The sequence below is a fragment of the Cyrtonyx montezumae genome, unplaced genomic scaffold (assembly GCF_038088225.1).
Source record: "Cyrtonyx montezumae isolate F1298 unplaced genomic scaffold, pur_monq_1.0 scaffold_25, whole genome shotgun sequence".
In the NCBI taxonomy this organism is placed as follows: domain Eukaryota; kingdom Metazoa; phylum Chordata; class Aves; order Galliformes; family Odontophoridae; genus Cyrtonyx; species Cyrtonyx montezumae.
The window spans coordinates 11605056-11673583 of record NW_027071992.1 but is presented as its reverse complement, the minus strand read 5'-3'; the positions used below and the strand labels follow the sequence as shown (position 1 = coordinate 11673583).

The following is a 68528-nucleotide window of genomic DNA, read 5'->3' as shown; positions in this document are numbered from 1 at the left end:
ATTTCTCTGTGTCACAGATTTATCCACATAAGGCAGTCTATTTAATTTATCAATTTTAACTTTTATTGTCTGTAATTAAGCAAAGAAAAAAATGTTTTCACAGCCATGTGGGTAATAAAGCTCCTTTGATTTTATTTTGATTTCCTCCTCAGCATGCCAGAAACTCATGAAGAAACACTTTTGTTCCATCATTTTCTAATGAGAAAATTGTACTTTTTTGTCTCCTCACATGTGAGATATGCTATTGGCATTATTTCTACATCTGCTAGGGTTCTGCAATATGCTGTAAAGAATGCTGCTACCTGAACTGTAAATCTTGAAAGTTTAAAACCTAGTGTGAAGATACTGGAGAAGTGTTTCCCACTTATTTAGGATCAAATGAAGAAATGCAGGTACGAGAGACAAGCTGAGAGCAGATCCTTACGTGGCTGAAAGTGATGAAACACAATGAGAGTGAATGGAGATGTGCAGTTTACCCCAGCTGCAGCCTGCTTTTCATAATAGTGTAGGAGAAAAAAAAAAGAAAAACATAAATCAAGCCACACAGATGTTAGCATACTGAGCTCAACTGAGTTATGACAATTTGGACTTGCTGAACTTTATCTCACCTAGGTATATTAGCAAAAATTCTCCTTAATTTTCAATATCATGAAAAGGGATAGATATAAAATCCTGAATGACAGTGGGCTGAAGAGGAAGAGAAGAAAAACTAGTGGATACGACAAAACAGTTTAAGAAAAATCATTGCTTCTTTTGCTATCTCTATACAGTTAGTGAGAAGTTTGTAATTACTCTCTTTGTTCTGACCTTCTCACAAAGCCTACCCTACTTTAGAAAGGATGACTCTTCAGCTCTATTTTCTACTGTCAAGAAAAACTGTTGATAAAATGGAAGGCATAGGGAAAGCACCATCCATCTAATGAGGTATCTTGAAAGCATTTTGGTGGCCAAATGGGATAGAAAAGGGTCTAAATCAGCTGTTTCCTTGGGGAGAGCATCTCTTTGTGCTGGGTCCTGCCAGAGGATTTAAGGAAATGTGAATGTGGGAAAGTTCTGCTGAAAACCTGGCTGAATTCCAATACAGGAAAGGGCAGGAGTCCTCAGGACTCTGCAGCTGTCCTGAGCCAAAGGTTTCTGCTTCAGCCAATGTGGCTGCTGAGAACGTTGTCATACAGTGCCCAGAATGCCTCTGGCTCTGATTAAGAGTACAGGATGGTCACAGCCACCATGCTTGAGCTCCAGGCTGTGGTCAGCGTGCAGCTGAGCAGAGAGCATGCAAAGGCACCATGAAGTGTGTGTGGACGCTGAGTATTATGAGGTGAGTGTTAAGCCCCACAGCCTGCCAGCTTGTCATTTGGATGGATAATGGGCACACATTCACCAAGCTGCCTGGAGAAAAAGCAAGGGGCAATTTGCTGCTTGCTCCTCTCAACGGTTTTCCCTCTGGGTTTACTTTTTGAGATGTGATTGCTTTCTTGGTGAATGTGCTGTATACCTAATACATTTCTATGGCAGTCTTCTCAAAAGCAATCCAAATGGTATCTTTTCATGTGTATTTTTTATGGAAAAGGTGTTGCATGTTTCAAGTTACACAATACACTACAAAACAATAAAAAAAAATCTGAATTGATTGCAGCTGGGTAAAATGTTAATATTTCTTCATTATCCAGTAATGGAAGGAATTATAAAGCAAACATGGAGCACATAGCAGTAAATTATGCAAGAGCAGCAATAAGAAGCATAGTAAAGCAACAATAACCAGCTGCAGAATAACAGAATGTCAAGTGATGCAACAAGTCTTCCTGATTAACTGGGCAGGTTGCTAACTGGGTGGTTAATTAGTGCAACCTCTCATTTAAGCACCCATTCATGTCAGATTTTTCACAGCATTCTGTGCTGCATAATCCTGTTGAAGCTTTGAAAAGCAACAGGTGTTTAGTCTGTGTATGGTTAGCATATAAATTAGATCTTAGGAAAAAAAAAAAAACATAGCTGTTAAGGGTTTCAGTCCAAATAAATCCCAGTTACAGGGCTGAAGCTATGCATTTGCATAATTTATCACCACTTGATTCAAAATCTCTATGGAATCGGAGTGGAGTGGTTTTTTTTTGTTTTTTTTTTTGTCTTGTTTTTTTTTTTGTTTGTTTGTTTGCTTTGCTTTGTTTTGTTTTTTAAGATTTCGTTATCTTTTTTTTTTTTTAATTGAGCATTGACCAAAAAGGTCTGTATCATTACATGACTTTAAAAATCATCAATCTCCAACTCCACTGCTGGAAACATTTTATTTTACTTAGAATAGGTCAATTTATTCATTTTTATTCAAACTCTAAGTAGTTTGATTTACTTACATTACATACAGTATCTCAATTACTGAAAAAACCTCCTCAAATACTGTTTTGCCTAATTTGAAGCATTCTGGCAATAACAGCATAGATCACAAAACACGAGAATCATTGCACTCTTCTTGGTTGCTGGCAAAGCAGAGAACCTCTGTTGATGTCAAGCATAGAGTTGAGCATCTAGTTCCAGAAATGGGCACTTACACCAAGCGATGTTTAAATATGTGACAAAAATGCAAGTGCCAGGGGGAGAAATGCAGAAGTAAGAGAAGAGCTCAGTGAGATGAAAAGGGAAAGGAACAGGGAAACAGGAAAGGAAAGGACACAATGCCATGGCCAGAGAATCAAGGAAAAGAGGAATAACTATAAGAAAGAGGAAGTAATCATGAAAGCAAGTGGAAGCATGCTGATCATGTCTCATGCAGAGAAGAGAGCAGTGATACCCAGACCCTGTGTGTCTTTGGGTTTTTGGCTTACCTGAGGGAGCTGGACAGCAGGGCAGAGAGCTGGGCTGAGGGTATGGCATGCCCTCAGGCAGAGCAAGGAGTGGTCTGGCACTCTGTGTCCCATGCTTGCACTCCGTGTGCATTTCCCATCCGAAGCCCACGCATGCCAACAAGGGAGCAGGTGGCTTTTCCTGCTAACAACTTGGGAATCAGGCCAAAAGGAGAATTAAAAGGAAGGGAAAAAAGCTGGTGCTGATTTTTCTTTTCTTTGTCTGTCTCATGATGCTTGAGCTGTAGGATTTGGCGATACTGCTAAAGTAACGCAAATCGTAGTGTTTCCTGAGATGTTTGGTATCCACTTAATTCACATTTCATTAATGTACGTGTTGACATTTTGCATACTTTCTTGGTGCCTAACAGTGAACATATTAAGATTAAGCAATGCTTCTAAGTGCATTAGGAATGAAAATAGTTTCCTGTGTTCTTTTCAGCAAGGGCCATGATATAAAAACTGTTGAGCATGAAACTTTATACATGTAATAACAGCTTAATCGGTTCTCTCCAAATGGTTTGGAGAGAGGCAAATAGAGATAATTCAACAACTTCTACACATATTCAGGAGCTGGTGATCTAAGCACAGAGATAAAAGCCATGCAAGATCCTTGCGGTTCTGCTCCAGCCAGCAAAGAAGTGGACCTGGGACCATCATGGTTCACAGGAGGCACTCAGTGGTGCTGCAACTACATTGAGCATTGGGGAGAGCTCTCCTGCCCAGTGTGGATGCTAGGAGATACTGGGGATGGACCATTTGGCTGAACTGTCACCTGGTTCCTTCCTGCTTCCCAGCTGGATAGGTGACTTTTGAGAAATAAGTTAATTCTCCCAGAATAACTCTGAGTGTCTCACCCCAGTTTCTCCCCAGAGAAACTACACCTAAGGGTGTAGTTCTGGCTGTAGATGTAGGGATGGCTCCAACCATGACAACAAATTTGGTGTCAGCACAAGGATTGGGGGAAAGCAGCTGTAAGTGAGGGAATGAAGTAGACATGCCACTATATCATCTAAGCCATTATTTAAAACAAACTACAATGGCAGCCCCAATCTGCCTTTTTTACTATTGAGTACTTGTATTTAAAAGTTTTATTTTGGATGTTCACACTTTTCAAACATGAAGTGATTTCTATCTCCTCTTTACTTTTAACCACTGGGAGAAGCAAAGAACAGAAAGTATTGAGAGGAATATAAGGAAAAAAAAGTACTAAAAATATCATTAACTTTGCTTTAGTAATTTGCTTTTATACCCAGAACTAATGGATATGTGCCACAAATTGTCCTTTGTGCCTTCCTTTCATACACTGAAATGAGAACAAAATATTTTTCTGTCTCACAAGATAAGTCCATTCCTTTTCATGGAAATCTGAGATCTCTTTGTGATGGATGCCATGGGACACAATACTCCTGGTGCAGCAGAGGCCAGGAAAGATTTGCAGAGCTGAACAACTGCCTTTTCTGTTAGGTCTCGTCCAGCCCCTGCATGATGAGGCAGGGATCCTGTGGAAAAATCTCCCTAGCCATCCAGTAAGTATTGAATGCACACAGAGGTGGGCAGAACTTGGGCTATGCAAATGCAAACTCATATTTCCTCGAGTTCGGGTGCTTCACTCTGCAGTAGGGCTGACTGCAGAAGCTTTTCACTGTAAAAATACCTGTGGCTGGTGGTCAGAAGTCTCCTTTCTATGGGTCCATCATTTTCCTCAGAAGTTGACTTATCTGCTACAAAATGCATACACAGATGCACACATGCATGCATGCACCTATTTCAGCTGTAAAGCAGTGTGGTGCTTCATCCTTAACTTGCTGAATTTGAGCTCCTACACTGCATTTCCTTTCCCTTACCAGTGCACCGAACTTTGCTGTTGAGGTGGATTATGTAAGGGGGTCACACATAGAAGAAGGTTTTGTTACCACTGAAGGAGGAGTAGATAGGGGATCTGCAATTCTGAGGATCGAAAATATAAACCTCTTAGGCAGGAATGCACAGGAGATCAGTGACATTCCTGCAACCCAGAGAAAAGCCTCCGGTAAAAGCAGAGAAAATGCTCTAAAGCTGCTGAATCAGAGGAAAAACCCTCCTGCTTTTTGTTTTGCTTAGCCTGTTTACCAGGACACTACAGAGGTACAATTGGGATGGAAAGCTATGCTGCTTAACTCAGCTGGGATGTTCATGCTGAAGCCTGCTTTTCTGTCAATATTTTGGTGTTTTCTCTGTAGAATATTTTAGCAGGCACAGCCAAATACTCCAAGATTATAGAGAGTTTGGAGAGGGAAAATTGTCAAGAGATAGAATAGTTATCCGTGTTTTGTTGTTGTTGTTTAAATGAATTTTAGAAGATAATATAACAAATCACTGGTGAGAAAGCCTTTAAAACCTTTATTGAACTGCCTCAGTAATAGACTTTCCTGTCTGGAAGTCTTTCTGCTTATGTATCACTTTCTGAATAGCAATTACTGACAAACAAATGCCACATTGTAGCTGTGCTTCCATTGCAGCAATAATAAAGTTGATTTTTACTCTGTCTACTGCTCAGAGATAATTTTTCAGCTATTGCTGTTCTGTTTTGGCAGAAGATGATGTGCCCACATGTATTGGGAGAAAGCACACATTTATTCAGAAAAACAAAAAACAAAAAACAAAAAAACCAACCAACCATACAAACCAACAAAAAAACCCTAACTGTATCCAGCAAATGGCACTGGTAAAGTAATAATAAGAAAAAATTATTGTGCTTCTGTGTATAATACTTTATAAGTACATTTCTACACCCTGTGCCAATCACATTGCATACCAAAGGTTGCATAATTTTTTGGCTTAAAGTATCTTATTATTTCTTACGATGATGTAGTGCACCGTAAGATCAGTACAGAGTCAACAGAGGAACACCATACCTACATAACATCAAAGTTATGAAAATGGTAAAGCTATTCAAATGCATAACCAAAAAATCTTAGCAAGAATTAAATTCACATCTGTGCAGGAGAACAAAAGAGGTTTGTGTACTATTGAAGCACTTTAATGCAAGATAAAGTACACACAGAAGGAAAGTTCCTTTGTTGATCTTACTGCAATACACTGAGTTCTATGATGAGTTGAAACCAAAATAAAAATTTAACACAAACTCTTTTTATTTTAATTAACTGAAGCATGAACGTATTTATTGTATTTGTAACTGACAAGTAGTCACATGTTTCTGAATGCCTGAAGTTTGAAAATGAAAAATGCTTCCGTTTGTTGTCACATTACAAACCCAATACACATACCCTCTAGAAATCCCCAGGAAAAAAAAAAAAAAGAAAAGAAAAAAAAAATCAACCCCAGCATCTAAGACACATTCATTGTATTCAACTTAAAAGGTCATGTTTTAAATTTGGGTACAGGTGCTGGCATTTACACATAAAATTGGTTCTCACATGCCTGGATGCTGATTTTAACAGTGGAAACTCAACATTGCTTCTATCTTTTCTGCTTATTATCAGTGATTTTAAATTCAGCTATTATTTCTACAATTAATGTCGTGTTTGCTTTCATAGCATTCCTCTTAATTAGAGATACACTGTACTTAGAATTATCAGTAAAAGGCACTTGTGTAAGATGAAATCTCAGCGGCACTGAGAGTCCAACATTCTGACTTCACTAGAGCCAAAATTTCTTTCTTTATATTTAGAAGCTAAACTTACTATCTTGCTGCATTGCACAGTTTTGCATATTGTATTTCACATTTCTGTCCCTGAGGATTAGTGGAGACTTGATTGTCAAGAGAACTTACTGATCCAGCCACATTTGTTCTGACAAATTTTTTGTTATCTTGCAAAACAGCAAATGCATCACACAGTACAAATAGATTAAATTTTCTGTACATGCTCACCCTCTTTACTAGGAGTTCACTGTAAAGTTCTTTAGATTTCCAGTGAGTTCTGATACATTAGCAAGTCCGAAGTGATTATTATTATGGTTCATGCATCCATTTTAAATTGTTTTGTTATCTGCTCATTCAGATAAAAGCATCAGTAATTATCATGGCTGCTTTAAGAATAAATATTGTTTCTACAATGGATGAGCATGGAAATGTCTAATTTATATATCCTTATTCCACCAAGCCCAATGCGAAAAAAAAAGAAAAAAGAGAGAAATAATAATAATAGCTAGAAGAAAGATAGCATCAATAAATACAGTTTTTAAATCTAGAAATAATTTCCAAACAATTTATAAATGTGTAGATCCATTTTAATGCCTAAAATATTATAATGACAGCAATATATATTTAAATGGCAAAGAAATTAAATCTTAACCTAAACATTCTGAAGATATTCGAAGCAACACTACATTATAAAGTGGACTGTTCTTTGGCTTATATCTCAGCATACAGTATGTAACATAACTTATTATTAATGTTTTACTACTAATGTTATGATAGTAGAAAGTACTTAACAATATAAAGACGATTTTAGAAATCTGTAATCTATCACTAGCACAACTCAGAGAAAGCAATTTTAGCTATGAAAGTACATGACTGTACATGTCAGTGTAGCTAACACGTTTACAGTAGCAGAAGCAGGTGAGCAATACATACTTTAATGCCCACTTTTGATTTCCTGTTTTTACAACAGGATGTTATCCCCAAAGGAAGCATCTTTTCAGGATGCTGTCACACACAGAGTGGCAGTCTCTGGAGTTTACTGAAATGGAGCTAGAGTAAAACCTGTTCTCAGGGTTTGTTGCCCTTTGTATCCTTTGTAGACCTGAGTTGGCCTCTTTGGACACAGCTAATTGAAGAATTATTTTTATGTAGATTGTCAACACTGTAGAATGGAAGATTGTAACTTTAGTTTCAGTTCATATTCCCCAAAGTTGAATTGCTCTCATAAATGGCAATATAAATATCTTACAAAGTAATTGAGAACAAAACCCTGAAATTATAAAAAAATGCAAACCAAATATTGCACATTTAGAAGAGCATAAGCAATTAACTTATAATGATCTTTAATGACTTCTCTTGTTTGACAAGTAGGAAGTCCAAAACAGATTTAGGTCTTCAATGAAGCTCTTACTCTCAGAATTCTGCATTAATCATTATCATAGATGCAATCTGAAATGAAAATAAAATGCAGAAAGATTAGCATTTAGTACTTTGACTCAAGGATAAAATTAATTGTAATTTAATGTATAATTGTAACAATTGAAATGTTCAACGTACCTTCACCAATGTCATCATAAATCTCTCCATCACTGTAAATTAGAAAAAAAGTAAAATAATGTGTTTCAAATTGAAACATCAGATATTAATATCTGCCTAAACATATGAAATGGTGTAGCAGTGGTGCAGACACTGCCATATAATTCTTTTGCTGATTAGCAAAGTGTTACCCTTATGGTAACAAATCAGCATTGAGCAATAAGGTAAAGCCAGAACAGTTTCGGCTAAGGGTGAAGCTTCATTTCTTTCTAAAGTTTTGCTTTATTAAAGTATTTTTAAACTAAGTTTTAGAATAGCTATTCCATCAAGTTCATAGTAACATTTCCATTAAGAACAAAAGACTGAATGACTTCTTTTAAATCAAAATTGGGAAAGAACATTGGAAAAAACTGAAATGCTTATTTGTTTCTGTATTTAGATATGTCATAATGATCTTGGAAAAGCAGATTTTTGAATAATGAATTTACATAAGTTCTATGTATGACAATTGTTCTCTGAGAAGGAATTTTTAAAACTATGTCACTCAGACACTTGAACAGTCGCCTGGAAGCCAATAAGGCTATTTATATATGTAAGTTAAGCCCATGTGTAAGTGTTTGCAGGCCTGAATTCTAAAATTGACATCTGATTTAATATTTAGAGATCTAACACTAAGCACATGGAAGGAAATGGAGAGGCTCTGTCTGATGAAGATTTTGGATGAGAACCACAAAATTATTCTCAGCAACACCAAGCCAAATCTGCTCAATCCCAGTAAGACTGAAGTAAAAATAAACCTAATGAAAAATTGGTCCACTGTAGTTAAACATTTGGAATTGGCATCAGTGCACTTAATCACATTAATGTTGGCTTGAATAATAGATTGTAGTCCTGCTAATTCTAAATTTATGCTGTTTTTCATGTTTAAACCAGAATCTATCATTAAGCAATGAAAAACAAGGTATTGGATAATTTCCAGCTTAGATGTATGTGACTAATTCTTGAGAAATCAAAACTCCATAAAAATATCTTGATTTATAGCACAGGAATGACATATTGAAATAATCAGATTTCATATTAATTTAACAAACAGTTCAGAACAAAGCATAGCATTAAAATAAATGTTTCAAAAAGATAATTTTGTACTTACTTCTCAACTAAATTGCTTCTCAGAACATAGCCATCTAGAAAATTGAAATATACATGTGTTTAAGTTAAATTTAAACAGTCATGATATTTGATCTCTTTGTAGCACTAGTGAAATGCCATTTTCTCTTAATCTTTTTGGGTAGGAAGACATGTAGCTGTATAACGGTGTACACTGGATATGTACTCATCTTAGTTTTAATTGTTTAATTACACTTATCTGCTAGTTTAGTATAACATGGATCTCCTACAGGGACAAAAATATCTCTTAAGATATATATATACCAGATAATAATTATTAGCTGTGATTGTTTAAAATGTTTTATCTGTACCAACTGATAAAAAGTCTTTGTGGAATAATCTGAAAATACGTTAGAAAAGCTGTTCAGTAGTGATTTCACCAATTATTGTGTTATATTGCTACTGAAATCTGATAAAACTGTACAAATTCTTCTTTGACAAATTTAACCTCTTGGAAAAATATAATTTGCCATCTTTGGTAAAAGACATCAGCTGAAATACTTGTCAATTGCTATAACATATATAACCACAGAGAAAGCCATAACAGTTATTACATTTTTGTAGGTAAACATTAGTATGTTTGTAATAATTAGAATAAAGAAAAAATGTCAAATTTTGTTTGACTTGAAGAGCAAAAACTTTACCCATTTTATTCCGTAGGAGGCTTAAATAGGCACACTAGAACAGTGTTTTAATAATCCATACAGTGGTGTATTCACTGGTTTTAGAATAAATGTATTAGCTTCAGTTGTAAAGTTCCTTTGCATTCTGGAGATGCTGCTGCTCTGTGCACTGAGAGGAATCACTGCATTCAAAAGTATCAGTTTTCTGCTAGTGTATCTGGTGGTATGAATCTTCAGAACTTAGTTTTACTTAAAGAAATGTTTCCTCCTCCACGTGAAATTTTCTGATACATAAGACATATAAATATCTTCCTTTTTTATTCCAAGAATGTACATGACTGTCCTAATAAAGAATCTTCATCTACTTTTTTTTTTTCCTAAGTTAAATTTCCCTCTATAAAATCCCTGTTACAAGATCCACTACTGTATTGGCAAGACTAATATCCCAAGTAGTACTGCAAATAATAATTAATTCTTATACAAAGCTTTTTCCATAAAGACGCACATATATAACTCATTTTAACTTCATGTATTTCAACGTGAAAATAGTTAGATATTGCTATAAATCTCAAATATGTAATTTTTTTTCCTCCCAGAATATGCTGTTTAATTACCAATCTTATACAGTGTAGTACAAATAAGCAATTTCTTCTTGCCTTAGTACCTTAAAAATACTGAGCTGTTCAGGAAAACTTCTGTCTTGTGCTAGAGCTGAAGTTTGCCTGAAAAGCATTACTTTCACATAGTAATATTTCATTTGACACTAATCTGCTTTAGCTACCATTTACTACTTATCAGTTGTGAGAATACATACAGAGTGAAAAATAACCTTAATAGCACTCTATATGTCGTGTTAGTTAAAGCCTCCATAATGCATTCTCCCTACAATTAAGAAATATATGAGTTTCTTTATGTTGAATGGTGTCTAAAACTTATATATTCTTAGAGAAAATGATACAAATTCTTGTTGCTAAGAAAACCAAAAAACAGTTATATGAATTTCAGACTAGATTGCAGCTATGAAAGAATAGTTGCTTAACTTGCCTGTATTTATATCTTCACAGTCATGAAAATGGGATATTTACATAAATTCTGCTAAAACTTTTGCCTGTTGGAAATGTTTAACTGCGTGTAATCTGCTGTATTGCAAAGAACACGGAGCCAAGTATTTTCAGTCACTTGTGAACAGGCACAAAGCTGCACAGGGGCTCTGTGTGTTAAAGACCAAATGGAAGAAGTAACAAACCATCTATAAATGTTAATTTTCAGGTTATCTGGGCTTTAAAGAGTAAAAAAATATTCTTAAGATATGAGGATACTCCAACTAGAGCAAATAACCACAACTCCATAAAGTAGGACTTGAATTTTACTAATTAGGGTGAAAATTGACAGAAATCTTTACAGAAGTTTTCACAGAGGATATTTTTATTTGTTTTGCTCTTCTATGCATAGCAAAGCAGTATCTTCTGTCACTATCTGAAAAGCTTTGAAGATTACGTGAGGAAAACAGACATTGTGAACTAATTTCTACTTTGCTATTATTTTGCTTCAAAAAATGTGGCATTGACAGACCCACTTTGAGAACTGCACTAAAGCAATTCATATTTTGAAAAACATACGTGTTTTTATGCAAGAAATTCTTCCTGTAGGCCTGTCAGGAAGAAGGCTATATTCCGGATTGTAACAGATGAGTACAGAGAGAAAAGAAATAGAAAGTGACCGAATCTTCTTCAGAAGCAAAAGGCATTGTACTGTCATCTACACAGGTTAATAGTAAAAGGTAAAGGTGAGAGGAAGGATGCTGCCACTTTGAACATACTCTATTCTGTGAAATTATATTGAGGAGATTTGAAAAGCACTGTAACACAAGCGCATGAAAAAATTTAAACCAAAAGTAGATGGTCCAGATTTCTCCAAAAAAAAAAAAAAAAAAAAAAAAAGCAAACACTTTTGCCAATGCATAATCTTTCCAAGGGTTTCAAAGAAACACTGAACGGCCTTGTGCAGTTCCCAAAACAGGCAGAGATGCCAACAAGGACATATGCCTTGGATCAGCTGGGGCCCGGCAGGGGAAGACTCCTCAGCAGTTTTCCCTCCCTGCCTGCTAGAGAGATTAAATTCCAGCTCTGAGAATCCAAAGCAAGAATACCATAATCAATCTTCCCTTGGCTGAAATCAATGGGCAAGAGTTCCAAGAAGTGCAGAAAGGATTTTACTATTTTACCTGGTTTAGTGTGGTACCACTGCTTTCTAAAAATCTTTTTAGAAAATGGAGGAAGATGGAAATAGTAAAAATGTCTGCTTGTCTGATGATGCAAAGTGTTCTCTCTCACATTCTCTATCTCTTGACTATTAAAGTTCTAGGTTTTCTAAGGTTTGATATTCTCAACATATGTGAGGACCCACTGTAAGTAGTAAAAATAAAAAGATAACCACAATATACTTCTTGTCAACCACGAGACAAAGACAAACATGCTCAACTCAAGTATGACAGGAAATAGGTATTTTTTTCATGTCCTGACTCAAGTTATATATTCTCAGGCAATTCTATATATAGTATATGCATTCTGTACTACAGCTAGTTTTTAAAACTTACATTTGCCTTCTTCATTCCTGCACAGCACCTTGGTATCATCTGTACTTTGTATAATTTCAAGAGACTCTCCTGGTTTAATCTGCAAGTCTTTAGATCCCCACTTTCTTTGTGGCAAATCCTGGACAGTGGTTGCAGAGTAAAGAACTTTGATTTCACCTTCAAACTGTAAAAACAAAACAAAACAAAACAAAATGAAGCCAGATAAAAAACATTAGTGTAAAACTAATGCACATGCTTTTTTTTATAGCAATATATTCTCATTTATTCCTAGATTTTTGAAAACTAGGCAAATAAATGTTTATGCACTTGCAAATGTTTACATCTCTGTTTTTACAGGTTACCTGTTAAAGTCAAGTTAATAGATTGTTTACAAAGTAGAAGATACACATTAGAGAATACCATATTAATATTTTAGTTTTTATACTTTATGTGAAGAAAACTTACCTTGAACTTCTTTCTGAATTCTTTCTCTTCTCTTTCTGTCATTTTAAGCTTTTGTGGATACTTTTCATCTGATTTGCCTTTTCCAAGACTCACAGATTTTGGTAAACTAAAACAAGAGGTTACACATGAAATAAAATTAGTAACACTTCTGAGATACTGACAACCTTCATAGTAATTCTAAAGAAAATGCACTTCCTTTCATGTGTCTTCGGTATGTTTCTCTTACTCTAGAAAAATAATATGGATAGTACAATTCAGATTTGATTACTGAAGGAAAAAAAAAAGTTGAGATTGTCTTTTCAGCTTTTTTTTTTCATGAGTTCTGATGTGAATTTATCTATTACAGTAGTGAATATGGAGAATATTTCAAAGTATCTTGCTACCACAACTGTGAGAACTTTTCATCTACCAAAATAGTTCACAAAAACAGTAATCATCACTTTAGAATGTTTAAGCAAGGGACAAGTTTTGTGACAATTTTATTTATCTTTGGGCAATAGGATAAATAACACATGCCCCACTGTGGTGGTAGCTGGAGCATCTTAGTTCTTCATGAATGAATTAATCCCTTGCATCCATCATGAGAATTTGCTGCTCAAGAGAATCTGCATTACATTTCAAGTTCTTTTTTTTTTTTTTTTTTCCCCACGTTCCTGACATGTTGATCTGTGCCACTGTTCATGGAAAGGTTTCACTTCCTAACTTCCTTTCCTGCTGCTATACCTGTGAATTTAAAATCAGAGCTCTGAATTACAGATTGTTTTACTGATAGTGAATGTACTATGTTTAAAGTAATTAAGATTTAAGGTGGACTATGTCCTGTTTTTATACTGCAGACTAGATTACTGTAATACAATCTGTGTAATGCAATTCCACCTGAGAGAAATCAGTGACAGCAGAATGTGACAAGTTGCAGTCAGCTCTACAAATGCTTATAACACATCTGTACTCCAGAGATGGCTGTGAATTCTCAGTACAGGGATAAAAGTTTTCCAAGTTGAACTTTACACTTCCAGATGTGTTTCATACTGATAATGTCGAAGACTATCTCCTTTTCTCATAAAATACTGTAGCACTTATCTTAGCAGTCTCCAGATTTTAATTGGAAGAGGTCTGCATGCAGAGAATCTACAATTAAGGATTTTTAGGACACACATTCACTTTTACCTTTTGTTCATCAGTGGCTGCATTTGTTGACATTCATTATTTATTCTGCATTCTTAACACAATTATCATTTCAATCTGTAATGGAGGCTGTTGCCAACAGCAGGGTTTTATGACAACTACAAAACCTGACACCATCAAATAAAGCATACAGTCAACCTATAGTAAATACTTCAAAAATATGTCAGTGTTCTAAAGATTTCTAGTCAGAACAGTAATTCTTATTTTCACTTGCTTGAATTCAGGTGGTGGAGGAGGGAAATCTGAGGAATCTACATCGTCATAAACATCGCTGTCTCCACAATCTGTAACAATGATATTTAAAGAGATGCAAAATTATTATGCGATCCGTGAGTAGTTGTGCTACAGTCTTTAATAGTATAGGTGAGTTGACAAGAAAGTGCAACAAGTCTTGTATTTAATCCTTTTCTGTGGGCCCTCTGTTTTGCACAATCTGCTGAGCAAAACATAGTTAAGCAGCCCTTTTCAGAATAAGACTCTATTAATAATAATAGGTATTCACTGATATTTTAATCTTCTTAAGCTGGAACAAGTTTTAGCACATGTTGGCTAATGCAATAGCCTTTAATCTTCATTTTAATTAGTCTATTTCCCACTGTGTTGCATTAAAGTATATTTTTAGAATTTTATTTTCATATACATTCAAGCTCTTCTATCATACTTTGGTCAGTGTAGCATTGCTTCAAAGTGGATATGATTCACACACACTATAATTTCTAGGCCACCTTCAAGTGTCAAAGTTGTGGAAAGGATTTTTACCATGAAAATATACTTTGAATCACATCCAGAGTATTTGCAGAAAGGAGGCAATTATTCAACTTATCAAATCCATGGCTTAAAAAAGTCACAGTGGGAGATAAAAGGTTTAGAATTCAGTTCAGGCAGCAACCTCTTGTGAGAGTTTGCTATTTCATGGCTGAGCTGATATTTATGAGTTTATGTTATCTTACAACAACGCTGCAAGCGATAAAAATAACAGCAAGCATCTCTATGTGCTTTTGAAGTCTCTCATTAACAATTACTTTCCAAGTGTATCTATACACATTTAATGTTAAAAGAAAAGAATAATTGGAAGTTTCCATAGAAGCATCCTGCCTTCTTTAAAAATGCATTAATTGTTTTCTAGGAAGCTTGTACTGTATCAGTACTTCCTCATCTGTAGCCAAATCAGACACAATATTTGAAATCTGTTTGCTAGAGCAGGATAAGTAATGGGAAATCCTGTTTCCTTCCTTGGATGTCTTTTTTGTGACTAGCATGATAGAGAGTAATATATGCAGGAAAAAAAAAAGTCAGTAATCAATTTGGGAACAAAACAATAGACTATTAATTACCTTTTCCAAACTGCTTTGCTGAAGGAGACCTGCTGGGGAAAAGAAAGAAAAAAAGGGTGCCGATTAAATATTTATATCACATTAATAGGCCTTTCACATCATTTACAACACTTACAACAGAAGGGCTCCAAGTAACATCAAGGCATTTTTAAGACCTGCTGGCACTATCAATTGTCGAGGACCAAATGTTTTTTACCACTGAAAACTAGTTTAGAAGTAAGTGAGAAAAGATGGTAGTAAAAACACTAGTTGCTGACCTAACTACTATGAAAGCTGAGACGAGGATGATCTTCACATTTTTCTCGATGATATAATATTTCTAAAATCTGGATTGGTGGAACTAGATTTACCAGTTTATGTCAGCTACATTGTACTGGTGAACAACATCCATTTCAATAGAGAAGAATCTTGCATCACCGGAGTGGAAGAGATGATCCATTATTTGGGCATATTGTAAAAAAGTATATACATTTTGTTATATTTTCGTTATTAGGGTCATGCGACAAATACAGCGTGTAAGCATACTAATCATATTCTGAAGGCAAGAAGAAAGGAGATCAATGTTTTTTGCAGAAAAATATTGTCCTGATTTGCAATGTGATGTATGATTCATTAGGCTGTTGTAAGAACATGTTAGTAGCATGTGATCAATGCCTTATTAGGATTAGTTAATATGCACTCTGATTTCCTAGCAGACTCTTACAACAAATCTCCATTATCTTCTGCCCCATTGACTTTGGTTGTTTTTTCTCGTACACTTTTCTTTTTGTCATCTTTGACCTTTAGCTTCTTCAAGATTCCCCAGGACCAGATATCATTCTTATCTTCATCCTGTGATACAGACCTTTGGAGTATGCATGCAATTATCACAATGTAAAATGTAACATTCCTTTTAAATGCTCCAGTTTCAGTTCTTCATTGATGCACATAGTTATCATTAATGTCAACACTATATATACTAAAAAATGAGGAGACTTAACTGCCTAAAACACTGTATGTATTTTAGGTCTTCCACACAGATATATTTATAGTTATAGACATTCATCTACCTGATTTCTTATTTTGTTCTGTTATGTAGCAAGCTAGCTCTTTATTATGTTGTTTTCATTACAGAGCTATTTGGTCTCTTTGGTGATTTTCAAGATTGCAGCTTCTTTTGCTGACATAGCAAAGTTAATCACAAAATGAAACTTCTACTAAAGACCAAATAAACCTTTTTTTAGATTCATGTATTACCTGATCTATACTCGCTGTAAAGCCCATCTGTTGCTAATTTGTATGTCAGATTTTAATAAAATAAATCCCAAAATTTAAACACAAATATTTAAATGTTATAAACACATACCTTGGAGCAGCATCTGTGTCATCAACTCCATCATAAATTTCTTGATCAGAAGGAGGAGGTGGGAACATCTCTTTAAGAGATCAAAGAGTGAATTAATGTATTTATATTTAATGCTGCTGAAAATTGTACTAATTGCTGGCCTCAGTGTGTCACATGTCTGTGCAAAGTCTATGCAATATCCTTATAAATCAAGTTTTTCTGTAAATCCACAGAGCATAATTATTAAAATAGTAGTTGAGATAAATCCCAGGTGGGCATGCCACCCACAGCAATTCAGTTACAAATGAATTTACACTATATTTGATAAAATTCTCAGCAGGTTTTTTTTTTTTCCCCCCATTTGTTATGATGACTTTTTTTGTGTGTTTATGTGCGTGATGATTGAAGATGTCAAACCAGCACTTCAAGCAGATGACACCTTGTGTTCATCCACGGGAGTTACAGGCGAGTGCATTGCAAGCTCCCCATTTTAGTCGCCCCTCTGACCTCCGAGCCCCACCTCCCTCAGTATAGGACTATCTCAGTTTCCATACCCAGTTCCAGACCCTGGTCAGAGATCTTAGTGAAATCTGCACTTATCTGGCAGCAGCTTCATTCAGGACTGCCAGGGGATGCTTCTCCCATGACTAGTATCTAAACTCTTAAGCTGAGAAGATGAGCTGTGCTCTTGTGATAAACAGAGAATGCTACATAAATATATGTGTTACCAAAGAGGGAACTGATCTGAATGTGTGTTTTTGACAGTGTGGAACTACTGCAGATATATCAGTTAGGACTGCAGAGTATTGGTGGAACTGACATTCCCCTTAGATTTGCCATCAAAATGCAAGTTTAATGCAGATAATACCAATAGCTGTTTCATACCTGGATTTATCCTGCACAGAATCTTTAGGTCACGTTAATTGTTTTCTGGTTATATCTGTCTTTCCTGTCTTGCAAGGTCATTTACCTTTTCATGAAAATATCTTAATGGTCTGTAATCTAGCATGCTCCCAATTCACTGTACGTGAAGACAAATTCATTTTCATCCAAGTTTGCACAGGAGTGTAAGAAAGTGAATTTGGCCACTGTAGTTCCTTTTTGTTGCTTGTTACCTAATACATAGCATCATTATGTGTAATTACTGCATTATTTGGAAGCTGCAGAGGCCTGGAGGCAAGCAGTGTACAGAAACAACTTCCCCAAAAAGCATATGTAGAAACTTACTTCCAGCTCCATTTCGACCACCACTCTGACTGGAAAAACAAAAACAGAAGTTTTAGAGAAAGACACTAATTCTTTGGGAAGACAAAACAAAACACCAGCGAAAACAAAACAACACATCATCATTACCTCTTGTTTTAATGACTCTTAGTTCTAAACCTTTTGATTTTGATATTCATTTATATTACAGGCTAAGTGCTACAAATTCTGTGCTGAAGGCTCAGGCACAGGCTTGCATGCATTGAATGTGTCACTTATGCTTTTCTTTCTGCCTTCACTTCGCTGGCTGACTTCTTGCAGTCAAAAAGTAGGTGCACTCTCAGTAATGCTAAAGAAAGTATGTCATCTAATTCACAAGTGAATTAGCTCTTAGATGAGGAGAGATTAACTTTTAGCAGAGTTAGGTAAAGGAATGTAGTGTTTTTGTTGTGTTTTTATCTGTGGAAATAGTGCATTACAAAATAGATGGAAAAATATTTCAGAACTTCATTCACAATAATTCAGAGTGGAATAAGAGAGTTATCAACAACCTATACAGTTAATATAAAAGAGAAAGGGACATGGAAGTTTGTAAGTGAAGGGAAATTTGCATAAATCTAAGCAGATATTTGAAGTTACATATTGGTGAACATTTTCACATCTGTAGCACAGTTAAATCTAATTATTATTAATTGATACTATTGGAAATTTATTGCATTTTCACTTAATTGCAAAGTGATGCAAACCACTGTCTAGAACCACTAACTGATTATGTATTAGGAAAATATTTTCTATTGCTTTTGATGTAATTAAACTAAAGAACAAAATATAATCTATGATTATAGGGTAATTTGAGTTGTAAGAGATCTCTAGATGTCATGCAGTTGAACTGGATGGAAATTATATAATAATTTAACTGAACACATGGGAGTGCATCTACACCCTCTAGATTCACCCTTTATGAGGCAATTTTCATGAGATTAGATGATAAGTCAACAAACTTATTGCTCAACTATCTTTTAATAGGTGATGCTTTAAACCTCTGACTGCATGATGCTAGAATTTCAAGGATTCTGTACTAATGTGATGTTCTAACAGTAATTGAAAAGAACCTGATAAGTTCCTAGTAACTGAGATTAATTCCAGGTCAAAGCCCTATTTAAACTTATACATCAAAGTGAGATTTTTTTTTTTAAACTCTTGTGCCAGGACCTACTGAAATACAGCAGCCCTAGTCATTAATTAAATTTTAAATGTTAATAATACTCCTGATAATGAGATATTACTATTTGGTAAAGAGGCTTTTTTTAGTGTGTCATTCTTACAGTGATTTAAAAACATGTTGATGCACTTCAGACCTTCCACCTACTCATGCTCATGAACTCAACAGAATGCTATTTATCACTAGGGAAGATAAAAATGTCAAAATATAACTTAAAGGATTTAATGAATATGAGCTATTCATTCAACCATGCAGGTTCATTTAACTATTATTTCAATATGCAACAGTATAAGTATTCCTGTTTGCTTTTTAGTTTGAGGAATCTGAGGAATTTCCTACATCACTTGCATTGAGATGGTTAATTGCAGTGCTTGACACAGCAAAATGGATTGGCCAAAGAAACTTCTGTGATGGAAGCACCTAACACTTTGAGTATCTATGCTCCAGAATAACTCAAATAACTCTCCTGACTACCATTACTATGATATGAAACCAATGCACATTGAGGGAAATTGATACTGAGCAACCTGCAAAAATATCAGGTGCAAAATGGTATTAGTTACCTAAAGAATGCCAACCCAAAGACAGATCTTCAAAGTGCTGCTTTTGGAGCTCATGAGGCAGTTCTAGCAGCTGAGGATCATCTGTGACCCAGCCAGACAGCTGCAGTCATTTTATTCCAGCCAAGTCACTAAGCTAAAATGCTAGGAAGCACTAAAACCAGATGTAATAACTGAATGTTGCATGATGGTAGTCATACACTCTGAAATCCTCTATGTTTGCACACAGACCTCTTATCTGAATTCCAGAGTATGTGATTCTGCACATCAGGATATGTGATGAAGAATGATCACTGGTTTGCTATTTTGTGTGACAGGAACAGACTCACATTAAAGCCAGGTAACAGAGTTACTACCTTCATGTTGGGTTATGTGATAGCTCCAGCTCCTATCACAAGATCATAAATACCTTGTCAGTAAATTTTATATCAGCTGGAGATGGCCATTACCTAGCTGCAGTTCTCTTTGACTTTAAAAGCACAGAATGCTCAAGGAGAGAGTTTGCAATATAGCGCTGCATTTCACATGCATTGGGGACTGTTTAGTTGTGGAACTTGATCTACAGGAATTTTCTCTGAGCATGAAAAAAATGGAAAAAAGGAAGAGAGGTAATAAGGCTTATCATTTGAGAGCAGTGAGGGTGATAAAAAGTTCTACAGCACAGTGAGTGCTTCTGGAGATTTTTATTCTTACATGTCAGAAAAGGTAGCCTATGACTTCAAGAAACAGAGTAAGGAATGAGAGTGAGGGGAGAAAATTGCAAATCCTGCAAGCTTTATGTTTTGTTTCTTTATAGTTGTGATGATACAGTATGGACAGCAAGGATTCCTCTTGAGGATGAGTGCTTGTGGATACTGAACCACAGAGTCCACTCTTGCCCTTCTGACTAATTCAGAATGAATAGCTTGGTGACATGTTTTTGATACAAATAATTGTTTTTGCTTTATGAAAAAAGTCTACTTGGTAGTTGTAAAACTTCTCCTGTTCAGGCTGGCTGAGATGATTCCCTTTAATGTGTTCCTTATACATACCTGCTCATACTGTCCTGCTCTCCAACATCATCATATACTTCTTGGTCAATCTCTGGTTGTTTCACAACAGTTTGTTGCTTTGTTTTTAAAGAATCATAATCAATTTCCACTACAGTTGTTTTAATGTATCCATCTAAATAAATGAAACCATGTTAAATACAGAGTTTTAAAGCCTGCAGTAAAAAGATTTTAACAGAAGATTCAGAATCACTGATCAAGTTATATTGAATAACCTTTGAAAATGTTCATGTAAATATGTCACTCTATCTGCCTACGTATGTACAGACCTCAGATCCATCTCAGCCCTACTCAGCTTCTGTCAAGTTAACTTCATCTTTGGTTCTCATCTAGAGCTGAAGAATTTCTTGAGCAGGCTCTAAGAGTCAGAGCTGGTGCAAGCTCCCTGTCAGCTGACCTTAGGACCGCTGTGAACTTTGGTATGTTTTAGGACTGTCCACGACTAAGATTCTGACAGGATGTAAGGAGAGACTTCATTTTTTTTGCATGGATTGTGCTTTGGGGTGGTAGACACACTGGAGATGTATTGCAATCCTCCTCACTGTGGAATTTAACTAAAGAGAAGTGATTCTATTCCCTACTGCGCTGTCCCAAAGCTCTTTTCCTCTCTCGTGTAGGAAATATTTCTTTAATGTCTTCTAATGCCCAATACTACAAAGCTCCCAATTGGTAGTGTCCAGTTGTATATGTATGCATCCATACTGAACTTGTCATTTTAATTTCCTCAAAATTTAAAGCAGTGCTTTTAATAACTTTCACCGATTTTAATGATGCCGTTGATTTTATGGATCATCTTTTAATGCATTTGCTACACCCCAGGAGCCAAATCCTTCATCATAGTCATGGATCCACTGAATTTGTTAATACAAGTAGAGAAACTTAGATTTCAGAGAAATAACAATTTAGAAATCAGTGAGAAAAAACAACAAACACTTAAAGTAAGATCTTCTATTCTCTGCTTCTCATTTAAGTACAGCCATTTTACTTCTGATAGACCATTTTGAAAAAGCCAACATCGTTACTTGCACATAGCCAAATTCTAATGTTAATTTGAAGGATGATATTGAATTACCTCTCAACAGGTCCTTGAAGATCCCAGTGTATTCCTAGAACAGCTCCTAACTTATTGTAGTACCTGTTGATGATGCTACATTATCCTGTACAATAACTTGCTACTATGAACTGAGCTCTGAATGCCAGGTAAGGCCTGCAGGGTTTGTGGTAGTGATTATTGCTGCTTTGGTGATTTGTCTTGTTAAAGTGTTTCTTTTGGTGAAATGCTGCATGTGCATGTGTTCCCTGTCTTATGGTGAAAACACTGAGGAGCATGGTCAAGAAGGAGAACTTACAACATCCTTTTATCCTGCCCAGCCACTTTCCTTCTGGGTTGTCTGTGAGACGAATGATTTCAATTTGATCCCCCTGTTTGACAGTAAGTTCATTCTTCCCTCCTTTGCTGTCAACACAGGCTCGTGCCTGATGAAGGACTTGGATGGGTCCTGTTAACTGTGGCAAAAAAACAACAAAAGAAGATGTGGAAAAGTAGAGTGAATCCTTCCCAAAGATTCATACAAATGATAAAATAACTATCGTGATGATAACTTGTTTCACTGACATTTAAAATACTCTACACAAATACAAAGACATCAACTCTACTTCCAACTTACAAACTAGTTACAACTGGGTATTAAAAGAGAAGGCAACTGCATAGCAGTAAAGCAGCCGAATGAGTGTCAGAAGCACAAAAATAGAAGACTAAAACCAACAGGCTAACCTGTGGAGCTGTTTCTCACAATACAGATTTGTATTTGATTCTACCAGGCAGTTCTGCGTAGTTCCAGTAGAACTGCTGATATGAATAAATCTCCAATAAGATTATAAAAAGTCTTCCACATAAGTTACATGAAGAAAATTATGCTTTATAAGTGATCCTACAAACATCTCAAAGAGGTGATCACCCAGTTTGGTAGAATCCAAATGTGTTGAGAGGAAACTTGTTAGGATTTTAACATCTGTGGCTTTACCATATCAGTAGTCCTGCAGAAAGATTTGGCTGTTAACAACTATAGGCTATCTTAAGAATATCTATTCCCATACAAAGTAGACTTGTGGCAAACATCAGCTAACCCACTGTTAACTATTATTATTGTCTTTTAATATTTTCCCTTAATATTTGCTCTTCAGCTCACGTCTGTCTTTCCTCACCAGTCCAAGGCCATGACATGGTAGAATCATCATGGCGTTACTGTGTACAGAGCATAATAGAAAGGGAAAAAAATAAATCCATCCACTAAGCACTATGAAACCAAAAGGAACACGGCAAGAACATCACAAATAGGCATCAATTAAAATAAAATGATTGGCAGTTTTGTTAACTGTGGGAGCATGCTGAACACCAGCTACTTAAAAATAATAGTAGAAAGAACTACTTCATAACTCAGTTCCTAGGCTCTGACAGTGACTATAGCTCCCATTCAAATGCATCATACTCCCCCCAAGCCCATTTAGGCTTGAAGTCCCTTAGGGGTGGAGATCAAGGCAAGGGCAGATAGCAAGTGATGCTATCTGATGCTGAAATCTCTTAGGGCTTCAATATAGCTGTATCCAGCTTCAGTTAAGCAAACAGTATGAAGTATGTGGTCCCCAGTTTCCACTTTCATAAAGGGATTATGGTGCTATTCAGTGAAGGAAACTTATTTTAAACTAAGAAGTGAATGGAAGTGCTTTTAAGGCTTTTTTTTTTCTTTTCATAAGTAGAACAGAAGGGAATTTAATGAAAACAGCATAAACACTGAAAAAACATCTTTGTCCTCAGTACAGTCTGAAATCAGGCATATGCCAAACATAAAAGGGTAGATGAAAATTTTACTCAGGATTTATCCAGGTGCTTGACCTACCTAGCATAGCAAATACACTTCTTAGCTGTCTGCAAAACTATTTTTAACTCAGCAATGCTAATTAATGAATTTTAAACATCTTCGCTCTGTTTACAAAACAACTTTGCCTACTTTGAACTTCTTCCTGATTTCCTGCTCTTTCTTCTCTTTTTCCTTTTGTTCTTTCTTTTCTTGGTCCATTCTTTTCTTCTCTTCCTTTTCCGACTTCTTCTCTTTCTCCCTCGATGTTCTAGAATTAGGAAAGATGGAAATGTCAGTAAGGGTTTCTTACCCAACATCAACAAACAACTACACATGATGGAAGACTGCTTCTCCCAGTGAAACCAAAGATGCAAATTCTAAACCCAAATGCGCTTGCAAAAGGTAGAAGAAACAGCCCTCCCTCTTATTCCACATATGTAAACAGCAGCTGTTTGCAGGAGGACAGTATTGCAGAAAGGAAGGCCGGCTCTGCATGTGCACATCCAAATGTCTCTGAGCTAATTTTGGTAAGCAAGCTTGGAGAAGTAGCAATATAGATACCAAATACATACCCAGGCTATCAGTGGTTCACGAAGCCTGAACTATCAGTGTAATGCTTTTTAAAACTTAATTGAAAGATATTCCAATGGTCTTCATAAAATGCATTGCACTGTAAGCATGCCTAATACACCGGGGTACATTGCTTGCTATATCTTGCATGCTGGGTGGTATTAAGATGTGGGGATATAAGTAGGTCTACAGTTACAGCTTTGCAGGTTGCTGCCAGAAGATTGGCTGGAAAAGCTATGCTCTGCAGACCCATAGAACCAACTGAGTGAGGCTCCCTCTTCTTCCTTTATCAATACTTTTGCTGAATTGATGTTCTCAAATTAATAAAACAAAACAAAACAAAACAAATTACAAATAAAAGTACAGACTGAATGAGGAGTACTTGTTCTGGCTATATTGCTTTAAAATTATCTAACTTCAAAGGGAATTCAACAAGAAATTATTGCTGAAAGTCATTCTACTTCTGAAACAATATTTTGGTGTAGGAACTCTAGAGCCTTATTTATTCTAAAGGAATTAGAGTGTTTCTTTACATCTTGGCATATCATTAATCCCATATATTTAGCCATTAGTGCAGTGAGACACTCCCCAAAATGAAGGGCTAAAGGGTGAGCAGAGCTCTGATTTCAGCTCCACAGAAATGCCAGGAGTTTTGGGCCATGAGAATTGTAAATCCAGCCACTCATACAAATTCATTTATGTACATTTATATACAAAGTAAGAACAACCCCATCAGAAGAATCTCTCTGGGACCATCATACCAAGGGGGCTGAACTTTTGCTTCTAAGCTGTAATTCCAAATAGTGATTCATACATGTTCATGAGATCAGAAATCAGACCTTCCTGTTATTTAGCTCACATTAATCACATGTTTTTATGTAAGTGAAATGGATGAATCCAATAATGCTTGGCAGCTACTGCAATGAAATCATACCATCATGCCAGATGAAGCACCTTTTCTAGGAAGATTGTGGTAATAAAGATAAAATAGGCCACAGGGTTTTAAATTGATACCTGATGTCATTTATGTCCTCATACATCTCACCATCACTTCCTTGGTCCTATAACACAAAAATCATTTGCAATGGCTTAGATGCATTTGAAAAGAAGAAAATGCACCTATTTTATGAACTTCACACAGACTACATCAAAACATTTACAGCAAGATGTAAATTCAGATCTTCTCAAATCTAGTTACCACATTTTCAGACCCAGTCTTTTTTTCCCCCCGACTTTGTATTTATGATATCACTGCTATAAAGCCCTGGATTGTTACTATCACACTAGCACAGTGCTTCATCAAAACTGGATGTTTTAATCACAGTGCTAGCCCTGGAAAGCCTATATCTGCAGTGATTATTACAATACCATAATGAAAGTGCCACTGTTTGTAGCAGTAACTAACATTCCAGTTTGGAATGCTAGAGATCTAAATGGAAGTCAGATTAGGGTCCAAGAACCTGTTTTAGTCCTAGTGCAGCCAGGTGCTTGCAAACATCAACACAAACCTGTGCTTAATTGATGCATGTCACTTATTACTAGAATAGAACAGGGTAATTGTTTCTGGGAAAGTTCAGTGAAGTTTGATGTCAGAAGAAATAGAAGGTTTTATTTTTCCTTTTTTTTTTTTTAACCTATTTTTGTTAAAAAATTAAGAACAAGTACAGGTGTCAAGCCAGCTTTGACAATTGACAAATTACACAGTTTTATTTATGCCCTTCATAATAAGTATTTCTACAGTCTGGATTCATTTCACAATTAATTTTCTAATTATTTGGAAGTAACTTGTACTAAAAAGGGTAAATTTATTAGGGAGGATAACACTTACCCCATCTTTATTTCCAGGACCTGTTTAACAAAAATAAAAAACAGGATATTATCTTTTAGATGTACAAAAGCAATTCACTCTGGTGTTAGCTCTTTACAGACTGATAAAACACCAGTGGTATTAACTGGAAATAAATATAGGCTCTTGCTTCAGTGAGGATTTGACAGTGGGAAAAGAGCTTTTCAAGGCTTTTTTTTTCTGCACTGTGAAGTAGATACACCTGTCATAAACGTTTTACTTCCTCTTCTGTTTTCTAACAAATAGCATATTTCACCACATATTTTTAAAAGTGAAAAAATTGTTTTCAAGATTCTTTGGTGACACTGACAAACTTAGCTATGCTGTTTTTATACAAAAAAATGTCTACTTATACAAGAAAATAAACATTATAGATTTACAGAGTAGTCTTTCAGAGCAGACCACAAACAACTTGTTTGCACCAGTCCTGCACCTGAATGGGGGGGAGGGGGGTTGGGGGGTGGTTAAAGTTTTTTCTAATAAGCCAGTGTCTGCCCTGGGCTGCAGGAGAAGGAAATCTGAATCCACTACTTCCTCCACCCTGTACTGGTACATTAGGTAAGCAAAGAGCTTGGGCTTAGTTGCAGCTCCAGAGCACACACTGCTGTACAGTGCGGATAGCCATCATGCTAAAGAACGCATACTATGCCTGGCACAGAATGATGCCTCCAGAGGAGAGATCAGAAGGCAGACTGAAACTCTTTGTATTGCAATCTGCTTGCTCCTCTAGCTGCTCCTGGTACAACACAGCCACTCATTGCCTCTTACAGAAGGCAGATCAGAAAGAACCACTAAAAGCACAATCAAGATATTATTATTTTCTTAATCAAGTATAAAACCATGCCTCTTTCACCAGAGCACACAGCTTCGGCTCTGAAAGAACAGCATTCATTTGGGTGCGGGGTTTAAAATCTGGTAGTTTGCAGTCCCAGTATACTTAACACAACAACAAAAGAAAAACGGGATGTAGAGGAAGAGAGCGGAAGAGAGATATTTAAAGCAGTTCCTGAAAGTATGTCATATTAATTATAAAACAGCTACTATGAGAAAAACTTTACCCATAAAACTGCAGTACCAGCATAATCAGTTACACAAATAACTTACAAATGCATTGTTACAATATACATTTGCTTCCCTTATAAATACAATATGCTTACAGCTTCGTATAGATGTCATTAATTAAAACTTACCCATCCTACCCTGTAAAAGAAATTCAACGTCATCGTAATTTTCTTCAGCATCTGGGTTTCTGTAAATAGCACAAATGGGAACATGTGAAAGCTATAAAGATGGTTTTATGGTTGCATTTTCCGTATTTCTATTTTTCTGGTGCTTTCTTCAATTATTTTATAGAATGGCAGGGCGCTCTGTTGAACGTCATGTGTTCCTTAGGTACACATGCAATTCCCAAAGTTGCTTGTCTTGTGATTAACTTTCTCACACGGGGATGCCTTGATCCTGAGTATGAATGGAGAAAATGAGCTGAAGGTGCTCAGATACCGTGTGGTATGGGAAATACAATAGGCAGATGGCATAACTTTGGAACTCTTTATAATCGTCGAACGAGGACTATCGACCCTATTATTCACTCATCAGAGAGGTGTCACGGGAGCAAGGAGGTGAGAATCGGACCACCCCTAAGAAACACCGATCGACCGCGGCCGCTGCCGCCACCAGGAGGGGACGGAGAGCATCTGCAGAGCCCGCGGAGCTGCTGGCTCCGAGATAACTTCCCGTCTGCTCCTTGAAGCCAGCTGCTGGCAGGAGGAGAGCTCGATATTACCCTCAGCTTGTTTCCGGTCAGTTTGCACGCCAGAAAGAAGTTCTCTCGCCTCTTTGCCGCTGTAGGTTTCCCTATTACCCGTCGGCTTTTCGAAGAAGGGCGAAAAAAAGACCGAGGTATCAAAAACAGAGGTTTCTAATATTATCACGGCCGGCCAGGCTGCGCTCCGTGGTGTGGTTTCACAGCCACCGCTGAGCTCAGGTCCTTGCGCTTGCACGGTAGGGTGTCAGCTATGACACACTGACTCTCCTGACTCCTTCCCTCCGGAAAAATGCCCCGGACTGACTCAGCTGAATTTCTGCAACCGCACGAGACTCTTTGGAGTACAAAACCCATTAAGGTGTCTGTCTGCTCCCTCCCCTGCCCCCTTACCAGGGACAGAGAAAGTGTTCTTACAGATAACGCTACCTAGGGAAAGAACTAAAGGAATAGAGAATCCCAACTAACAGAAAATCCAAACGGGGCAGGGAAAGGGAAGACAAACAAAATGCCCAGCAACCTGGGAAACGGCCTTCAGTTGCTACTAGGTGAACAAATAGGCAGAAATAGGAGGGAAGATGAAAGACCTCTGACGTTAAGTTCACTTACATTATTTCAGAACTGGGCTTGACATTTCTGGGTGGCAGGCTGGGTGCTGCAGGGGTGTGCAGGGATGGGTGAGAGGCAGGTGGAGGAGGGGCAGGTGGGGATGCTGCTGCTGGCGAAGGGGCCATCTGTTTAAACCCTTCATTCTTAGGGCCTGAAAAACAAACAGTCAAACAAACAAAAACCCAGAACGGGTTAAATTAACCAAGCAAACAGCTCAAGGATAGAAAATGAAAACCTCAAGTTCTGCTAGAAGAATGTAATGCCTACAGTGGTCCTTGAAAAGGTTTTTGCAGACACATGAATTAGGTAATAAAACATCAGTTTGTCCACTGTATAAGTAATTGTGCTCTCAAATTATCATTTAATTCTACAGTTTGCCTTCAAAGATCAGTGTCACAGAAGCAGTGATGCAGCCATGCTGGAGTTTTCCTTGCTCAAAGACAAAGCTTAAAGGGAAGAGATTACAAATGAAAAGACTTATTGGTATTGATTAAAAGCTGTAGAGACCTCTGTACACCTTCAGGTCGATTTGTAATGTGAGCTATAGAAGACTGGACTTATTTTTTTACACTGGCAAGCCCATACTAGAAAAGAAGCAGTCTGGGAAGCTAAACCCTCAACAAACAGGTGTAGTCTTAAAAACAAGATGATGCAGTGCAGCAGAAACACAGAAGCCATAATTGTGAGAGTAGACTGGTGTGCGCATGTACTGTGCTGAATGCATGCTCCACGCACAGGCAGCGACCAAAACCATCTAAACTATTGCTTTGAGAGTTCACATTCAGAGAAGTTACTCACACACATTCAAACAAAATCACTGCCTGAATGCCATGATGTTTAGCACAGGATTATATTTTAACTAGTGTTAGCGGATTAAAAGCTACCCAGAAGGAATTCTTCCCAGCTGTATGGAGCAGAGCCCAACCAAATCTAAAAGAGAGGAGTAGGAAAGAATAAGTATTCACATTTCAGTTAAACCAACAACAATCAAAAAGAACCCTTTCATCTTCTGGAGATTCTCTTCAAGTTTACACCTATGTAGCAGAGATCAAAATCTTGTCAAGAGCAGAATAATCTTCAGAGTGTTGGGAAAAAAAAGAATGTGGCTTAAACACAAAACAAACATTTAGTAATCCAGACTGAAATTTAGGACTATTGAAAGAGCTTTTCATAGCTGTTTGAGAGTCTGAAATTCAATGGTACAAGCTCTTGTACAGATTCTGGTTTTGTAAATTTATAAAACAGAATGTTTAGTTTATCCATAGTGCATGTACAAAATAATGTTAAGAATCCCATTACCTGTCTCTTTTGAGATGATGTCATTTTCAACAGTAACATAAGACAGAATGAGGAGCCAGAATTGTATTACAATATTTTATTACACAGTAAAACACTGGATAGTATGAATATACTGTGCCTCATTTCTCCACTTCAGATCATTGTTTGGAGCAGAAAACAGGAGCAAGAATTATTCTCATGTCCTTACATTAGCAGACATGAATGTGGCAGGGAAGCTGCTATACTAGGCTTACTTTACCTATGTTTGGTAACAAATATCAGAACAAACAATTTTTCATGTACCCTATCTACAGTGCTGGCCAGCCATTTGCTGCTCAGAGCTAGACACGTGTGTATGAGTGGTACTTCTTCCTGATAACCTCCAATTTATAACTGCTGTGAGTTTAGATAAGCTAAACATGGTTTCTGCATGTCAGCAGTTCTCAAAAAATTTATCTTCCACAGACTTGCACAGTCTCTCCTTCTTCCCATGCAAGTGCACTGCACTGACAATACGCTGGCAAAAATCACAAACCTGACAACAACCCAGCTTGGGAAGGGGCTGTTAGGGCCACCTGACCCAGGCTCCCTCTCCAAGCAGAGTCAATAGCTCATGGCTCCTTGAAGCAACATCTGAACATAAATATCAACAAAAGTAAATTTGATGAGATTAAAATATGTGAGATCATAAAACTTTAAAGCCAGAAGTGCAATTTTCATCAAAAGCCTAACTACAAAATAATGTGAGATAATACCTTCTCTTAGTACTTAGGAGACTGCAGCAGTCATAATGTATGCCAGCTGGAGAGAGCCCAAGGAACAGTGGGAATGATTAGAGATCTTGAAAATGTGAATTCCTGGAGATACTGAATGAGTTGTGGTTATTTTGGCAAAGATGACAAGATCAAAGGAAAGGAAAAAAAGAATACATAAAAGTCTCAGGAAAAGAAAAACTGTTCTTTAAAACAAACAAACAAAGAAACAAATAAAACAGCTACAACAAAAAGCATCCCCTCTCTCCATTTCTGTGGTAAATAAGACATGAAGCAATGAGCTTAAAGCCCAGCACCAGCTATTGGGAAGCATTTTCTAGCTTTCCTGCTTTGGAACTGCAGGCAACCAAATATCAGTTTGAGGAGCATTAGTAAAAAGCTTTTTTTCCAAAACTCCCCCCAGAAATGGTGTTCTAGTCTCAAAATTGTTATGCATTAGACCTTTTTGTCACATCATTGTCCTTATTCATCTGTCAAGTTGTTTATCCTCTCTGTTGTCTAGATTTTTTTTCAAGGCACTAAACTAACTAATTTTCATTTAACTTTCATTTCATTCTCATTTAACTCTTCAAAGTCTCTATTTGTAGAGGCTACCAGCTATAATCTCTTATTTCTCAAAGTCCCTGACAAAGATTAATAGCACCAACTGTGTAAGCATTTCTCTGCAGCTGGCTCCTTTCGAGTGGATTCTAATCAAAGAATGAAGGCAGAAAGACTGTCCATAATAGCCATGTTATTTGGTATAGATTTTACTCTGAAATTTTTGTATTTTACAGTCAATCTCATGTAAACTTTTCCATGGTTATGCATCGTCTTACAGTATTGATTCACTGTGATTAGTTTAGGACTAAGGTAATGATCCTGCTCACGTTCCTGTGCATGATACTCCTTTCAATGTTTTGAGAGCCAAATCCAAGAAAATGAAAAAACAAAAACAAAAACAAAAACAAAACAAAAAAAAAACCCACACAGGAAAGAACTCCAGATGCATTTTATATTAAGTACTTTGTCATACTATTATTTTTTTTTCAGTATAAGCGTTAAACGACCTATCTGTTTTTATCTATGTATATTGCTTGTATCTTAGAAGAACTGAATGATCACCATGATAAGGGAAATATTGCTTTTTTGTTCTCTAACTGTAGAACTGACTTTTCTCTGTATTTAGAGGTTTAATTACCTACACCTACACATACTGAGACTGCTGTGAGTATAAAATGCTTTAATTCTAATACTGAAAATAATTGGATGAGTGAGATAGGAAATCAACACTCAGTGTGAAAAGGCTGTTAACAGGCTCACAATGACACAGCTACCACAATGTTTCAATAGATTTTTTTATGATTATTATAGGAACAATTTAATTTGATCCCCTTCTCTCTTTTTGAGTCTCATAGGCTTGGTACTCTGAGGAATTCAGAAAAGTTCTGTGCTGGTACTGGAATTAAAGTCAGCTCTGAACAGCCAGTATGAGACATTAAATCAAAACTACCTCCTGGCTGAGTAGGCACTGAAAGCACTCTCACCACAGGAAACAATGTGATGGACCAACACTGCGTGAGAGTTTTGATTACTAAGACAGTTTCCAAATGACCTTTTCTCTGTTCTTGACTTTTTCACGTGCCTTTAGGCACTGAGAAAACAAATAAAGGAACTGAAGTTCTTGACAAAGAAATGAAAGAATGGATGAAGTTGAATTAATTCCTCAAATCATGTGCAGCTGTAGAGCAGCTAAGTTTGACATCGAAACTCTATAAAAATAATTAAATACTGCTGCTATTTGTGATTGATACTCAATTTCTTTAATCATCCTTAAAGCTTTAGCACTCACAGCAGAACTGGACACAGAACACTATAAGCTGTTCTATGGGCTTATAGGGCCTTTTCTAGCAGTTTCTCAATGTGGTGGTAGAAGTCACCTGTGTTCCAACAGAACATTTGTACATCAGGACATTCAGGACACTGGAATTGCCTTGATGTAGAACACAAGATTTTGACCCTTTCCATTCCAGGCTTGTGAAAGAAAAATACTGATTCATCTTTAGCAGCAAACAACATCTAGAGCCAGAACTCATCTTCCCTTTGCATTCAGGTATTCTGCATTAAGTAATTTCAGTAAAAATCAGCCTCTGTAGTTCTCAGTAACATCAATGCTTTACTGTGTGAATTCAAAGATAAACTAATGAAAACAAACGAGCAACAACAAAAGCAAGCAAGTAAAAAATAAACAGATAAACCAAATTATTTGGCACCCCTGTGCGTGGCCACATGCAAGTTTAATAATGGCAAGATACCCCATCTCACCTTACTGAAAGTCTTCCATGACTGCCTCAGAATACTGCATTTCTCAGCCCTGAGATACTGACACCTTAACACCTAGCAGACCTGGGAGGAAATCCCAGCGGCACCTGGATTCCTTACTGGAAGAACATGTGCAACAACATGCTGAGATGAGGCAGGAATCTGATGAGAAACAGTGCTTTAACAAGGACCCATTCTTCCCAGTCTTTTTCATGGGGTAAATTTTATGATGCAGACTTCAGTGCTAACAAAGCTGAACTGCCACGTATCTGTATATCCTCTCCCTAAATATCAGGGTGTTTCGTTGCATACAGACGAGGAACAGTATCAAATTGTCAACCAAAGCAGAACATGTGGAGTCAAAGAAAAAAAGAAAAAGCATTATAAGACATTTCAACTCCTGTGAGTTGAAGGTACAAATTGCTGATCAGTGCAACTCGTGATTCCCTGGGGCTAAGCTATCAAGCAGCAACGACGAAATATAATAGTTTTGATAACTACCCATGAGGTAGGAAGCAATCCCATTCTGTCAGGTGATGGTGCAGCTTCAGCTATTCATATTTTTCTTGAACCTTGGCTGGATTGTATCAACTACGTCTGCTTGCTTTCAAAATCATTTGTGTGTAAGAGATTCCAGTTAGCTCAGAAGAGTTGCTGTGTATCTCCCTAGCAGTACATGCTCTTGTGAATGCTGGTCTGGCCCCCATTCTCCACACAGCCAACTTCACAGAATTGCAGAATAGCTGAGGTTGAAAAGGACCTGTAGAGAGCATTTGGCCCAAACTCTGATTGAGAAGGACCATTCGGAATAGGATGCCCAGGACCACATCCAGACGCTTTTTGTAACCTTAACTGCAGGAGCTATGAATTACATTTAAGGCATAGGGCCACAGAGTCTAGACCTCAATCCAGAAATTTCTAGCTGAAGAATACGTACTAATAAAAAAGAAACTGGACATACAAATCACAATAACTTCAATTCCGTGTTCACACTCATCATACCTACTTCACCATAAATGTATCAACATGCATTTTAAAGAAAACATGTTCCATAAGAAATAATTTTCTTGCATATATAGGAGAAAAACTGTTTCTTCATTTCATATCCTGGAAAACAGACCATCTCTCCTTCTTTAGTCTACAGAAAGAACTCTTTCTCTGATGCCTGATACAGTGTGCTAATGATGAGAAGTCACCTCTTTCTGGTTTTGTTAATGTAGAGAAAAACTGACAATGATCTGCTACTGTAAGGAGACCTCACTTGTTATGTGCAGGATAAACGCTTGGAATGTCATACTTCTTAATGAATTTAATGTGTTGGTTGTTGTTTTTTTTTAACAAAATAAAAAGGGATTCCGATTTTTTAAAAAGTTACACTGCTGGTCAAAAGTTCTGCATTCTGAAATAATCATTTATTTTACAAAATAAAATTCTTTTGAGCTGCTTTTCAAATGTGGTATCGTTTTTCAGTTTTACTGCAAAACATGTCACCATTTCTAGATGCAAGATGTGGGAAGGTTTCTGGGTTTTACAGAAAATTTGCTGAGAACCTGCAACAACATTTGCAGCAGCAGATCACCCACTTCCTACTTTATTCATAATTTGCAGAGAGCTGTTCTCTGCTCTGCTTCCATAACCTCCATATTGATTTAGATACAAGCCATTGTTTCATGTTCCATTACTATGCTGCTTCAGAGCTGCTGAAAGTAAACAGGCTACACTTGCAAGATTTCTGAAGCTCAGTGCTTTTGATATGCTGTTGTCAGACATGCTGTAACCATAGAGGCATTAAGATCACCGGAGACATTGCTCATACCCGTAAAACAAAGACCACAAAATGGTTTTGATTTTGCCCTCCTTGAGTCTAGATTCTACCTTAAAAAATTCTTGAATACAGTGTTCATTTTTTTTCTTTTCTTCTCAGCACTCCTGACTCTTCTTTATCTTAGATGGTGAAGTTGCTTTTTCAGTTTTATTCAAAGGATGTCAGCTCCCACAGAAGGGAAATTTTGGAGGAGGGAAATGGGGAAAATGAAGACTTAGCATAGAGCTCCATCAGTTTTAAGAAAACATTGCTAATATTTGCTCATACATCATAGATCTGAGCAGATAGATAGAAAATTTGCCTCTCTTTTTAAAGTAGAACATCTCATTGATCTAGGTTGGGAAATATTTTCTCTGGTTAAGTGTCTTACGTTTTCAAGTTGACACAGAGACCACAGATCACATACCTTGCTGACTGTATATCCCATTCTACATGAGTCTGTAGAAATAAACAGATGAGGGATAAAAGAACACCAGAAAAATCTACATATGAAGATCTCTGGAAAACACTAAACATACGATCAGTATTGACCCCAAAGGAAAACCTGTGGGCTTCATCAGAAGTACTATCATATAAAAGCTTTCAGTATTGAGCTGTTTGGTGACTAAATATGAAATTGGATATTCAGAATACTTTGGGCAGAACTGACTGGCATGAGGGAAGTAATTTCAAACAACTGGTGTGTAATCATATGCAGAAGCATATTATCTAAAGGGGAACCAATACTAATTCCCCTTTGAACTAAAGGGAAAATTTTCAGTTGTTTGATGAAAAAACCTTAATGATTATTATGATTATATTTTTAATGATAAATACTTATAAACCTGAGCCAATTATTTTTATAGTGTACAGGGAAATATATGCAGGAGAAAAATGGTTTGAAGTATTCAGAGGTGGAGTACATGCAAGACAGTAGTAGTTTAAAATTAATTAAATAACTAATGAAGAGCTTGACAATTTCTTCAACATGCTGTTCAATGTGGAAAACAATGACATCATACAAAGCATAGAGTTCTATTTAAAGAGTAATCACAGAAGTGCAAATGCTGATAGTCTATATGAAACCTCAGTTGCATAAAAAGTTCCTGCACTACGAAATCTTACATTCAAATCAGGGGATATTTGCTCATTTGTCTTCCGGACCTGTAAACAAGAAACATCATTGTTCCAAATGCTTAAATTTCAGGACGACTCGGTTACAGGAAGAAACTGATAATATCAAATATATTCATTGATAAAACAAATTCTTTAGGATAAAATTGTATACTGCTTGAAAAATCTTCCTAACGTCTTTATATTTGAATTACATTTTTCTTTCTATCAGTACTGAATAGTTACTTCAGTATTTCATAATTAATATCAAAGCATTCAAGGATAACTAGCTTTTTCCTGTAAGAAGTATTCAGATAACTAAAGGAACTGTAATATGCTTTTCAGAAAACAGATATAAAGAACTTGGGGAAAATAATAGTTCAGAAATGTCTCAAATCATAAATGAAAGACTTGAAGCATGAGAAGATACTGTCTTTCAGAATAGAAGCTATGTACAGAAAAATTTTCATGACAATTTTAGTGGGAGGCTGTATATTATTATTTTTAGTTTTTCTACCTCTAATTCAAACCTACAAGATTTTTTTTCCTGGAAACTGAGAAAAAAACTTCATCTTGGCTTTTCAAGTCAACACACATTTGCCAAAATTTGCCATAAAAATATAAAATCTAAGCATTCAGTTTAGTCTAGATTTTTCTATTATAATTTCACAACTTTGTGTGTGTGTGTGTGTGTGTTTGTGTGCCCTTGAGAGAATATTTAATGAAAAGAAAATGCTTATCATTGCTTTCTAGTAAAAACTGACATTCTTGCTTAAAAATGTTTGTGTTTATGTTTAGAAGGATAAACATGAAATAATATGAATAAAGCTTTGTATTGTGTTTACGAAGCATGGTTTAGGTGGTGGTGGGTGAGGGGAGTGCAGCGATGACTTCTGTGAGAAGAGGCTGGGATCTATTCCAGCTGACTCAAAAAGGGACTCACCAATGGCCAAAGCTGAGCACATCAGCAATGCTTGTGTCACTCCTGTGATAATGTTTAGGAAAAGGTAAAAACAAACAAACATTGTGAAGCAGCTGTGAAAGTGAGGACTGAGAATAACATGAGAAGCCAGCCTGCAGGCACCAAGGTTGGGGAACAAGGATAGGAGTTGCTCCAAGCACTGAGCAAAAGTGATCGTGAGGGAGTAGCAGTGATAAAGCATTGCAAACTGACCATATTCTCCACCCCCAACACTGCTTGGCATAGGAAGATATAATGGAGTCAGGAGTGAAGTTGAGCCTGGGAAGAAAGGAGGTTGAGAAAGGCGTTTGTTGTCTTCATTTATTCTCTCACTATCATACTCTGCTTTACATTAACAATACATAAATTAATCTTCCTCAAATTCTAGGATCCTAGAATCCTAGAATCCTAAAATCAAAGAGTCAAAGAATCATAGAGATTGGAAAGATCATTTCAATAATCTAGTCCAACCATCAATCCATGTCTGTGGTCGCTTTGAACTATCTCACTCAGGGCCACATCTGCACTTTTCTTGTAAACCTTGGGGGACAGTGACTCCACCACTTCCATGGGCAGCCTGTTCCAATACCTCATCACTATTTTGGAGAAGAAATTTTTCTTAATATCCATCCTGAACTTCCCCTGGTGCAATGTACAGCCATTACCTCTTGTCACTAGTTACATGGGAGAAGGGGCCAAGCCCCACCTTGTCACAATTTTCTTTCAGTAGACTGAACAATCCCCAGTTCCCTCAGCTGCTTCCCATAAGATCTGTGCTCCAAACCCTTCACCAGCTTTGTTACCCTTTCTTGGACACACTGTCTTTTTTGCAGTGAGGGGCTCAAAACTGAACGCAGTTCCTGGAGTAGAGCTTCTGTTAGTCTGGCTCACTTTATGTGTGGTTTTTATTTTTATTTTTAAAGAAACAGGATTGTGGAAAGGCATATGAAACCTCAGCTCTCCCTGTGAGGAATCCAAAAATAGAGAAATGATGCTAATAGACCTGTGTCATCTACAGGAGAAGAAGCATTTTACTTCTTCAATGGAAAGCTGGGAAAGTTGTTTTAGAAAACTTAGTTCAAAACTCAGGAGTGCTCAGCAGTGCAGAAAATCAAATTGCTTTTATAATATCATTATTCATCTAAAGGTTTCTTCATGTGAACCAAAATAGGTGTAGGAATAAGAAGATAGAACAGAATATGCAACATTGGACACAGTTCTACGTATGTAAACCACTAGGGACATATTACTAAAACAATAAGTAGAAATTAAGACACTCCAGATCAAAGAGAAACTGTGTCAAACTTCAAAGGTATGAGAAGTGTATGCACTTTTGCAAGCAGAACACAGAGGTGTTGCTTAGATCTAGCTAAAAATGAGAACTTCAGGCTTCAAGATGCACCTTCAGCGATTGCACCAGCAACATGTTGATTGACGCTCAGCTGAGTATGAGCCAGCAGTGTGCCCAGGTGACCAAGAAGGCCAATGGCATCCTGGCCTGCATCAGAAATAGTGTTGCCACCAGGAGTAGAGAAGTGATCATCCCTTTGTACTCAGCACTGGTGAGGCCGCACCTCAAGTGCTGTGTTCAGTTTGGGGCCCCTCAACTGCAGAAAGACACTGAGGCCCTGGAGCGTGTTCAGAGAAGGGCAACAAAACTGGTGAGGGGTCTGGAGCACAAGTCTTATAAGGAGCGGCTGAGGGAACTGGGATTGCTCAGTCTGGAGAAAAGGATGCTCAGAGGAGACCTTAGTATGCTCTACAACTACCTGAAGGGAGGTTGTGGCAAGGTGGAGGTTGGACTCTTCTCCAGTGTTGCTAACAATAGAATTAGAAGGAATGGCCTCAAGCTGTGCTAGAACAGATTCAGGTCAGCCACAAGGAGAAATTTCTTCTCCAAAAGAGTGGTCAGGTGCTGGAACAAGCTGTCCAGGGAGGTAGTGAAGTCCCTGGAGGGACAGGGGTCTTTTCCAACCTTGGTGACTCTATGATTCTGTGTCTAGAACTTCATCACCAAACACAGATTTTTGCTTATCTGTAAAAAAAGTATGATTATTTCCAACTTTACCATTAAATTACCTGTAAATTAATGTGATACTCTGGATGTCACTCATTGCTACAACTGGAAAGCAAAACACATAGAACTTAAAAGCTGGGGAATTTTCAGCTAGTTCATATCATTCTTCTTGAGCTCTCAGTTCAAACTGTTATTGTAGTTTGCATTCTCGTTGTTGTCTGGTTTATGTCCAGATTTCAGAATACATGTGTCTTTCTTACAGCACAATTACTTGTGTATTGTTACATACTGAATACAACCAAATGATAAAGGTTCATCAAAAGCATTTCAGCATATGAATTATACAGACCTAGGAAAGGACAAGATATCAAAAACGGAAAACAGAACTAACTTAGAGCAAATTGAGGGAAAAATAATCCAACTGGTTAGTTGGAACTCTCTGATTGAGCTAATGAAAGACAGTCAAAGGAACTGAAATTACAAAGGAAGTAAAATGTTTTTTGAGAGACCTTACAACAATGATGCCAGTGATAAAAACACCCCTGGGGTCAGATGCACTCAAGTGATTACATTGCACTTGTACAAAAGTATATATATTGTGTGGGTTTTCATACACTGTAGTCTAGTTTGTATCACAAAGTCACAGCTTTGAATATTTTTGTGAATATATTTGAATGTTTCAGCTGAGCATCTTTCTTCAGTGCTAGGAACTTCAAAAATTGATTCTCCTGTTTCTCAGCCATGTTCAATGTTTCAGTTTAATTTAGCTAAAAGAGGAATCTATGGGTTTTCCTATGTACACAGACAAAAGGAATGTTCTTTAGGGAAAGCTGAAGAGTTTTTACCTGAGTTTCCACTGTAAGTTACATGCTAGTACAGATTTTGTAGCACGTTCAAGCAGATCCAGCAAAATTGCATTATTTGATATCTTCAACTTGTTTCAGTTCCATCTAAACATCTAAATTACTTGCTTCAAGTTACCATTCTTTTTATCCTCTTACATCTTATGACCGAGCTGTTTTGTAACTGTCTAACTGAACACTGAAGTAAAGAAAGAAAACCTCCAGTGACATTTTAAATCTTGATTCTGCTGTAAACGGTAGTGACTTCCTGTGATTAAAAAAAAACAGCTCTTTTCTTTGTAACTTTGGAAGCTGTTGTTTCATTTTGCCGTCATTTAATGGCAACAATTGGTTGGCTGTAAGGGGCTCTGCAGAGATGGCTAAAATATTATTTTTGTGGGTGTAATGCTTGTTTCTTTGCAGAGTGTTGTGCTATCTTTGACAACACACACTGGACCTCCACTTTTAATTCTGCCATTATCTCTGGTTGCTTTATCCAGTACCAACAGCTGTGTCACCGACTGTTTATGCAATATGTAGAACACAAGCCTAATGTGGACAGTGACAGTACCTTAATTTATACCCAAATTATAAATTGTGAGTTTTCTTGCATGCATTATCTTCTTCTTGATTCAGTACAGTTTCTTTTCGTTTCTCCCACCACAGCTCATAATCTTCTCCCTAGCAGAATCCAGAGCATTGGGTACTTCTATGGACTTCATGTGGGCGGCCTTCTGAAACAGAAACCCACTGAAGTCATGCCAGGTGGAGTTCTTTGAAAGCAACAGTATGGTGTGGCCTCACATGGAGAGATGTCAGATAAGTGGCTTTGCAAGATCACTATAATGAACTCTTGGCTGCTCACAGGACTACCCAAACATCAAACTCTGTGACTGAGAGTGTTGTCCAAACACCACTCAGACTCCAGCAGCTCGGGGCCATGCTCGCTGCTCTGGGCAGCCTGTTCCATGCCCACTGCCCTGTGAGGTAGAACCTTTTCCTAACCCTCCTCTCACCCTCCCCAATTTGGCTCCATACTGCTCCCTTGGGCCCTATCACTGTCACCAGAAAGAAGCTGACATTTACCACAGTGCCATGTACTCACAGGCACAGACAGGAAATTTTTGAAACCTGTCTTCAGTGGAAAGTAGTAGCAAATTTACCTCAGCAGTGCTCTCGTATCTGCAGGGGTGTCGTCAGAAGTTATTTTTCAGAATGAAATGAAAATCTGTAATCAATAGCCAGGCAACATTCATGCAGGAATGGTGGGCAGTCTAAATCCATCCCTTACAAGTGAATAAGATCTACTGCATCTGAAGTGAGTATTTCAGCCTAGCATATAGTTATTTTCTGCCCAATTAATATTTTATTATGAAAAAACAGTACAGTAGCTTTCATGGGAAAGGATAGCAGACAAACATTAAAAAACATATATATATATAGAAAATAATAGAAAAAGGATGAACTTCTGCTTTTGAGAAAGCCAAGTTCAAAATCTTGGCTTCAGTTGAGCAATACAAGGTTTTCTGCACCCCAGGGAGATGTTCCTAGCACATCTAAACAGTTACCATGTATGCAGCTTTTCTCTTCGTGAAAGACACTATAAAGCTCAACTTTTTCTGTAGTACAGATCAAAAAAAGAAAAAAAACACTCCAACAGGTTAGATCTCAGAAGTCCATTCTCATGAATGGGAAAGCCTTCTCCGTTTCCAAGTAAAAATTTGTCTGATTTTTACTCAGCCTGTGTATCACATCAGAGAATAAAACAAATATGGAAATATGGTTTATCAGGAAAAAGTAATGAGCAGAAAGAATTAGTGCTTTTCAGTCCTGAAATGACAGTTAAAAGAAAAAAAAGAAAAAGAATTAAAGCAGTTTGGTTTAACTGTCTTTCCATAGCAGGTAGGTTTTGTCATTTCAGTTTTAAGTTTCCAAGAAACGCATCAGTAATAGATAACTGTGAAACTGAAAACTAGTTTGTTCAGGATTTATTCTAGAACACCCGGTCTCTCTACCAAAAGTATTCTGCATGGTCTGTGGTTACAAATAACTGGCCTGCTTTAATTAAAGCCAAACATAACTTCAAAGTCCATGTCAGCTCTTCAGGGGAGAACTGAAATCCAAGGTCCTTATGAACAGATTTGTATTTATATCATTTCTAAATCTTCCACTCTTGATCTGGCCCAGAGTGTGAAATAGAGAAGGCCATGGCTCATCCCTCAGTTCTGCTTAGTTGGGTACATAATTTGTAATGAATCTGGAGTGCAACCTGTACCACCACATTGTGCAGCTCCATCTTTTGCCCCTCTAACCCATGCAGTTTAACTCAGCCAATGGTAGTGCTCATACTGGTCAGTGACAACTGGAGATTATCCTTCTAGCAGAATTCTGGTGTTATCTTCAGAACCTTGTTCATTTAACCAATTCATTTGAAATACATAGAATAATATTTCTAGATTTCAGTTTAAGAAAGAGAATGAAAAAAAACCTCACATTGTGACTATAACTTCACGGGGAATAGAAAAATAAAGAAGTAAACAAACAAGATATTTTCTTCATTAATTGGTTAGAAGTAAAATTGAAAAATATATATTTTAAAATTATTTACAGTTTTGCATGTTTCAGCGTTGGTCAGGATTTCTCAAAGTTTTACCTTTCAAAGCTCATGTTGCTTTTGTTTAATCAAAACATTTGCTGGTATTCTTTGTTGAAAATGCTGCTTTTCAATTTGAAACTTTTCTGAATGATGGAATAAGGCCAGTCATGCTGAACAATGCTCTCCATCGAAATGATGGCTATTCAGACTGGTGGGAATTGAGATATTTCTTTTAAAATAACACAGATTTATACAATTTCGGAATCTAGCCATGGTCATGGGTTTGAGAGAACACTTTCTTAGATGTAGGATAACAGAGGAAAACCAGAATATAACAGCTGACAAGACAGTACATTTTATGTTACTGATAAGCTCCTCATTTTTGAGTAGCAGAAAAAAGTGATAAAATATATAGCGCCATGCACACTCTATTATGGCCTTTTGTCTTCAAACAGTGTTTTCTCTGCTACTCTGCTAGTTTCCATCTGATTGTGACACCTTTAATTTAGTCTGTCTCAGAAAATTCAGTCTTGAGTGCATTCAAAACTGACAAAACATGAACAGTGCTGTGTTCTGAACACAGAAAGCACAAGGAGAACTTTTATATCAAGTAAATGACATAAATTAACCTGATGGTTGTGAATTTTTTCAGAGTGTCTGTTTTCAGCTTCATCAGATGCTGAATCATATAGTTGGGAATATCTCTTTCCCTATTACTGTCTTAGAAATATAAGTTTGATCTGCATAATTAATCTAAGAGAGTTGCTTGAGATATACTAATGTAGTTAATGTGAAATGACCCTCACTGTCAGAAACTACTTCTAGGTGTGTTTTACCTGACACACTTTGTTGCAGGACGTAACTGGATAAATGACTTGAGCTAAAAAATATTTGTGAGGACTGAGTATATTTGCTTCCTGAGCTCAGTGTAGGTAATACTGCATTAAGAAAAACAAGCAAGCAAGCAAGCAAACAAACAAACAAAAAGCCCTCAAAATGTAACAGAAGAATAAGTTTTTGTTTCAGTCCATATCCCACACACACTGCAATACCTTGGATGCATAAAGCTTAAAACTTAGATTTTAAAAATATGATCAGGGTTTTCTGTGTGATCATAATTTCCAGTACCTGTCGGTATAAGAAAAAAGAGTGAGAGCCTCCTCAGCTCACCTATAACCTGGGATAGAAGCATGGCAATTGGCATCCACTGTTCCTGCTGGAGGTAAAGATAGCTGATTTAGTCCTTGTCAAGGACCACCTGGAATGCACTGGGGGGAAAATCTTGACCCAAAACTTTTAAGAAGAGGTGTTTTAAAAGAAGATTAAGGACACGCAGAACATCCAAGGAACTGATCAAACTTTGAAGGAGCTGACAGCATATTTCTGGGTCTAAATTGAAGAAATACCATCTTAGATAAATTGGATTTTCAGATGTATTTCGGGTGTCTCAGAAACAGCTTATTTTTGGTGCAACTTGTTCTATTTGGTGAAAGGAACTTACTGAATTAGAACTTCTTGCAAGAATAGAGCCACAGCAATTTCATTTCTTCACAAAAATGCATATACTCCTGTGTGTTTTAAATGTATTCACAGACTCTATTAATAATCACACACACAGCAAGTTTTACAGAAATCCATTAGTATTTGTGACTGGATTACAACCGTAAGAAATTTCAGAGGCTTGATTCTTCATAAAAATAGTGAAGCAGAGACTCAGGTGCTACCAACTTCTACACTATTGAAATCACACAAATCTAAGAGACAATAAAAAGTGAAGAAGAGGCTTATAGGGTCTGGATTCAGATCTGGGTATGAGATCCTTGCAGCTCCACCTGGGAATGCTAGATTCTGTAACCTTGCATAGTGTTCTAACTTACAGAATTCTAACTTTCTAAACACTATAAAACTCAGTGGCTGGTAGGGTCATGTGGTTAGTCACTGTGAAAGTCAAAGAAGAAAAAAATGTATGGTTACAACAGGTTTACTATCACTTAGATAGATATCAAGTTGTGCTCAGGAAGTTCATTTGAGAACAGAACAGAGAACGTCAACATCTCAGTTTAGGAAGTCAGTATTTTAATGTTCATTGCGAAAAGTACTTAGACTCACTGCTACAAGTTATAGCTACATCTAAGCAGTTTGGAAAAACAAATACACCCAAATACAGAAAATATTCCTCCTCCATTATATGTTGCTGAGAGAGAAAGAATATAATTCTAATTTCTGCCTTGTGCAGAAGAGGTAAAAGCATATATTATGGCTCTAAGAGGCTGTCCGATGCACAGATGTTATTTATGAAGAGAAGGGAGGATTCCACCTGAAATGAATGGAGTGCTGAATGGGTAGAAAAGAAATACAAGCAAGAATAGAGAGGACTCACTGTCTCTTGCGAAGCTCTTCTGGAACTTTTCCAGATCCACACTGGGTGGTCGGCTGGGCTTCTGCGGGGGCTGGCCCAGCTTGTATAGTGGGGGCAGAGACTTCCGTTTCGGGGTTCCTGAGCTCCTGTCCCAGTCATCCTTCTCTTCTGACCCCCCCAGCGGCCTTCCTGCAGCAAATGCTGTGCTCGTTTTATGGAATTTGGGAGGAGATAAACCAGATTCTTCCTGGCTGATTTTGTTCAGAAAAATATTTCTGGCGGCATTCACTCCCTTTTCTTCAGTCTTTTCCTCTGCATTTTTTGGAGTGCCTTGAGATGTGCTGGACCAGTGGCCAGTAGGTTTCAGAGCCATGTTAGAAAAATGACTGCTTGCAGTTTCTGCAGCGCAGTTACTATTTTCATCCGTTTCCTTTGTTGCTTTAAATGAATGCATATTTGGTCTGGGGCCTGCTAGACCTTTATGTGGGAAAACATTTTTACTTGAGGTGTCTTCATTGTGGGAACCTGCATGGTTTAGAGGAGGCTTTTGTGCAAGGGCTGGTTTGGAGAAAGAAGGCTTGGAATCATTTTCTTGTGTAGCAGACATGAACTTTTCCTTAACTCCAGCTACTTTTGAAAATGGTGATCTTTCTTCACTCTCTTGTGCTTCAGAATGAAAATTTGGCTTTGTTCCCAGAGGCCTTTTTTCCTTCTCTTGAGGAGCTGAATTAAGAAGCTTGTTCCCTGCAGGTTTTGGATACAGTGACTTTGGCTCTTCTTTTGCCAAGTCACTGCTTTTGGTAGGGGTTTTAGTGTATCCAGCCTTTCCATCACTTTCCCTGTTAGTTGCCTGAAGCTGAACCCCAAACCTTTGTGCCACTGGTTTCAAATTTGGGGGCTTTGGATCCTTCTCTGTCTTATCCTCAGCTGAAGGCTTGGCTGCCAGAGGAGGCTTAGGATGAACAGGTTTTTGAGAAACGCTGGGTCCTGAAGGAGAAGCTGCATTTCCTTGACTTGCAAATTTCTCAAATACTGCTTTCCTTGTTTGTAATCCTGAATGAGTTGGTTGTCCTGTGACTTTAGAGAGTCGAATGTTACCAGAAACATCCTCTGAAGGGCTGTTACCCACGTTAAACTTCGCCATGAGTGACTTCACATCTGCCTTGCCATCCTATGGGCACAGAGAAATAAAAAAGAAACAATGAGAAAGTGTCAGTTGAAATGTTCACACATACTGTACTTTAAAGAATTTCCTGGTCTGAGGCTTGTAGTACTGCTGATTGGTTGTGGAGATACTGTAGCACATCTTCCTGTAGGGTTAGAAAAGCTAAGTACTTTGTTGTGTCCTTGCTGTGGTTATATTATCTTTAAATTTTTTCACTACAGGTTTTATTTTTAAAGATTGGTCATTCAGCTCCTTTTGTTCATAGAAAAATTTCTGTGTGTTTCTGGAACTAGGAAGTGAACATCTGATAAATCTTTATAAGAAGATACTCACAACTTCTAAATTAAAGTATCCACAAAAATACAAGTATCCTATGCTTAGAAGCACAGAACATACTGAAACCTGGACAATACTTCAGAATGGTGTCATTTTTATCAGACCTCTGGAGAACTAAAAGTTGAATACACAGAAAGTCTTTAGATTTGGAGGGTTTGTTTGTCAGTTTTTCTTTCCATTCTCAGCAATTTGCTTCCTTACTGCTCTCTGCCTTCCCCTGCTTTGTCCTTGTTTCTGTTCTCCATTTTGTATCTGATAAACACTGTACATGGGTGGATTGAAAGTGAAAATATATGGAGCAAAATGGGAAGAAGTGATGACCAGTAAACAAAAATACTGTAGGAAAGAGAGAGAAAAGGGAAAGGATAAACAGTTCAAAGGGGGTAAAACTCATTTTCATTAGAAAATGTTTTAATTGGACAGCACTATTTAAGACCTTTCAGGATCAGCCTTTGATATGAGCAAAGAACATTCAGCGCAGTTGTTCTATAGTGCAATGACAAAGCTGAGCAAAGGGAAGTGAGGTGGTCACACCACAACAGTCTGGGTCCACTCTTGTGTTCTAGTTGTCATCATCAGCAGGGGCTTCTTCTTTACCAGCAGACAGTGGTGTTGGGTGTAGGATATGCAGGCATAAATGATTCATAGCTTGTACTAATTGAGATCCATTTTACATGGGAAGGTCAAAATGTAAAACTAACATTCTGAAGCAAGAATGTTATGACTAGGAAGGGGTCTAAAGTCTTCGCTTGGAAACAAAGATTATCACTATCAAGTACAGGAGATAATGGTCTGAAAAAATATTTTAGAGTGAGATCAACAAATGAGCTGTCAGTATAGTTTCAGTGAGCATTCAGTAATCTTTTAACTTCATTAACAAGACCTTCTGAACTGTGGTTGTCTACTACCTTTTGCCTCCTGTTTGTCTCTATCATGTTACAAATTTCCTGATATGTTGGAGTAGTTTCACTTACAACTTCTGCAACATTAACTTTCCCAGTCTTTTAATATCACCAAGAAATTCAGTCCCTCCAAACTGCCTTGTACTACAGAGTTTCTTAAAACAAAAGCAGCCAAAACAGTATGAAAACTATCCTCAAAGTACTGAATTATTTCTTCTTCTCTTGTGGGAAAGGGAGGAAGCATGCATTTACTATGGAGATTATCAGGCTTAAGCTATTGACTGCTGGTTGCTATACATAAGCTCAGACACACATACAGTTACATTGCAGAGATAAATAAATGTATCACTAATCACTAATCTTTACCTCGCACAGCACTGATTTTACCCACATAAAGAGCAAATTAAGCTAATTTTAATTCCGGAAAAAATAACAAAAACTGGCTCTTTTTAATTTTTTTTCTAAATTTTTTATTTTTTTAATTTCTTCATCTTTTAATTTCTATAACAAAATCTAACCATCAGAAGTACAATGTTTTAAGTATTCAGAACTTGTAAATCACAATCTGGCTATTTCAGAACAGAAGCTTATTTCTTTTGAAAGTTATAGTAATAAATTGATTCTTCTGCTATTTCTTCCATTTGCAATTAAGAAAAGCATACTGTAGTAAGCCACAGTAATGTGAATGGGATAAGAGACATTCAGCATGTAAACCTTTTGGAAATTGGAAATAAGGCTTTCAATAAACTTTTCTTGTTGTAACTTGCAGTTTCTGAGAAGTTTTCTACATCTTGTCAGTAACAAGATGAACTGCATTCATACAGACTTTCAAAAGCATTAAACAATCCACTACTGCCCTGTATTATTTTCTGTTTATTTTCTCTAAGTCCTAGTGAAATTGATAGATGTATTTAAAAAAATGTCTTCCTAGTACTGTGAATAGATTTCAAACCTTTTCCTTGTCAAACGGATGTACAAGCTCATCAAAAATGGTAAGTATCACACTCCTGGAGATACAGAGGCTTTCAACCAGCAGTATAACCTCTCTCAGTCACAGCAAGCTGGGAAGGAAGAACTCTAAGAATCGAAGGAGAGTGAGAAACTGATAAATCTTTCTGCTTCTCTGTAATGTATATAATCAATTCCTGCTTTAATGAACTTATAACAGGAGCCATGTTGAGGATTCTAAGCTGCAGTCTAACTGTTCAGGTAGATGGAGAACTAGGATAAAGAGATTGGTGATCCCCACTGTTTCTGCATTTCCCTTCCCAGAAGTGACCGCAGTTACCTTTTCTATTAGCACATACAATATCTTGTACTTAATGAAACAGGAACTTGAAAAGATTGTGAAACTGGATTAAGTTTACCCCATCTTTCCTACCCAGAGTGCAATGTGTATGTTATACAAGGAGCCAGATGCTTTATTACTTAGGTAATATTCTGAACTTTCTGTTTGCAATCTCTTAGGAGACTCAGTGCAATTTGTCTTTCAGTTTTCATCTACTGAACTGAGCTGGAAACAGCACAAGGTGTGCCTTGTGACAGTAACAATTTCTTTGCAAGGAGATGGATGCATTTAAATGTTTTCGACTCAAATCTAGAAAAATACTCTGTTTTTGTTTCCCATGTGTAGATCAAAGAGATTTACTTGTGAGTGCTTTGCCATTTTCCAGTGCCTTTAGATAGGACCCACACAGATATCAAGATACACTTGTACAGAATTCTTCAGAGAGTACATTACATTTACACTTTAATGTAAACAACTGTAATTCATCATTATTTACAATATAACCACACTTTTTTTTTTTTTGTTCAAAAGAACAGTATAATGAGAACTCAATAAAAGTAAAAATTCCAAATCTATTTTTCCTGAAAATTTCAGTATGAACTAGCAACCCAATTAAAAACAAAACAAAACAAAACAAAACAAAGCAAAACAAAACAAACATATTTGTTTGTTTTGGCATAAATTTATATTAAATAGTTCCATCTTGATGAAGCCAGAAGAATATTTCACTTCAACTTCCCCTTGTGGTTGCTTTTTCTTCGAGTAAATAGCAACATTGGATCAATGAAGGCAACAACAGATGTGTGCATACTATCTTTAGTTTAGCAAATAAAATGTGTATTATTGCAGACTGTACAAGTTCTTCAAAAGGCATATAGATCTGGTTTATAAAGGAAGAAAACTCCTTTCTCACTTCTAATTTTTTATTTCTTATTAAGAAAGTGCTATTCTAAATTAATGATAAATTTTAGCTTGATTATTTCCTTCCAGACAGAGACTTCAAAATTATCACTGTACAACAATCTTTTATTTCCAGAAGAGATAAATAATTTCCAAGTAACTTTTCTTGATTCTAGTTGTAATAACTAGTTAAATAAGGCTTCCTTTGATTATGAGCTCAACATCTGGAAAGTGGAGTTAAGATAATGCTGTATTCTGTACCTATAGATGTACATAGCAGAAATTTGAAAAACAGGCAGAAATACAGCATCTGCTAAAACAGAAAGAAATGCAGATACAGTTATTGCAGAGCAATGAATCCTTATCAGATAAGAAATATTGAAAGGGCAGGCAGTTATTCTCTTTGCTTTTCTTGAAAGGCAGACCTTTAGGATGGAGAGGATAGACAGAAATCTATGGGATTCCTTGGAGAAAGGCCAACAGCCTCTGTATCTTCCTGAGAAAATCTTTAAAAATATCTCTCTGATGCCAGCAGGTGAAAGTAGCACATTCACACAGACACGTGGTTGTCAAACTTGACAACTCGACCACACTGTATTATGTATCTTTTCTACTGTGTATTCCACTAAACATCTTTTGTCCTTCTCTTGTGAAGTTTTCTCATCTTTCATGCAATCCTAAGACCAAATACATAATGTTGCAGAAAAATGAGAAGAACAATTTAATTCTCCCACTCCACTCTATATGCAGCAACTACCTTATTAGAACCTGTATTTTGACTCTGATTATTCTACTAAAGCTAAAGTACTTTGCCAGAATCTCAAGAAAAAAAAGCCAAGTTCTTGCCACTGAAAAGTTCCTACCACTACTTCTAGAATTTCAAGATCCCATATGATTTTAAATGAATTTTTGTGCAGTGTTAAACCATTAAATACTGTTCTGAAGCTCTGCTGGAAAGAAAAATATCTTCCATGACCCACTATAAAAAAATACTTACACTGACAATTCAATCTGGAGCATGATATATGTAAAAACAAAAAAACAGAAAATAAAAAGAACACAACCAAATGAACAGACACAAATAATACAAAAAGATTAAGCTAGTTGATTTATAATTCTATCTGAAAATAATTGCCTCTAATTGCCCCTCATTTCTGTTAGTCTTCAAAATGCAAATGTCTCTTAAACTAGGGCAACTTTTAGTAAAAACTCAGGTGAACACAAACATTCGAGAGAGAAACAGTTTTGTCAACTTGGCAACGTTTCAGCTGGATAAGTAATTGCAAAAAAATTTTACTATTAGATTACCACTTATGCGAGGCCATACATAATATCTTGCACTGATTATATTATTTTCTTTTATTTATAAGACAAACAAGTACAACAGTTTACCTGGACCTCCCAGAGCTCTCCAATATTTTGATACACGCAGAAAAGCGGGCTCTCTCAATGAGACAATCCACAGAGTCTGTCAGGTTTGCAGTCTATTGTGTTTGCTGACAGGAGTTCTTCTCAGAGAGTTTGCATAAGAGAGGGTTTGCTTGTGGTTTTCATTATCGTGACCAGTAGAAAAAAGCTGCTGTCTTCAGGATATTAGGCAAGAAGAGGCAGAGGAAAAGGGAACTAAAATGTGTTCAGACTGCTAGGCAGCTGCCACCAGCTATATTCATTATATGTAATCTAAGAGCAGTGTGAGCTCCAGCTTTGCACTTATACCATACTGCAGTCTCATGAAAGCTATATTGATGTGTACAAGCTTGAATTTTACAGAAAAATATTTAAGGAAATATTTGTGGAAATTAAAATCTTAAAGAAAGCACCTTTTTGTTCGTGAAGTCTAGTCACCTGCTGCCATAAAGAATCACTGCTTCCATTTTTACTCATCAACAGAAGATGTCAGCTAACATGTTTCTTTGCTCCCACCCTTGCCAGTAGTTTCACAAGAAATTCTGCACTCCATTTTTTTAAAGCTTTTGCTTAAATGGAGTTTTTGTTGTTGCATTTGAACTATGATTGTATTTTTTTTAATCTTTTGCCTCTGAGTTTACTGCACAAATTTAAGACTTCAAAGTATGATATAGGATAGGAAAATTCATATTGAGAAAATAAACTTTATGAGAAACTCCAAACCTGTGTTTGTGCTGAATATAAATCCAAACCATAAGGCAGAACCCTCTGCTAAATACAGCTCAGTGAAGTTTCTGGAGCTCTGGAAGGTAATGAGTCTGCAGATGAAAAAATTTGTCTTCAAGCTTCACTAGATGTTGTTTGGCTCTTCCTCATTGTTCATCTTCTGTGCAATTTTAATTTTTCTTTAATGTCTAATTAAAGCATTGGAGGTTGTTTAAGTTTCTGGATTTGTTTTACAAAGATTTCCATTTTAGCTAAATTAGAAGCCTATTAGAGTGAATGAAGTGAGATGAAGCTTATTTTGAGATAAAGAGAACTACTATTTTCTCTGTCACCTGCTGAGGAAACAATTCTTTTTTAAATTACATTGGGTTTTTTTTCTAAGTGAGAGAAATGCAGTTCTGAGCAATATTCTTATGCTGTTCGTTTTGCTATACCCTGTATTTGATTTATAAATTCATATTTATTTGTGAAAATATTCATATCCAGTGAGGAAGCTTTTATCATTAATCTTAAAGCAGATTGGACTTCGTAATTTGCTATTCCAGTTGGCAGTCTGCACGACTGTTTTACAGTGCTGTATGTAACAATATCGTCATTTTGTACTGGTAAACAATACTGCAAGGTACGGCCCACACTATCAACACCATGCAAATCATACAGTGATCAAAGAATGTGCTCTTTGCTCCTCTGAGTGCTAGACAGTTCCTGTATTTTCTTTCATCTACTGCACAGTTGTAAAGACATTCATAATTGATGCATAAAGAATGCTGCTGAGAAAATAAATTGCAACAAAACACTGAAAATAACAGTTTATGCTGCAAAACTGCTTTGAGCATTGCTTATCTTCAATGCGTGTGATTCATTTTATACTTGCAGGTGCAACAGCTTCCTGGATCCCCTCTGAATTTTCTCCACACAGAGTGGAGTATGTTTCTCAGTCGTTTCAGGGAATTAGCTAATTTTATCTGAAGAAAGAGTCAAAAGGAATTAATATTTTAAGGAACATGATCTGCAACCCTGAAAGCACACTGGAGCTGTTTTCTACTTTTCGTTTTCTACTTTCCACAAAAACAGAAGTAGAAGCAGGAATAACAACGTCACAGATTTAAGCATGACAAACATTATCAAATACAGATAGTAACCTCTTGTATAGAAGCATGTCATTCCAGATCTTGTGTAGACCAAAACTGGCATCTAAATCCCAGCATAACAATGGTTTTCTAAAACTCTCAGGTGCAAAATTCATCACTGCAATTTCATGTGCTTTTTTTATTAATAGAGCATTTACTCAAATTTGGTTTCCACATATCTTTGGGAAAAGTGGCTGCTTAATCATTTAACTTGTCATAAATAGACAAAAGATAAAAAGGGGAAAAGGTACCTCACTGACTTGGTCTGCTTTAAGATGCTAGTTTGCTTTCTAAGGTAACTTTCACACATTATTGTCCTTCACTCTGGAATGGTAGTAACTCACAACTGTCTGAACAGCTTTGGGCTTCCAGATCAGTGCTCACACAGAATGTCATAGCCATGATCTTGTTACATCCAAGGCTTTCTTGATATTTTCACTTGATATGCTGTGTAGTGGAGTAATGAAATTGTATTAAGAAAAAAACAATACCAACAATTTTTTTTGTTTGTTTTCCATGTCGTTTTAGCATGCTTAATTTCATTGATCTCAGCGATCAACGTGATTCAGCATAACAGAATTGATTGTGAAGGAGAGTGGGCGATGAAATGTACAGAAATGATGATTCTGGCCAGGTAATCCTTAAACCATATCTAAAAATGTTCATGGAAAGCCCCTTCAGATAGGTGCACTAATATCAATAAAGCAAGCTTGATGGCCCTCTACCTAGGTCATTCAGTAGTTGTTCCATCTGTAATGTAAAATGCATGCAGATATGTGAGGTGCCTGAAAAATACATGATTGTTCCCAGAAGCCAGGCTTCTGGTCTCCTCGTAACTCCCATAGGTCTTTTGCCACCTAGTGGCACACGGAGATCAGTGGAAGAAATTATACATTTTTACTGCTGAATATCTGCTTATACATTCCCGTTCTCAGGTGGTTAGTCTATCTAGTTTCACGCCACTTCTGGGAGACTGCATTTCAACAGTTTTAACACAGTCCAAAAGACAAGGCAATGAGTCAATATGTCTGCTTAGCACTGCTGTGCCAATCCTGGGAGTCAGTACTGAGCACAGGGGCCATCCAGCTGCTGCTCATGACAGGTAGCCACGGCTACAATCCTGTTACAGAGTCATTTCGGAAAGTACCAGACTTTCAGCAGAAACTTGATATTTCTGAACACCAACAGGAGCTTCTGTTTTTATGGCTACATTTCTTGACAGAGCAGTCTGTGTTATCTTTGTGTCTGCAAGACAGTGCCAGACTTCCTGAAATGTGTGCTGTCCCAGTTCCATGAGGTTGATATTTGAAAGTGTATTTAGTGCTTGTGACAGGAGTTTGATGTGCTCATGAGAAAATTGACGGCATTGTCTCATGTCTAAATGCACTGTCACACATACAGCAACAGCTGCGCTTCCCAGATACTATTTGTGGACAGCTGACAGACATGATTCCCTGAAAGTACATGAAGCTGATGTGTGTCTCTTTTAAACTGCCATTATTAAATCCTTATAACCTTGTTAAGTGTTGAACATTATTACCATGTCAAGATCTCTTTATACTAAAGGAAAGTAGATTCTGAAAACTGGAGTAAGAAGGCAAAAGATGATGACAGAAATTCCCCATGCCAGTTGAACTTTGTGAAGAATATGTTTCTGTCATGGAGGCAAGCCCAGTGTACTCCAGAGTGTCATAGTCATGTGCAAGCCTCGTGGACAGACTGGGTGTAAGCACTGCACTAAACTACCCCTTGCAGAGCACAGGTCTTCTAGTGAATATCAAAAGCTAATGTAAAGCCCCTGCAGTACCAAAAAATAATAATAATAAAAAAAAGTCACATTTGAAAGACAGATGTACTTATTTTCTGTAGCTTGAGCTGACCTCTGTTGGCTCAGGCCCAAAGCAACTTCTTCCTTGAAAGCAAAGTCTGTGTTTGTATATAAAACCTGTCTCTCTGACTAGATGAGAATACTGGGCCTTCGCTTAACTGTCCAGAGGCAGCTAAAACTCTCTAGATAATGCAGGGCCTTCTGTCATGGACAGCAGTTCTGACATGCTCAGATGCACCACATTGCACCTAACTACCCACATGTCATAGTTCATGCCTTGCTGAGGGCCATGGCTAGCCACTGATGGCAGCTTGATTAGAAGGTTTAATGAGCTAAATAGCAGGTGATGTGCATTTAGGTGACTGTTGAGTTTTCAGTGATGAACTCTGGGCTCACGGGAAGGAGATGTTCAAATGCCCCTGCTTGTGGGATGTTCTTTTAAGGTACGCAAGGTAGGAGACTACTAGAAGCAATGTGTGAGGGGATGGCTATAGAAAATGGAATAAGGAGGGTGGAAGAACACAACAGGGTTACAGTGTGTTGGGCAGGGGCATTTTGTGTGGGGAGAGGAGCTCTGACAGCTGTAAAGAGTGGGCAGCCATTTATCTCCTCACATGAAGTTGCGCTCCTTCAGTTCACCCCATGCATTTCAGCAGAGCCCTGCCCTGCCCAGCCCTACCCCACCGTCAGCTCTGCCTCTCCGCATTATTGCTGCCCAGACTCAGTTTGGCAGGCCCTATGGCATAATATCCTGGGACCTTGGGGTGGCCATCTTAGAACTTATTGTTTCCTGGTGGCCAGGGAAAGGAGAAGAGAGGAATCCTGAAGTGGGAGAAAGGAGGATCTGGTGGAAAGTGAGGAGTGTGCATGGTCAGATGGGGGATTATCCGCTGGTCTGGCTTCCTCATCAGCAGATACAGTGGGACATGAGGGAGGAAGTAGATTTCACAAGGAAGAAGTTATTTCAATTACCTCCCACGTATACCCTGGTATAAATGGTCCAGTGAGGAGAACTATTTGCCTTGGCTTCCCCTTCAACATGCCCTCAGCTGCTGTTACCAGCAGGAAGAAGAAGTGGAAAAGCAAGAGGAACAGACATCCTTAGCAAAATGCCCCTAACTTCCCTTTTTCCTCAACATGTCCTTCCCCACCACTGCCTGGGAAGAAAAAAAATGTCCAAGAACTTGCAAATCACTCACCAGCAGTTGTGCAAACTCTGTGGGGATGTCTCTGGGCTCCTTATGCCTGCACATGCAAACTTCTCACCCTTTTCACATGTTAAACACCTGCCAGTTCTTCAAGCCTCATCTGTTTTTAGTTTGGAGAAGCAAAACAGAAACCTGTGTTTCCTTAAAAACATCAGAGCCCCAAGCAAGGTCCGGCTCTCACTGTTTGCCCTTCTGAGTAGAAGACTTGCAGCTGATATTTGTGACTCTTTAGGTATTACCTAGCTCAGTTAACAGGAGCTTTCCCAGGGTAAATGGTAGCAAAGGGCCTTTACTCTTGAAAATCTTTTTAAACCTTTGAAGAAAATAGTTGGGAACTGTACAGTTTAGGCTTTGTTAATGTCATGTGATTTTTTTTATCATTGATGTTTTTTTCTTTTTCTTAACATTGAATTAAAAACTGCAATATCAGATGTACATTTGGTAGCAAGAGCCCAAGTCATATTAGTGGTAAGCAGCCTAATTTTGCTTTAAAAAGATATTTATTTAACAACAACAAGGAAAAAACCCAATTGTTCACAATTGATTTGGGAAAGTCAAGAAATCCCTGACAAAGTCAAGACAAAAAAATATTTTAATGCAAAGCAACTGACATCAGTTCATTCTTTAAGTGCTCTCAAGTAAGTACCTGTAACATGTATGGCTGAATTTGAAAACATGTAGAAAAGAGAAAATGAAAGCTCAAGTTAAATTCTCAGTTGCCACAATTCTTTCAGCATTCTCCCTCTGCACCCTTTCAAGGGTATATGTGATAATTAGTCTTATTTAGTAGGATCATAGAATTGTAGGGGTTGGAAGGTACTTCTAGAGATCGAGTCTAACCTCCCTGCCAAAGCAGCTCCCTAAAGCAGCTTGCACAGGTACGTGTCCAGGCGGGTCTTGAATATATCCAAAGAAGACTAGACAACCTCTGGGCAGCCTGTTCCAGTGCTCTGTCACCCTCACTGTAAAGAAATTCCTTTACATACTGGTGCAGAAATTTCTATGCTCCTGTTTATGGTCGTTTCCCTTTGTCCTGTCCCCACAGGCCACTGAAAGGAAGTTGGCCATGTCCTTTTGACTCCCACACTGAAGATACTTACAAACATTAATAAGATCCCTTCTAAGTCTTCTTTTCTCAAGGCTGAACAGACCCAGTTTCGCACAACCTTTCCTCATAGGGGATAGCTCTGGGCCCTTTATCATCTTTGTGACCCTCTGCTGGATTCTCTCCAGGAGATCCCTGTCTTTTTTGTACCGGGGAGCCCAGAACTGGACACAGTACTCCAGATGAGGCCTCACCTGGGCAGAGTAGAGGGGAAGGATCGCTTTCCTGGACCTGCTGGCTGTGCTGTTTTTAATGTACCCCAGGATGCCATTGGCCCTCTTGGCCACCAGGGCACACTGCTGGCTCACGGCCAACCTTCCACCAGGACCTCCAGGTTGCTGGCCTCAGAGCTGCACTCCAGCAGGTCATTTCCCAACCTGTACTGATACTTGTGGTTATTCCTTCTCAGGTGCAAGACTCTACACTAACCTACACTAACTGCAACTACTAACAATTTCAGAGTCTCTTCTCGTGGTCTAGGATCTTAACCTTTTAATATATGCTAAATTAAAACTGATGTTGTATTCTAAAACATGATGTAAGGACAAGTTAAAAAACTCAATGCATTGAATTTTAACCTAAATTATATAATAGGAATGTTATTTATGTTGCAGTGGAATGACCTATTTTGTCAAATCACATTTCCACTGCAGTCACATGGCTAAAATCTTCTTTTTTTTTTTGATGTATCATCAGCAGGTTTCAAGAAATAGATTAAAATCCTATTGATTCACTGTTGACCTGGATACAGAAGGAAAACACTATTAACTTCCACTCTTAAGCTCCTTCTGTTTATATGTCAGGAATAACACAATGAAACTAGAACTCCAACAAAAGCTACAAAGTAGAGTTCACAAAACACCACGTTCACTTGAGCTAGATACCATGTAACACCAGTCTCTGATATCTATATCTCTTCTTTTTTTCCCTAATATTGTACTTTGATGCTGGGAGTATTTATGAAAATTTCAGTGACATCCTTAATCTTTTAATAACAGTCTTCTCAGTGGTTGAGAAATGCACTCAGCAGGAACTAATTTTAGCTGGAACTAATTTTACAACTTCAAACACCATAGATTAAGCATCATATTTTTGTCTGTCTCTTAGGAAACCTTTTCAGTTTCTTGTCCTTTACATTGTGAAGCTTCTTGAAAAACAATGCTGAAGTTAGTATCTTAAGCTGACTTGTGAAGGTTGGAAATGAAAAAGTGCTAAGCACTTTCATTAGGAAAATATTGGTGGGAGGCAGATGGTTAGACTAGATTATCTTGGAGGTCTTTTCCAACCTTTGTCATTCTACAAGTTCTATGGATTTTGTCCTTCAGTAGCATTTAATGACTTTATAGATTGAACTTGAGATCTGCTCTCAAGTTCATAAACTATGTGAACACATCCAAAGCAACTGGTAAAAACAAATGTATACTATTAGCACTACATTAACTGCTTTGAAATGAGACACAGAGACATAGCAGTGACTCAGCTTTGCCTGTAGTTATTTCTGTTCAGAAGCTAGTTCATCCACATCTAAACTGCAGCATAATGTGCCTCCATACAAGTAGTTATTAGTGAGATTATTACACAGCTGAACAGTGCCTTCAGATATGTAGCTATTACTCATCAGCTAACTAGTTATAACTTTCTGGACTCTGCAATTGTACTTACAGATATCTGTTTCTCAGCCTGTTCTTTGAGCTCAGTCCAGAGAGAATGAGTGATGGCTGAGTGCAGGATCAACGTCAAAACATAGTGAAGAAATGGGACTCAAATAGCATAGAATATCATGGTTTTCTGTAGGTTCTGCACTATCCCACATTCTTTCACTGCTTTTAGTAAAACAGTTTTATCTCAGTTGAGCAGTACCTCCTCCTTCTTACTCCTCTGCTGGCTTCCCACAGGGAGAAGGGTGGGAGAAGGGAGCTAGGCCTGTTACATGGCAGATTCAACCTGTGACATACAGTTAAGATTCTTTTTCTTTTTTTGCAGAACTAAAGATGTTTTACAAGAAAGTAGATGATAGACTAGAATCCCTCTTTGTATAAGCTATAAGGTAGGAAGATGACAAGTGCTTGAAACAATTCAGAATCAGGGTTTGAGTTTATGGAAGGAAGCATGTATGATAGAAGAGTGAGGTTACTGCCACTGGGCAAACCGAGTTTTGCATGTCAGTATGCAGCCTTTCATGCTTTCTTGCAGCACTGCACTTCTAATTCATCATTTGTTTGCAACTCATCCTGTGCATAGTTTCTGCAAATTCTCCTGTAAGTAAGCAGTTTAACAACATCGGTGGAAAATTCACAATAGAAAAATTGAGTTTGTGCTGTTATGGAGTGCAGTCACCTTGGCTGGTAGTTCCTTCTGAGGAAATAACACTTTCTCAGTGTTGATGTGTGGCATGAGATACCACACAATTACACTTGTAAACTGTTTAACTAAAAGATATGATGCTGTATACTGACCTCCACAATTTTTTGTTACAGTTAGTAAAGATGAAGTTTCAATAGGGAAGGCAGTTCCTCACCCGTATCCCCTCAGGTCTTCTGCTGAATACTGTTCTACATCAAATACATTTGAAAAGATGCAAATTGAAAATATTCAAGGAAAAAAAAAGAAAGAAATACAGGGGCATGGGAAACAAGGTGCTTTTCATTCTGGATTATTTTACTACTTGAGGTTGCACAACAACATGTTTGTATCAGCAGTGCAAAGAAATATGGGATTAGAATAACAGCATGAGAGGAGTGACTGGATGAGAAGACAGCTGGTGCTGCAGTGAAGGAGAAGGAGGGTTGGAGAACACTCCTCAAAAACATAACTACAGGACAGCTGTGCTGGTTAGAGAGGAACAACCAAAATACATTCAGAACATAATTTCTGTGGCAAATCTGGGCAGAATCCTTGTTCCCCTTCCTTCTTTCAGGCACTGTCCTATCACAATAACTGCCAACAACTTTTCTACGTATATGTGAATTTTGTATGTGACCAACACACTTTATAAGATTGACAGAAATGAAGTCAGGTACCTGTAAAAATGGTAAGTTCAGATCGTTGAAGTTTAATTAAAAATTAAAAAAAACCTCATTTATATGATTTCTTAGTCTAGTACAGTTCCTGATATCTATAGACATAGCCAAATAACAATCCCAGAATAAACATTTCAAAATGTAAAATAACTTTAGGAATGTTTCCATGGGAAAGAAAAACAGTTATAATAAGAAATGAAAATGCAGTTTAATCCAAATGATACTAAAAACAAAGCTTCATCAAAAATGTATGCACTTCTGCCTAGGATTTACATGATACTAACACCCGTTCTATGGGCAAGTCCTTTGGGCTCACAAAAGGCCTTTTTTGACTACCAGTGAACTTGATCCTCGTAGATGATAGCAGGTTGGTTACAAAGGTTGCTGGCTTCAAAGTGACTATCAATCAGTGATATGCCCCCCTACCCTGCTCCCCCACCCCCATGAAAAAAAAAGAAAAAAAGGAAAATTAGATTAAATAAGAGTGTCTTCCTCTGCTGCTCTGAAAAAGCACAGAGAAGAACTGAGACATGCTTTCAGCTTGCTGAGGAGTCCGTTTGGCTTTCAGCTTTTGTAGGAAGTATAAACTATTTGCATAAGAGTGCCAGCTGATATATCCACATTTTATTTTTAAAAAGAATAACAATTCCTTCTGGTCCTACTCTTCTGTTGTTTTGTTTTGTTTTATTTTGTTTGTTTGTTTTTGTTGGTTTGTTTCTTTTTCCCCAAGACTCCCCTCTCTGCTATCCTTACTCTGTCCCTTTTAACCCATAGTTGGCAAGAGCTAACTAGGAAGTTAATAGATGATTGGGCTGTCTTACTCCTCTTCCACTGTACATTTGTCCTGTAGCAAGATGTATGTCACTTTGCAGCTGTTAGATGAGAGAAAACACTAGTTCACACATCTCACTGCAATTATTTTTCATATTTTTTTCTTGTGGTGTCATGCTGGGTGCTTGCACAACAGTGACCTCTAATGGGAGGATCACTTTCATTGCAAATCATAGCCTCTGAATAATTCAGGTCCAACTTCACACTCAGAACAGGGATAATGCTTACAGAAATGCTCAGAGCATTCCTTCATTGCATTTTGACTGTGTGCAAGGATGGATATGCTACTGTCATTTAGATCTGCCCCACTATCTGATTTCTCTCAGTGGAAACAAAAGTTGGTTGGATTTTCTCTGTTTTTGCAGCTTGTTTTCCATGCCTCTTGTTTCTGTTTCTATTTCCATTTAATCTTGTTAATTGTGCCAGCTGCAAGCCTTAGCTTACAGCACTCCAGGTATGTTGCTGCACACTGGGCACATTGCTGTGCATCAGATAGATTGCAGGCCTATGGTAATATTTTTCACTTTCCCATAGCTTACGCTGCCAATATTTTTGCTGAGCTGTGGATAGATTGAAAGGTAAGTCAGCTGGGCATCCATTAAAGGATGGGCTGTTATGAAGCTCATTGGTTACCAGGATATATTTATTGTGGAGTGTATATTAGCTGCTGGCTGTAGTGGAAAGGAGTAGTACAAAGAATAAAAGCACTAGTGTTAGGCTAAGGTACAGTCAAGGTGTCAAGAGGAGCTGTGTTTCAATACCATCCATTTCTACAGCAGCTCAGACTACTTCATACGTTGCCAGTATCTCTTTTTTCAGTTGGAGTAGTAGGCTTAGGAGTGCTTAGGAGTGCTGAATTACAGTGCTAAGTCCCAGAATTTTGAAATAATGTTTAGTGTAATCTCTTATAAATAGGAAGGTTTTTCTGTGACATCACAATTTGGCTGTTTTGTGTGACAGAAATTTGGTCTCCAAGAATTAATATATTTTAACTATTGTGGGATAGTTTTTCCAAAGTAAAAGTAAGAGAAATATGGCACAGAACCATGAAAAAGTTATTTCAAGGTAAATTATAGTACAGGTGTCTTCCAGAAACTAACTGTATAGAGATTTTTTTGTCAAAGATCATATGAAGTGAATGACAGAATCTATTGCTAATTAAAGGTTAGTAACATTTCCAAGGCAATCTGAATGCCTTTCAAAATGAGGTACCCAGAAAATATGGGTTGATGTTTGTATTTGTATTTTGGATCTTGTTCTGAAATTCTAAAAGGAATCAAATTTCTGTACAATTAATTTGAAGTGGACATCCTTGTTACACAGCAACTCACTCTCTAACTGGAGTCCTAGCTCTGCCTGGCTGAAGTAGCTGCCAGCAGTCTTCTGCTTTTCTGGACTATTTTTAACAGAATATCTATTTTAATAATCAGTAAATCTGAATAGATTAACCAATATCCTTAGCCATATCTGCATTTCTGGATTTATTTCATATCCCCATATCTTTTACTACCTAACCTACAAATTACCAGTAGTACTGCAGGAAGGCAGGGATGTTGAGTGTTATTTTTCCTGCTCAGAAATCAACACATGTAGTCTTGGCTTTATATTGAAGGAAAATGCAATCTTTTCCTTTGCATTCAGCAGCTCCTATCTGACACGAGGCAACAACTACTAGCAGCTGTTAGTATAGTTTTACTATTTTTTTATACTTTATTATGTCTGTGTCTTTTGGTTTAGACTTGGATCTGTTATGACGGCCAGAAAGAGAATACTGAACTCTGTTTGAGCCCTCATTTGAACCTTGGGATTCCAGGGGACCTAGTTCTGCTCCTTCCACATTTTCCATCTGCATTAAAATCAGAGTCAGCCTCAGCCAGATTATGCCAGTCTCAGTTCACTGACATCTTTGTGGGGACAAATCAAATGAGTTTGATCTCTGTCTTATGTAAAACTGTCAGAAAATGATATTCCTTCATTATTCCTCACTCTAACCTTTTAATTATTTTGCTCTCCACTTCCTTCTTTTTTTTAATCTGCTTTTTTTTTTTTTTCTTTTTTGCCTAACCTACATTGCTGTAATACAAATTTCCACCCCTGCAGCATCAAATATTGTGATTTGCTTCTTTGTTGATATTTCTGGGTTGCCTGTGACAAATAGATGAATGTACTCCTTCTCAGATGGAGTATACAATACTGCTAGGTAAATACAGTAAGAATATGAATACATAGTTTGCATTACTTTGAATAGTCAGTTATATTTGGATTCAGATAAACTAATCTGAAACTTAAAAAGAATATGAAGAAAAAGTAGAACTGTTAATTGTTGCTTATTTTCAAAGTGCATTTGGCTACAGTGGAAACTTTGTGTTCAGTGTATTTGGATATTTACATATTCTTTCTAAACAAACTTTTATGAAAACAGCTATACATTTGAGTCAAGCCAATAGCATAACTGTACTATAATTTGCCTTGCAAATTTTAATGTAGAGTTTTGCAGACACAGAGTCTTCATATATACTTGAGCATGCTGAATGGGGAGCTTGAGTTAAAGTGTCTCTGCAACAACAGGAACTCAGCATGTAAAAGCAGAGCAAGATGCTAATTTGTTAGAACTGTTGTGCTTTTTGGATCCCATTCACATATGTGTATATCCCAAATAAATCAAGTAACTTCAGTTGAATTTTTTGCATATACAAGCATTACGCTATCTATCTATCTATCTATCTATCTATCTATCTATCTATCTATCTATCTATTTATCTATCTATTTATTTATTTATTTATTCTCACTTGTTCTTATGCACTGGGATTCATTAAAAAAGAAATTAATAAGAAATGTCCATTTTATATTTTAAATATCCAAAACTTTACTGAAACTATTTTGAGGCCATTTTGAAGAACTTAGTCATTGTGTATAACAGAGAGCACTTCTGCCCAAACCCTCCAAACTTTGTGAAACACTGTTAAATGTAAACTATTCTGCATTCAATCCTATTTCACATTGTCAGTTTTCTTGTCCTACTTGTGATGGACATTAGACATTTTTGCCTATCAAGTTACTGAATTCTATGGCTTGGATTCCTTTCTAAGTTTCGTAAAATACCTTTTTCCTCTTAAAACAGATAGGCCAATTCAAATAAAGAAAAGCTCTTTTGAGATAGCTTTGTATGAACATATTTACCATGGCAAAAGTATACAAGATACTCCAAGAGTTCTAAAATATTTTCCTGAGGAAAACGTGCTTTAAAAAACATTCAGACTACACAATTTTTAATGTCTTTAAAATCATTTTACTTGAAATAGTTTATTCAGTTTACTAATGAAATACTTAGAAAAACACATGCATGTATGTAGGTTTTTGAATTTTGAAGAATTTATCTTGTTATGAAAAAAAAAAGTATTAGTTAAAAAAATACAGCTGTACTGTGAGTTTACACCAAGGAGCATAGATCTTGTTTGTTTGACACCTGACTGCAGAATTCCTCTAGATCTACAGAATTACTTTTCATTTTAGTCTTGTAGGAAGCTGTTATCTCTTCCTTAATTTTGAATTTCAGAATCAGTAAGATAGACACAAACTGGTTTGTATGGTGAAGAAACAGAAAAAACTAAAAAGTTTGTTCATGCCCAGAAAAGTAGGAAGTGAGCTGCAAGAAACTGAATTGAAAATTGTTCTGTATATGCTTTCAGTTTTACAGTTGCATCCAATATAGTTTTAATACTAAATGTTATGCATTCATATAATAAAAAGAAAATGAATAGCGCTCTGTACTTACCATGGTTTCAGCCCCTCTGTCTCTACAGTTCTGCTAAAGCGAGTGTACTGTACTGGAGAGAGTAAAAATGTTCTTTGTCCTTCACTGTGAACTTCCTTTTTTGAAAGTGTATGTGGTCTATCCAGCCTTCACAGGAAAAGTTATCAGCAAAATCCTTGTTTTGCTTATTATCAGAGGGCTAACAATTTTTAACAGCATTTGTTTGGGATACACTGCAATGCTGTGAAGGACAAATGACAGTGAATGAGCATTCATTCATTTTATGATCTCTGAGGACAAAACTATGCTGATGAGAAAAAACATACATAGTTGTGTTTTCTCTAATCTTTGTCTGAAATATAAAAGAAAATATATTTTGTTTTTCATCTTTCATTCTCATGGTTACCAAGTTTTTGCGTGTTCAAGACATTACCAATAGAATATCAATACATAAGACAAATACGCTTCTTCTGGCTCAGATTTTCCTGAATGTTTTAAATCAAAACCATTTTCTTCCTCTAACCAGCTGAACTGTATTTCTGTCCAATGAGTCTTGATTCTTCAGCTCTTCTCATCTGTTAATATCAGAAAAACAGAGCTTTTCTGGTCCAGCAGTATATTAAACCTCTTTACTGCTACAGACTTCTATGTACAAAAAGTGAAGAGAGAAAAGGTATACAGCCATAGACCTCACTGATCTGGATCATAGAATCACTGAATCATAGAACTCCTGGAGTTGGAAGGGACCTTTAAAGGACATCTAGTCCATCTCCCCTGCAATGAACAGGGACATCCTCAGCCAGATCATGTTGCCCAGGGCCTGATCAAGCCTGGCCTTGAAAGCCTCCAGGGATGGGGCACATCAACCACACCTTTGAGCACCCTGTTCCAGTGCCTCACCAACCTCTCTGTAGAAGGCTTTTTCTCTATGTCCTATCTACATTTACCCTCTTAGTGCTTGAAACAATTTCACCTTGTCCTATCACCACAGACCTTGCTAAAGAGCCTGTTGCCTTCTTTCCTGTAGCTCACCTTTAGATACTGAAAGGTCATCTTGCAGCCTTCAACCTCCGGGGTGAATCATAAAATCCTAGATTCATCTGAGTTGAAAAGGACCTCAAATATCAGTTAGTTTCAACCCACCTGCCGTGGGCAAGGTACTGATCCTTTAGAGACTATCTGAGTGAGAATTACTATCTATGTGTTTGAGAAAATTTCATTAGTTTTTCTGAGTTGTCTTAAGCACGTATTTACTTCTGGCGTGGCCACTGTGTGGAAGAATGGTCTGCAATTTTAATTTGCCACTTAAAACTTTTACCTAGTGTCTCCTAGTTCTTACAGTCATTCCCACATCTGCCTGAATTTTATCGTGCTCTCTGTTTTCTCTCTTTCATTTGCGGTACAGCTTTTGGAATGAACAGCTTTGATAGCATAGAAATGTAATACTGTAGGAAGCAATTAATTCTCTGATTTATGGCTAGATGGCTCATGAATAATGTTATGTCCTGCTGGCCATTCTTTCTTCGAAGTATTTCACAAGTAGATTATTGGATGCTTCTGAAGGTGACAAAGTACTGGCCTTTCTGTTAAATAGCTATGGCTCACATATAGGTCATGTTGCAGGACTTCCCATTAGGATGTTTCAACCGTGAAATGTACAAAACCCTTCCCCTATTTTTCCAGCTCTTTTCTTATTGTGACCTGAAAGACAAGAGGGAAGTTACAGTAACTTATTGGGCATAAAACACAAACACTTTCATCTAGGTATAGAAAGTCTTAGTGAGAAAGTTGATTTTGCTGTTTTGTGGACTAGAGCTTCAATCCACAAAAATAAAAATCCTACAGTAATTCTTTTATTTTTTTTCTGCAGTATTATTTTAGAAAAAAAAAATACAACTTCCCCAACCATTTTGCTGAACATTTTCTTAAACTAATTTTTTTCCAGAATAAAAATGTTAAAATTGCTCTAAGTATAGCTCTGTTAGATTTAAGCATACTACTTAACAAGCAAAAGACCTCAGGCTCCCAGACTCTATATATTATGCATCAAGAATATGTTCTATTTATTTATTATTATGTATTATAGTCTGTTTTTCTCCAGAACTCACGAAGTTCTGTGTTCTGTTGTTAGTTTTCAAGGCGTCCAAAGACAAATGTAAGTATTCATGAATTAGAGATACAGTGTGGATGCTTTTGAAAGCTGTATCATCACAGATTGAAGTGAAACATGTAAGCATGCTTATCCCTGTCACTTCTTCAACTATGTCACTGAAAGGCCTCAAATGTTGCTGACTATTCAAAACAGCATCACAGTAGTACTGAAGAAAAGCTGCTTACCTGATTTTGAGCAGCATAGCTTTGTCACTTTTCCACAGAGACATTTTTCAATGAATTTGCCATGGCATGGTCTCTGACCAGGATAATTACACTGGCAAGTTCAAATACTTTCACCATTGATGTGAACCAGGTGATCTGTCAGCTCGTCTCCATCAGTGATAGCTGGTATTAGGACAGCATACTAGGATTAGTCCAATATCTCTCTGTCTTCTGTACAGTGACAGAAAGATCACAAAATCACAGAACTGCAGGGGTTGGAAGGGACCTCTAGAGATCATGGAGTCCAACCCCCTGCCAAAGCAGCTCCCTAGCCCAGGTTGCACAGGTAGGCGTCCAGGCGGGTCTGGAACGTCTCCAGAGAAGGAGACTCCACCACCTCTCTGTGCAGCTGTGCCACTGCTCCGTCACTGCACTGGGAAGGAGTTCCCACGCACATTTGTGCAGAACTTTCCATGCTTCAGTTTGTGGCCGTTTCCCCTTCGTCCTATTGCCACACACTGCAGAGAAGAGTACAGCCTCACCCCTTTTGCCTTCGATATTTATAGATGTGGATGAGATCCCCTCTGAGTCTTCTTTTTTCAAGACTGAACAGACCCAGGTCTCTCAGCCTTTCCTCATAAGGGAGGTGTTCCATGCTCAAGATCACTAACTAGAGTTTTTTACCCAGTGTGTTTGAGAGAAGACAAAGTGGTCAGTGGTTTAATTCTTTAACTCTTGCAGCTTTGGTGACTCTGCAGATCTTTGCATCATCTAGCATACATCCCACCTACCCAGATTTGGCTTTTAGAAAATTTTCCTTGTCAGTAACACTGCTTCCAGAGCTTTCAGTATGTTGTCACACTAGGAAGCTGCCTGAATATTGAGTTCTAAGACCCATTTTGGGCATCTGTGCTTCAAAACTTCACCACAGATAATGAGTTTATAATGTGGAAATGTACTGGGGATAGCTTTAGAAGAAAAGGCCCATCTATACCAGCCCTTTTAAGAGTTCGGAATTCTAGAATAAACACCTGAAGAAACTGTGAAAATGAAGAAAATATCTGAAAGTTTATTATAAATTTTGAAACTCACCTTCATTTAATAACAAAAGCTTTCAAACTGTAAGAGCTATACCTATAAGGAGGCTGTACTGACTGTTTGCTGTGTTACTACTGGAGTATCAACCAAGGACTTTACCCACTGCACGTAATCTATGACAGCCATTTTGGATCTTCACAGTAATCTTCAGCACATCATTTCTATGTATTAAATTTAATGTCTGGTGCCTTACCTTTATGTTCAGGAAGAATTCTGCTTTATACTAATTCTTAATTAAAGAATCACAGAGATCTCCAAATGCTGAACAGGATAATACAGGGAAACATATTTTACATTTTGCCTGGCATCCTTTTGCATTTTCTCGGTATTCATCAGTAATACTGTTGCTGTCAGGTACATGTATTCAGACCTCCAAAACCAGCACAGAAATTGTCTTTTCTAACTTATTCCAGACAGATCACTTTAATTCAGTACAAAGCCATGTGTATCTCAACTACATGAAGGAATATTAAATAAACACTACCCTATCTTAACCAATGTAAGGAAATTTCCAGTGTAAACTAGCTATGAGATGGACACTACATTTGGAATCTTCCAAGGTGAATCTTTTCTTTTGTAGTAGAAAGGTTTGGTTCTTAATGCAGAAAATAGAGAGAAAAACTTGCTTAACTGAAGTAAAACATTCTCCAATTAAAACTGTGGAAGCAGCAAGAAGTTCAGACTATTCTGCAGATCTCTCCCCTTGCTAATTATTTTTGAGATCAATTTGGCAAGACAGACTTCTTTTTAGGTATAATATGTAAAGATCTCAACTTTTGTAATGGAATAAACAATTCCATATGGCTTACCAGATAAGGGAAGCTATTACCACTAAGATCAGCTGGAGTTTTGCTTTCGTTTATTTTCAGATCAGAAATAAATTCTCTCTTATTCTGGATCACACTGTTATTCTCAGACTGTTTGCAGAAGGGGCACAGCTCCAACTAAAAATGAGACAAAACATAACAAACACTCTAAAATAATAAAATGGCAACTGATTAGGAGAATTATCCCTTTGAGGCATATGACTCATACATTCTACATCTTATGTTAAATTACACTGTTTAATTTTACACAATATCCTACAGTAGGTCCAAACTG

The 68528-nt window shown here is 37.2% G+C and overlaps 1 protein-coding gene across 4 annotated transcripts; it reads right to left on the bottom strand.

The window, feature by feature from the left end:
- Positions 1 to 7806: 7806 nt before the first annotated feature.
- On the bottom strand, positions 7807 to 50532 carry FYB1 (FYN binding protein 1). Of its 4 annotated transcripts, XM_065739916.1 has the most exons (19): positions 50396 to 50532; positions 44434 to 45583; positions 28369 to 28519; positions 27188 to 27246; positions 25980 to 25999; positions 25166 to 25212; positions 23732 to 23849; positions 22073 to 22229; positions 20706 to 20838; positions 17917 to 17945; positions 16711 to 16780; positions 16069 to 16209; positions 15366 to 15397; positions 14246 to 14315; positions 12847 to 12952; positions 12403 to 12565; positions 9167 to 9200; positions 8038 to 8069; positions 7807 to 7929 (listed from the first exon to the last, which is right to left on the bottom strand). In XM_065739916.1, exons 2-19 carry the CDS (start codon positions 45554 to 45556, stop codon positions 7907 to 7909), a joined length of 2508 nt encoding a protein of 835 aa, XP_065595988.1. In that variant the 5' UTR covers positions 45557 to 45583; positions 50396 to 50532; the 3' UTR covers positions 7807 to 7906. The 4 variants fall into 4 exon arrangements, with proteins under 4 accessions (XP_065595988.1, XP_065595987.1, XP_065595989.1 ...); XM_065739915.1 differs by lacking the exon at positions 50396 to 50532 and having other exon boundaries at positions 15366 to 15394; XM_065739917.1 differs by lacking the exons at positions 16069 to 16209; positions 50396 to 50532.
- Positions 50533 to 68528: the final 17996 nt, after the last annotated feature.

Bases quoted from the DNA above. Each gene is read 5' to 3' on its own strand.
- FYB1 (XM_065739916.1), bottom strand. From the start codon at position 45,556: ATGGCGAAGTTTAACGTGGGTAACAGCCCTTCAGAGGATGTTTCTGGT. The intron at 12,953-14,245 runs GCAAGTGAAAAT...CTCTTGTTTTAG, and splicing joins CCTCCACCACCTGAATTCAA to TTTACCAAAATCTGTGAGTC. The intron at 7,930-8,037 runs GTACGTTGAACA...TTTTCATTTCAG, and splicing joins TTATGATGACATTGGTGAAG to ATTGCATCTATGATAATGAT.